We start from the raw sequence: 71179 nt of genomic DNA, 5'->3' as shown, positions 1-71179 counted from the left end.
ACATAATCTTTTTTTTTTTTTTTTTTTTTGAGAGGGAGTCTGGCTCTGTCGCCAGGCTGAAGGGCAGTGGGGAGATCTCGGCTCACTGCAACCTCCACCTCGCAGGCGAGTGTCTTGCCTCAGCCTCCCAAGTAGCTGGGACTACAAGCGTGCGCCACCATGCCCAGCTAATTTTCATATTTTCAGTAGAGACAGGGTTTCACCATGTTGGCCAGGATGATCTTGATATCTTGACCTTGTGATCCTCCCACCTCGGCCTCCCAAAGTGTTGGAATTACAGGCATGAGGCACCACTGCACCTGGCCCACGTAGTCTTTTTTTTTTTTCTTTTTAAGATGGAGTTTCACTCTTGTCGCCCAGGCTGTAGTGCAATGCACAATCTTGGCTCACTGCAACCTCCCCATCTCGGGTTCAAGCGATTCTCCTGCCTCAGCCTCCTAAGTAGCTGGGATTACAGGCATGCACCACTATGCCCAGCTAATTTTTGTATTTTTAGTAGAGACGGGGTTTCACTATGTTGGCCAGGCTAGTCTCAAACTCCTGACCACAGGTGATCCACTTGCCTCCCAAAGTGCTGGGATTACGAGTATGAGCCGCCGGGTGCGGTGGCTCCCGCCTGTAATCTCAGCACTTTGGGAGGCTGAGACAGGTGGATCACGAGGTCAGGAGATCGAGGCCATCCTGGCTAACACAGTGAAACCCCGTCTCTACTAAAAACACAAAAAATTAGCCAGGTGTGGTAGTGGGCGCCTGTAGTCCCAGCTACTCGGGAGGCTGAGGCAGGAGAATGGCATGAACTCGGGAGGCAGAGGATGCAGTGAGCCGAGATCGCGCCACTGCACTCCAGCCTGGTGACAGAGCAAGACTCCGTCTCAAAAAAAAAAAAAAAACAATAACAAGGAGTCAGTATTTCTCCTGGAACTACCTGATGTTAAAGACAAATTGTATAAAAGATGATATGTGCAAATCAAACAACTACATTAACTTTCTCTCAATGCTCTGTGCAAACGGCACCCACCACGACCAAGCCATGCACTGCAGTAACATTCCCAGCTCTCTGAGCCACCCAAGCACTGTGTAACATTCTTGTAACATATCCTATCCTGTGTTCCCTTCACATTATATACATCTCTTACCCCTTACAAAATATAAGTACTTAAGGGTGGGAAGGACCATGCCTTATTTGTATCTTCAAAAGGTAGTTATATGCTTAAGACAATTTCCATAACCACCACTTCAAAACAGAAAACGTAAGTATTTATTGGTAATACAGCACCACCTAACAATACATCTGTCAATTAAATCAGTCAATTAATCTGTCAATTAAATCAGAATTTGGTTGTTGGAAATTTTTGTAAGTTGCCATTATAGTACACTTTGCTCTTTACTGCACAAATGTGATAATTTCTTTGGTTACTCTGATGGCCTCTTTTCCTCCTTACTGATTTCTCAGTTATGATCTATAATTAGGTCAAGTTTCTGAAGAGATCTGAGATTACAGCAAAATAACCAACAATATAATTCATCTTATAGTTCATTCACAAAATTCAACATTCAAAAAAGATTCCTCTTTTTTTTTTTTTTTGTAAAGACGGAGTTTTGCTCTGTCACCCATGCCAGAGAACAATGGCTTGATCTCAGCTCACTGCAACTTCTGCCGCCTGGGTTAAAGTGGTTCACCTGCCTCAGCCTCCTGAGTAGCTGGGGCAACAGGCACATGCCACCACGCCCAGCTAATTTTTTTGTATTTTTAGTAGAGATGGGGTTTCACCAAGTTGGCCAAGCTGGTCTTGATCTCCTGACCTCAAGTGATCCACCCGCCTTGGCCTCCCAAAGTGCTGGGACTACAGGCGTGAGCCACCGAGCCCGGCCTTCAATCACATCTGCACACATTTCTATTCATGGATTACAATGAGGTATGAATACAATGCTATGTATGAATACTTCATTTCTGGCAATGCTGCAAAAATTAGGCCTCATACAGACTAATTTGGCTAAAAGCTCTGCACTGGGTAATTCAATAAACATTTATTGTTAGCTCAGGATCACCTTTGATACCTTATACTGTATATGAGTTTTACTGTATGGATTTGTGACAACAGTTGCTGGGAGAAAGGAGGGGCTCAGGTTTCAGGGACATACACAGAGGCATAAACTTATCCATACCAAACATTTTACATATATATATTATAAGTGCCTCAAGTGGCCGGGCACGGTGGCTCACGCCTGTAATCCCAGCACTTTGGGAGGCCAAGGCGGGTGGATCACAAGGTCAGGAGATCGAGACCATCCTGGCTACCACGGTGAAACCCCATCTCTAATAAAAATACAAAAAAAAATTAGCCAGGCATGGTGGCACGCGCCTGTGGTCCCACCTACTCGGGAGGCTGAGGCAGGAGAATCGCTTGAACCTGGGAGGCGGAGGTTGCAGTGAGCCAAGATCACACCACTGCACTCCAGCCTGGCCGACAGAGCGAGACTCAGTCAAAAAAAAAAAAAAAAAAAAGCCTCATAACCACTCATTTAATAGAGAGAGAAAATTCAACATGAGAATGACCTGCTTCCTGACAATATGAATGTAAAAAAAAATTTTTTTTTTTTTTGAGACAGAGTCTCGTTCTATCACCCAGGTTGGAGTGCAGTGGCGCAATCTTGGCTCACTGCAACCTCAGCCTCCCGGGGTCAAGTGATTCTCCTGCCTCAGCCCCCCAGGTAGCTGGGATTACAGGCATGCGCCACCACGCCCGGCTAATTTTTGTATTTCTAGTAGAAAGGGGGTTTCGCCATGTCGGCCAGCCTGGTCTCAAACTCCTGACCTCAGGTGATCCACCCGCCTCAGCCTCCCCAAGTGCTGAGATTCACAGGCATGAGCCACCACGCCCGGCCAATACGAAGGTAAAAAAAATTAAAAAGTAAAAAAATAATGACAATCAGCATCACACAAGTAAATGCAGCAAAGACAAAAAGGTCTGTCCAATGCCCATGTCTAAACACATGGCTCTCAAGCTGCCATATGTCAATACTCCTTAGAAGCACTTATTCAAAAGTGAAGATTCCCAGATTCCACCTCTAGAGGACCTGATTCACTAAGTCTGAAGTGATGCCCAGGAACCTACATCCTCCAAAGACTTAACACTGGTGGTACTCAGCCAGTGTTTAAAAATATATATTTTTAAAATTTCAGCCGGGTGCGGTGGCTCATGCCTGTAATCCCAGCACTTTGGGACGCCGAGGTGGGTGCATCACGAGGTCAGGAATTCAAGACCAGCCTGACCAATATGGCGAAACCCCGTCTCTACTAAAAATATATTTTTAAAAATTAGCTGGGCGTGGTGGCGCGTGCCAGTAGTCCCACCTATTTGGGAGGCTGAGGCAGGAGAATCGCTTAAATCCGGGAGGCAGAGATTGCAGTGAGCTAAGATCACGCCACTGTACTCCAGCCTGGGCAACAGAGCAAGACTCCGTCTCAAAAAAAGAAAAAAAGAAAAAGAAAAAAAAATTTCAACTTTTAGCTGAGATTCAGGGGGTACATGATGTGCAGGACTGTTACAAGGGTATATTGTATGGCGGCCGGGCGCGGTGTCTCACGCCTGTAATCCCAGCACTGTAGGAGGCCGAGGCAGGTGGATCATCTGAGGTCAGGATTTCGAGACCAGCCTGACCAACATGGTGAAAGCCCGCCTCTACTAAAAATACAAAAATTAGCCGGCCGTGGCAGTAGGAGCCTGTAGTCCCACCTACGCGGGAGGCTGAGGCAGGAGAATTGCTTGAACCCGGGAGGCGGAGGTTGCAGTGAGCCGAGGTCGCACCACTGCACTCCAGCCTGGGCAACAGAGCAAGTTTCCGTTTCAAAAAAAAAAAAAATCTATAAAGTATTTATCAACACATCTTTTAAGAGGAACTAAAGAAATAAAGAGAAAATAAAGTACTTAAAGTACGCTAGTACGAAACTGTACAAACACTGTTAGTGTCATGCGGACCTGCCCAAGGCTCAAAAGCCCAAATGAAAGGAAAGGGACCAAAAGCGTGAAGGTCCCGCCTCTCCGCGCTCACCTTCCCCATACATCCCTCTGCTCAACAGCTCTCCTCAGCTTCTCACTGGAACTGACAGCTCGGAAGGGGGTTTGACTGCGCAGCCGGCGCACTAGAGAAAGGGGCGGGCATGTGGCCCTAGAGGCGGGCCCAGGAAATTCAAAACAAGCCCGCAGAGGTGCAGGCCTGCCAGCCCCTGCCTTACCGGCTTGCTCCCCTTCGCGGCGGCCGTACCTACCCGGGACCCCACGGCTCACCTTTACCCGGAGCCGCAGGACCTGAGGCTGAACCTGAGATGACCGTGGCCCCCGAAGCGCCAGTGCCCGGAGGGTCGGGGGCCGCAGGGCCAGGGGCCGAGGCGGTCACCCGGCTGAGAAGCGCGCTGGTCACCTCAGCGCCGGCGCTGTCCACCTCTCCCGGGGCTCCAGAGCCCGCCACTGCCTCCTCCAGCAGCCCGGCCTCACGGCGCAGCGCCTCTTCGGCCTCGCGGAGTTTGCTCTGCCGTAGGAACTGCAGCACGGCCAGTAGAGTCTGCCGGTCATGCGGAGCGCCGGCGTCCGGAGCAGCGGCAGGCACCGGGGCCGCCCCCGCCGGGGCAGCGGCGGAGACAGCCACCGTGGGCTTGGGGGTCCCGCCATCCCCGCCAGTGGACGACGACGCCGCAACGTTCCCGCCGCCGCCGTTGGGGCCGTTGTTGGTAGTGCCGCCGCTACCCTCGCCTGCGCCGTCCCCCGCCTGCGGAGGTAGCAGCGTTGGCGGTCCCTCAGGCTCTAGCTTGACCGCCACCTCCGTCTGCTCCTCCGCCAGCGCCGCCATCTTGCGGCTGAGCCACCTCGCGCCGTCAAGCGTGATTGCATTTTCGCCACATGGAGGGCGGGGAGGAGCATTTCACGACAACTCTAGTAGGCCATTTACGGCAGTAGGAGGAGCGAAAAGGAAGGAGAAACGGAATAGGAAAGAGAGCAACTTTCAAAAACGAGCGAAAGAAAGGCAGGAAGTGGGCATTGGTGACCACCTATTACATTTGCCTGAGAATAATTGCCATTTATTGCAGGCCAGCTATATTTAGGCATTATGATAGATGTTTTACATTATGTGATCTCCTTCAATTCAATAATCTTTTTCTTTTCTTTTCTTTTCTTTTTTTTTGAGACGGAGTTTCGCTCTTGTCGCCCAGGCTATTAAGCGATTCTCCTGCCTCAGCCTCCCCAGTAGCTAGGATTACAGGCATGCGCCACCACGCCCTGCTACAATTAAATAATCTTATGAGGTAATATTATCCCCACCCCGCAGATGGCTCAGTTGAAACCAAGAGAGGTTAAATAACTTACCAGAGGCAAGAAGAAAGTCCAAATGTCAACATTCGAATCCACGTATTTAACTCAAAAACATATACCATTTGCCAGAGGGAGGCTTCCGAGATACTGGTAATGTTTTACATTTTGACCTGAATAGTGCTTACTTTTTTTTTTTTTTTTTTTTTTTGCCATTTTTACTTTTCTAAAAGTTAATCGAGCTGCATGCATTACATTACATTTATTTATTTATTTAACTTTTGAGACGGAGTCTCGCTCTGTCGCCCAGGCTGGAGTGCAGTGGCCCGATCTCAGCTCACTGCAATCTCTGCCTCCTGGATTCAAGCGATTCTCCTGCCTGAGCCTCCCGAGTAGCTGGGATTACAGACGTGTGCCACCACGCCAGGCTAATTTTTGTATTTTCAGTAGAGACGGGGTTTCGCCATGTTGGCGAGGCTGGTCTCCAACTCCTGACCTCAGGTGATCCACCGGCCTCAGCCTCCCAAAGTGCTGGGATTACAGGCATGTGCCACATCAGGCCCAGCTAATTTTGTATTTTTAGTAGAGACAGGGTTTCTCCATGTTGGTTAGGCTGGTCTCGAACTCCCGAACTTAGGTGGTCCACCTGCCTCGGCCTCCCACAGTGCTGGGATTACAGGCGTGAGCCACCACGCCTGGCCCCAGTTGCCCAATTTCTAACAAAAAAATAATAGTACTTACATCATAGGGTTTTGAGAATTAAATGAGGTAATGCATATGCAATACCTAGTATGTAATAAATAACCATTGGTTATTTCTACTTCACTTTAAAAGGTGTTCTGTAAATGTTTAAGAAAGTGCAAGCATAATGTTCAAAAGTGATCCCAAGACTGAAATGCAAAGCTAATCTAGGGATAGAGGTGGCGGCTCATGCCTGTAATCCCAGCACTTTAGGAGCTGAGATGAAGGTTGCAGTGAGCCGAGATTGTGCCATTGCACTCCAGCCTGGGCCACAGAGCGAGACTCCAGCTCAAAAAAATAAAAAATAAATAAATAAAATAAAATACTGAGTGTGACCCATTAAATTGATCTTAACTGAATTAATTTTTTTTCTTTTTTTTTCTTTTTCTTTTTTTTTGAGACGGAATCTCACTCTGTCGCCCAGGCTGGAGTGCAGTGGCGGGATCTCAGCTCACTGCAAGCTCCACCTCCTGGATTTAGGCCATTCTCCTGCCTCAGCCTCCCGAGTAGCTGGGACTACAGGCGCCCACCACCATGCCCGGCTAATTTTTTGTATTTTTAGTAGAGATGGGGTTTCACCGTGTTAGCCAGGATGGTCTCGATCTCCTGACCTCGTGATCCGCCCGCCTCGGCCTCCCAAAGTGCTGGGATTACTGGCGTGAGCCACCACGCCCGGCCTGAATTAATTTTTTTTCAATCTCAGCTCACTGCAAATTCCACCTCCTGGGTTGAAGTGATTCTCATGCCTCAGCCTCCCGAGTAGCTGGGATTACAGGTGTGCACTACCATGCCCAACTAATTTTTATATTTTTAGTAGAGATGCGGTTTTGCCATGTTGGCCAGGCTGGTCTCAACCTCCTGATCTTAAGTGATCTTCCCGCCTCAGCCTCCCAAACTCCTGGGATTACAGGAATGAGCCACCGCACCTGGCTAACCTTCTGTGTTTAAAAAATAATAATAGTAATAATTCTATAACCCCTCACACTTTTCTTTTTTTCTTTTTTTTTTTTTTTTTTGAGACGGAGTCTTGCTCTGTCGCCCAGGCTGGAGTGCAGTGGTGTGATCTTGGCTCACTGCAACCTCCGCCTCCCAGGTTCAAGCAATTCTCCTGCCTCAGCTTCCCAAGTAGCTGGGACTACAGTCATGCACCACCATACCTAGCTAATTTTTGTATTTTTAGTAGAGACGGGGTTTCACCATGCTAGCCAGGCTGGTCTCAAACTCCTGACCTCGTGATCCACCTGCCTCGGCCTCCAAAAGTGCTGGGATTACAGGCATGAGCCACTGCGCCTGGCATAACCCCTCACACTTTCATATACTAGTTTTAGCATCCATTGCTGATTTTTTTTTTTGCGTCAGTTATTAATACCATGGTTACCAATTGGTGATTTTCTAATTTCATCATTTCTCCTACACTTATTAGTTGGTTTTCTAATGGAAGGAAGAAATTTTCCATCTCTTGGTTGGGCACAGTGGCTCACGCCTGTAATCCCTGTACTTTGGGAGGCTGAGGCCGGGGTGGGGGTCACTTGATGTCAGGAGTTTGAGAACAGCCTGGCTAACATGGTGAAACCCCATCGCTACTAAAAAAAAAAAAAAAAAAAAAAAGCCTGGCATGGTGGCTCACGCCAGTAATCCCAGCTACTTGGGAGGCTGAGAGGAGAATCATTTGAACCCAAGAGGTGAGGTTGCAGTGAGCCGCCATCATGCCACTGCACTCCAGCCTGGGTGACAGAGGAGACTCTGTCTCAAAAAAAATAATAATAATTTTCTGTCTCCCTATTTATTCACACAGTTACTATCATCATTTTTATTTTGATATTGTCACAAATTTGATCATTAGGATCTCCTTCAAACTGGCTCCTGTATTTCTTTGACATGGCCACGTAATTGTTTGAGCACTTCCTTCTTAATTTCTAGCACAATGAGACATTCTACACTCCCATTATATTCTCCCAGGCTAGAGTACAGTGGCATGTTCATGGCTCACTGCAGCCTCGACCTCCCTGGGCTCAGGTGATCCTCCCACCTCAGCCTCCCAAGTAGCTGAGACCACAGGCATGTGCCACCATGCCTGGCTAACTTTTGTGTTTTTTGTAGAGATGGGGTTTTGACACGTTGCCCAGGCTGGTCTCAAACTCCTGAGCTCAAGTGATCCACCTACCTTGGCCTCCCAAAGTGCTGGGAATACAGGCATGAGCCACCGTGCCTGGCAAGTTCCTTTTATTGGTATTAGAAACCAAGACCAGAGTGTGAGGTATGCAATTGCTTCTAGGCCCTCTCAGCAGATAGTGCTGAGAAATGTACATACATCTACATGTACACATATCTATCTATATGCATTTATCTTTATCCTTAAGTTCACCTTAAATGTCTCCAATTCTAATCTAGTAAAGCAGAATTTATTCTATCCATTCCCTTTTCTGTATTTTTGACACCCTTTTCCAATAGTGAGAATTCTGTCATTGTTCACAACATATTTACTTACTTGCTCAATCCTAGGATGTACAGAAAGTGGCTTCAGAATTGCTAACCTATGTCTCTTTTAAAAAAGTGTACTAATTAGATTCAATAATTTTTAGAATGCTGGCAGTTCTAGCTTTGCACAATAGTCTGGGGCCATAAAAAATAAGTGTGCTGGCCGAGTGCAGTGGCTCACGCCTGTAATCCCAGCACTTTGGGAAGGTGAGGCAGGCGGATCACCTGAGTAAAGGAATTTGAGACCAGCTGGCTAACATGGTGAAAACCCATCTCCACTAAAAATACAAAAATTAGCCAGGCATGGTGGTGGGCACCTGTAATCCCAGCTACTTGGGAAACTGAGGCAAGAGAATCACTTGAACCTGGGAGGCAGAGGCTGCAGTGAGACAAGATTGCTCCACTGCACTTCAGCCTGGGTGACAGAGCAAGACTCCATCTCAAAAAAAAAAAGTTTGCAAGTGGAAACCATGCAAAGTGATATTAATAATCAATGTTAACATTGCTCTGTGACCTTCAAAAAATGTGAAAATATTCAACAGTCTCTTACTGTTGGGTGTAAATGTACAGAAAAATGAAAAACAGGCCAGGCGTGGTGGCTCACGCCTGTAATCCCAGCACTTTGGGAGGCAGAGGCGGGTGGATCAGGAGGTGAGGAGATCAAGACCATCCTGGACAACATGGTGAAACCCTGTCTCTACTAAAATACAAAAAATTAGCTGAGCATGGTGGCATGCACCTGTAGTTCCAGCTACTGCAGAGGCTGAGGCAGGGGAATTGCTTGAACCTGGGAAGTAGAGGTTGCAGTGAGCCGAGATCGAGCCACTGCACTCTAGTCTGATGACAGGGCAAGACTCTGTCTCAAAAAAAAACAAAAACGAAAAACATAGTAAAACTAATATTTATTTGGTACACTGTAACTTAAAATATTAGAAACATTGAGGATTGGCTGGGTGCTGTGGCTCACGCCTGTAATCCCAGCACTTTGGGAGGCCGAGGCGGGTGGATCACGAGGTCAGGAGTTCAAGACCAGCCTGGCCAAGATGGTAAAACCCCTTCTCTACTAAAAATACAAAAGTAGCCGGGCACGGTGGCAGGCACCTGTAATCCCAGCTACTTGGGAGGCTGAGGCAGGAGAATCGGTTGAACCTGGGTGGCAGAGGTTGCAGTGAGGCAATATTGCGCCACTGCACTCTGGCCTGGGTGATAGAGTGAGACTCGGTCTCAAAAAAAAAAAAAAAAAAAAGAAACATCGAGGATTAAAGTGCTTCATTTCTTTGTTAAAAATTCATCAAGAATAATAGGAGTCCAAAAGGCTTATTGGAAAAAAAAAAACTCATTGAGAATAGTTTGAATAGTGCTTGCCTTCTTCTCTTATAATTTACAGTATAGTGATAGTGTGTTTTTCGTTCCTTAGCAAATTGTCGTACTCCTTTCTAAGTTTGCATTTTTTTTCTTTTGTGCTTTCAATGTTGTGAAATGTCTCTGAGAGCTCGTATTTAATGCAAAGGTTTTTTTGCTGGCAACACTTCCTCTGGGATATCTTCATCCTTTTAATAACAACAAATTTCATCATTTATGTCAATAAATTTGCCATTTATGGGTGATTGAAATTTGACTTCCAACACTTTTCCTTTCGTTACTACACTTTCATGTTTGTTCATTAATTCTTTCTTCTGATTATTTATTTATTTGTTTGTTTTGAGACAGGGTCTCACTCTGTTGTCTGGGCTTGAGTGCAAGGTGTGACTGTGTATCACTACAGGCTCAACCTCCTAGGCTCAAGGGATCCTCCTACCTCAGCCTCCCAAGTAGCTGGGACTACAGGCTTGAGCCACCACGCCTGGCTAATTTTTGTATTTTTTATAGAGACAGGGTTTCACTATGTTGCCCAGGCTGGTCTTGAACTCCTGGGCTCAAATGATCCACCCGCCCGCCTCAGCCTCCCACAGTGCTGGGATTACAGGCATGAGCCATTGTGCCAGCCTGATTATTCATTTTTATAAAATGTCATGTGAGTCACTGGTAGACAAGGAGACAAGACAACTACAACTGAATAAGGTAAGTACAATGACCAATCACCAGCTGACTTTGAAAGAAGTAAGATGCCTGGCGCAGTGGCTCATGCCTGTAATTGCAGCACTTTGGGAGGCCTAGGCGCAGGGATCACCTGAGGTCAGCAGTTCGAGACCAGCGTGACCAACATGGAGAAACCCTGTCTCTACTGAAAATACAAAATTAGCCGGGCATGGTGGCACATGCCTGTAATCCCAGCTACTCAGGAGGCTGAGGCAAGAGAATTGCTTGAACCCGGGAGGCGGAGGTTATAGTGAGCCGAGATCGTGCCATTGCACTCCAGCCTGGGCAACAAGAGCAAAACTCCATCTCAAAAAAAAAGAAAGAACTGAGATGATGGTTACCGATCACCAGGTGTCTCTTGTTTACTTAGAGATTTGTGGACTGGAGCTAGTAGCAAAGTTTATACGTTATGCAATTACAGTTAATATACTATGGTAACTACCTTTGAACCATGTTATTGTTGGACTGATGTTATTTAATTAAACTGTGGTAATTGAAATTCATACATGTCGGAACTGAACAAAGCAAGAACCTTCTGTATTTTTTGTGTTTAGCCTGTGGATATATAGTCCAAATCCTATGCTGAAAAGTAATTTGCGTTAGTTCTTCCCCACCCCATCCTGCACAGTGGTTATCTTAATCATTTGAAGCACAGTTTGATTAATTTATTTCTCTTTGTATTCAATATATATTTTTTTTTTTTTTTGAGATGGTGTCTCGCTGTTGCCCAGGCTGGAGTGCAGTGGCGCGATCTCGGCTCACTTCAGGCTCCGCCCCACCCCGGGGTTCACGCCATTCTCCTGCCTCAGCCTCCGGAGCAGCTGGGACTACCGGCGCCCGCCACTTCGCCTGGCTAATTTTTTGTATTTTTAGTAGAGACGGGGTGTCACTGTGTTAGCCAGGATGGTCTCGATCTCCTGACCTCGTGATCCGCCCGCCTCGGCCTCCCAAAGTGCTGGGATTACAGGCGTGAGCCACCGCGCCCGGCTGTGTTCAATTTTAGGTTTCCCATCTTATTTTTAAATATAAAATTCAGAACTATGCAAAAAAGTATATTCAGGGAAGTGTCATATCCATTCCTTCTATCCTTTGTTCCACCCCATTCTAACCACACCTTTTTATCCTTTCTGTTTCTTTTTCAAATGTGCAGATAAGATACGGTATATTTTCTTCTTTCTCTTTCTTTTCTTTTTATTTATTTATTTATTTATTTATTTTATTTATTTTTTTTTTTTTTGAGACAGAGTCTCACCTCTGTCGCCCAGTCTGGAGTGCAATGGCATTATCTTGGCTCACTGCAACCTCCGCCTTCTGGGTTCATGCGATTGTCCTGCCTCAGCCTCCTGAGTAGCTGGGATTACAGGCACCTACCACCACGCCCAGTTAATTTTTGCATTTTTAGTAGAGACGGGGTTTCACCACGTTGGCCAGGCTGGTCTCGAATTCCTGACCTCAAATGATCCACCCGCCTCAGCCTCCCAAAGTGCTGGGATTACAGGCATGAGCCACCACGCCTGGCCTTTCTTTCTTTCTTTCTTTCTTTCTTTCTTTCTTTCTTTCTTTTTTTTTTTTTGAGATGGAGTTTCGCTCTTATTGCCCAGGCTGGAGTGCAATGGCACGATCTCAGCTCACCACAACCTCCGCCTCCCGGGTTCAAGCAATGCTCCCACTGTAGCCTCCCAAGTAGCTGAGATTACAGGCGCACACCACCACGCCCGGCTATTTTTTGTATTTTTAGTAGAGATGGGGTTTCACCATGTTGGTCAGGCTGGTCTCAAACTCCTGACCTCGTGATCCGCCCGCCTCAGCCTCCCAAAGTGCTGGGATTACAGGCATGAGCCACCATGCCCGGCCGGCCTCTCTTTCTTAAACAAAAGGTGGCATACTATAGATCCTCTTTTTTTTTTTTTTGAGATGGAGTCTCGCTCTCGCTCTGTCGCCCAGGCTACAGTGCAATGGCATGATCTCAGCTCACTGCAACCTCCGTCTCCTGGCTCCAAGCAATTCTTCTGCCTCAGCCTCCTGAGTAGCTGGGATTACAGGCACACATCACCACACTCGGCTAATTTTTGTATTTTTAGTAGAGACGGGGTTTCATCATATTGGTCAGGCTGGTCTCAAACTCCTGACCTCATGATTCACCCACCTCGGCCTCCCAAAGTGCTGCGATTACAGGCGTGAGCCACCACACCCGACAGATCCTCTTTTTTAAGTTGCTCTTTTTCACTTAACCATGTATCCTGGAAATTGGCCAGGCGAGGTGGCACACGCCTGTAATCCCAGCACTTTGGGAGGCCGAGGCGGGTGTATCACCTGAGGTCAGGAGTTCAAGACCAGCCTGACCAACATGATGAAACCCTATCTCTATTAAATACAAAAAACTAGCTGGGTGTGGTGACACATGCCTGTAATCCCAGCTACTTGGGAGGCTGAGGCAGGAGAATTGCTTGAACCCAGGGAGACAGAGGTTGCAGTGAGCCGAGATTATACCATTCCACTCCAGACTGGGCAACAGGAGCGAAACTCCGTCTCAAAAAAAAAAAAAAAAAATGTATCCTGGAAATCGCAACTGTCTTTAGAGAAATTCCTCATTCTTTTTTTAGCATTGCACAGTACTCTATCTTGTGGATGTTCAATTGTTTATTTAACTACTCTCCTATGTATGGCCATTTAGTTTCCAGAATTGTGTAATTACCAACAGTGCTGCATTAAATAACCTTTTGTGTATGTATTTTTATATTGTTGGATTGTATCTTCAGAATAAATTCCCAGAAGAGTGATCCCTAGGTGAAAAGATAAGTGGACATTTTGTTTTCCCAGGTGTTGCAGAATTCCCCTTCATAAAGTTTGTATCAATTTGCAATCCTGTCAGCAATGTGTGAGAGTGACTATTTCCTCACAGCCTCATCAACAGAGTGAATTGTTACTTCCTAAATTTTTGCCATTCTGATAGGTGAGAAATGGTATCTCAGTATGGTTTATTATTATTGTCATTATCATCATTTAATTTACATGTAATAAAGTTGAACTTTTTTGATGTACTTTTGTGAGTTTTAACACATTTTATAGATTTTTATTTTATTTTTGAGACGGGGCCTGGCTCTGTCACCTAAGCTGGGGTGCAGTGGCACAATTATGGCTCACTGCAGACTCCACCTCGTGGGCTTAAGCAAACCTCCCACCTCAGCGTACCCTCCCATTATCCCTTCCCCAGTAGTTGAGTCTACAGGCGAGTGCTACCACGCCCAGTTAATCTTTTATTTTTTGTATTCTTTTTAGAGACAGGGTTTTGCCACGTTACCCAGCCTGGTCTTGAATTCCAGAGCCCAAGTGACCCACCCGCCTCAGCCTAACAAAGTTATTTATTTATTTTAGAGACAGACTGTCACTCTGTTGCCCAGTCTAGAGTGCAGTGGCAGGATCTTGGCTCACTGCAGCCCCGACCTCTCTGACTCAAGCAATCCTCCCACCTCAGCCTCCCAAGTAGCTGGGACTACAGGCACAGGCCATAACACCTGGTTAATTTTTGTATTTTTTATACAGGTGTGGTTTTACCCTGTTGCCCAAGCTGGGGCTTTGTCTTTGTAGTGTTTTCCTGGCTATTGTTGCATATTTTTTTTTCTATCACGTATCATAGATGTATTGAAGTTTAAAATCAACATGTCTGTTTCCATGAAAAAGCTTGTATCTGTTTGGCATTTTTTCTTTTCTGTTCTTTTTTTTTTTTTTTTTTTTTTTGAGATGGAATCTTGCTCTGTCGCCCAGGCTGGAGTGCAGTGGCACGATCTCGGCTCACTGCAACCTCCGCCTCCCAGGTTCAAGCAGTTCTCCTGCCTCAGCCTCCCAAGTAGCTGGGGCTACAGGCGCATGCCACCATGCTCGGCTAATTTTTTGCATTTTAGTAGAGACAGGGTTTCACTGGGTTGCCCAGGCTGGTCTCGAACTCCTGAGCTCAGGCAATCCACCTGCCTTGGCCTCCCAAAATGCTAGGATTACAGGCGTGAGGACCACACTCAGCTATTTGGCTTTATTTCTTTTGATAATTTTCATTTATTTTCCAATTTTTAAATGTACGTGTGTGTGTGTGTGTGTGATCATGGTCTCTCTCTGTCACCCAGGCTGGAGTGCTGGAGTGCTAGGTGCAGTGATGCTGTCATAGCTCATTGCAGCCTGGAACACCTGGGCTTAAGCAATCCTACGCCTCAGCCTCCTGAGTCACTGGGATCACAGGTGTGAGCCATCCTGCCTGTCTAAAGTTGTACATATTTTTAAGTTTCTTGTTATATGTTAACTAATTTCTTTATTTTCATTTTTATTTTTAATTTTTTTTCAGACAGGATCTCACTCTGTTGCCCAGGCTGGAGTGCAGTGGCGTGATCACAGCTCACTGCAGCCTTGACCTCCTGGGCTCAGTGATCCTCCCACCTCAGCCTCCCAGGTAGCTGGGACTACATGCACGTGCCACTACTGTGGGCAATTTTAATTTTTTTTTATTTTTGTGGAGATGGGATCTCACTATGTTGCCAGGGTGGTCTGGAACTCCTGGGGTCAAGCAACCCTCCTGCCTTGGCCTTTCAAAGTTCTGGGATTACAGGCATGGACCAACACACCAGCCTAATTGCTTTCTTTAAGGTTGTACAGATTACACTGTCAACAGCAATAAAAAAAGGCCTATTTTCACTAAAATAATAACTTGACAATTTCAACATGTGGCCAAAATACAAATGTTTCTACCTTGTGACCCACGAATTCCACAGCTAGAAGTATGGAAGTAATTATCAGGTATGCGCTGGCTTTCACAGGGTTGTCCTCTGAAGAATATGATGGTGTAATACCAGGTATTTTAGAAAGCGTAAGTGTGTTCAAGTCCATGAACGGGGATTATGGGAAAGGACTTCAATATTTTATTTTATATACTTTCTCATGTTGTTTTAATTTTTTGTTTTTGTTGTTCTGATAGAGTTTCTCTCTTGTTGCCCAGGCTGGAATGCAATGGCACGATCTCAGCTCACTGCAACCTCTGCCTCCCGGGTTCAAGCGATTCCCGTGCCTCAGCCTCCTGAGTAGCTGGGATTACAGGCATGCGCCACCATGCCTGGCTAATTTTTTGTATTTTTAGTAGAGATAGTGTTTCACCACGTTGGCCAGGCTGGTCCCAAACTCTTGACCTAAGGTGATCCACCCACCTCAGCCTCCCAAAGTACTAGGATTACAGTTGTGAGCCACTGCACCCAGCCTTAATTCTTTATCATATGTATTACTTTATATTGTGGTACAATATATCTAAAACATAGAATTTACCACTTTAGCCATATTTAATGTACAGTTCAGTGTCATTAAGTACATTCACATTGTTGCACAGCCATCACCACCCTCCATCTCCAGATTCTTTTCATCTTCCCAAACTGAAACTCCAAACCCGTAAAACAGAAACTCTCCATTCCTCCTCTGCCCAGCTCCTAGTAACCAGGATTTTACTTTCTGCCTGTATGACCTTAACCACCCTAGGTATCGCATATAAGTGGAATCATATAGTATTTGTCTTTTTTTTTTTTTTTTTTTTTGAGGTGGAGTCTCACTCTGTTGCCCAGGCTGAAGTGTAGTGGTGTGATCTTGGCTGGGATTACAGGCTCATGCCAACATGCCTGGCTAATTTATATATATATATATATATATATATATATATATATAATTATTTTATTTTATTTTATTTTGAGATGGAGTTTCACTCTTGTTGCCCAGGCTAGAGTATGATGGCGCGATCTCGGCTCACTGCAACCTCCTCCTCCCGAGTTCAAGCGATTCTCCTGTCTCAGCCTCCCAAGTAGCTGGGATTAGAGGCATGTACCACCACGCCTAGCTAATTTTGTATTTTTAGTAGAGACAGGGTTTCATCATATTGGTCAGGCTGGTCTTGAACTCCTGACCTCAGGTGATCTGCCCACCTTGGCCTCCCAAAGTGCTGGGATTACAGGCGTGAACCATCTCCTCCGGCCTATTTTTTATATTTTTGGTAGAGACAGGATTTCACCATGTTGGCCAGGCTGGTCTCAAACTCCTGACCTCAAGTGATCTGCCCGCCTCTACTTCCCAAAGTACTAGGATTACAGACGTGAGTAGCCTCCTTGTGGTTTTGATTTGCATTTCTTTAATGATTAGTGATATTTAGCAGTTTTTCATATGCTGATTGGCCATTGCTGCTGCTTTTTTTTTTTTTTTTTTTTTTTGAGACAGTCTTGCTCTGTCGCCCAGGCTGGAGGGCAGTGGCATGATCTTGGCTTACTGCAAACTCTGCCTCCTGGGTTCAAGTGATTCTCCTGTCTCAGCCTCCTGAGTAGCTGGGACTACAAGCGCATGCCACCATGCCCGGCTAATTTTTGTATTTTTAGTAGAGACAGGGTTTCACCATGTTGGCCAGGCTGGTCTCAAACTCCTGACCTCAAGTGATCCGCCAGCCCACCTCAGCCTCCCAAAGTGCTGGGATTATGGATGTGAGCCACTGCGCCTGGCCCATTGCTTCATTTTTTATGAAATAATAAAATGTGGCTAAATAATATTCCACTGAGTGGATCAATGACATTTTATTTACCCATTATCAGTTGATGGATATTGGAGTTCATTCTAATTATTTGTTACTATGAATAATGTTGGTATGAGCATTCATGTAAGAGTTCTTGTGTGAACATATGTTTTAATTTTTCTTTATATACCTAGGAGTGGAATTGCTGGCTCACATGGTAGCTTTATGTTCAACCTTTTGAGAACTGCCAGAATGTTTCTCAAAGTTGCTGCACCATTTGACATTCTCACCAGCTATGTGTGAGGGTTCCCATTTCTCTACAACCTCCACAAAACTTTTTATTATCTGTTTATTATTATAGCCATCCTAATGGGTGAAGTAGGCCGGGCACAGTGGCTCACACCTGTAATCCCAGCACTTTGGGAGGTAGAGGCAGATGGATCACTTGAGGTCAGGAGCTCGAGACCAGCTTGACCAACATGGCAAAACCACATGTCTACAAAAAATAGCTGGGCGTGGTGGCATACTTCTGTAGTCCTAGCTACTGAGAGGCCAAGGCACGAGAACTGCTTGAAGCCAGGAGGCAGTGGTGGCAGTGAGACGAGATCATGCCACTGCACTCTGGCCTGGGCAACAGAGCAAGACTCTGTCTCAAAAAAAAAAAACAAAAAAAAACCTAATAGGGTGAACTAGCATATTATTGTAATTTTGATTTGCATTTCCCTGAAGACTTATGATGTTGACCATCTTTTCTTATGCTTATTGATATAGTCTCTTTGGAAAAATGTTTATTCAGTTTCTTTGTCCATTTTGAAATTGGATTGCATGTTTTGTTTTTGTTTTTGAGATGAGCTGTCACTGTGTTGCCCAGGCTGTTCTTGAACTCCTGACTATGTGGAATTACTGTAGAGCTCCACCAACATCCACTTGAGGCACTCTTTTTCAATACTATAGTCGTTTTTATTTCCAGCCCTCTGGAGTCTACACCTCCTCCATGTTTTAGAAGACATTTTCTTCCTTCCATTCCTTCTTGGGTCTTGCAGACTTCAGTATCTCAAACTTGACCAGACGTTGGGACTGGAGAAGGAGAGGTGGGGTCTGGTCCAGAAGCAATGGGAATACTTAACTTGGTTCACTGTTCCCCAAGGAAACACCATGACTTGATTTCCTCATCAATTCCCTAGACAACACATTCAGCATTTTCTTTTTTTGTTGTTGTTAGACCGGGTCTCGCTCTGGCGCCCAGGCTGGCAATGAGCTACCACCCCTGGCACACATTCAGCTATTTTATTTTATTTTAATTTTTTGAGACGGAGTCTCACTCTGTCGCCCAGGCTGGGGTGCAGTGGTGCGATCTCGGCTCACTGCAACCTTCGCCTCCCGGGTTCAAGTGATTCTCCTGCCTCAGCCTCCTGAGTAGCTGGGATTACAAGTGTGCACCACCATGCCCGGCTAATTTTCATATTTTTAGTAGAGACGGAGTTTCACCATGTTGGTCAGGCTGGTCTCAAACTCCTGACCTCGTTACCCGCCCAACTCAGCCTCCCAAAGCATTGGGATTACAGGCATGAGCCACCTCGCTTGGCCATATTTTTAAAATTTATTTGTTTTTTTGAGATGGAGTCTTGCTCTTGTTGCCCAGGCTGGAGTGCAGTGATGCGATCTCGGCTCACCGCAACCTCCACCTCGTCTGTGTTCAAGTGATTCTCCTGCCTCAGCCTCTCGAGTAGCTGGGATTACAGGCATGTGCCACCATGCCCGGCTAATTTTGTATTTTTAGTAGAGATGGGGTTTCTCCATGTTGGTCAGGCTGGTCTCTAACTCCCAACCTCAGGCAATCCGCTTGCCTCAGCCTCCCAAAGTGCTGGGATTACAGGCGGGAGCCACTGTGCCTGGTCACATTCAGCTCTTAAATGTGACTTTGCCAGGCATTATTTGAATAGGAGCATTTGACTTCCCGAATCTTTCTTGCAGGCATCGTGACATTAGCTGGCATTATCTTAGCAAGGATAATGGTTTTTTTGTTTTTTGTTTCGTTTTGTTTTGTTTGAGACGGAGTCTCACTCTGTAGCCCAGGCTGGAGTGCAGTGGCACGATCTTAGCTCACTGCAAGCTCCGCCTCCTGGGCTCAAGTGATTCTTCTGCCTTAGCCTCCCAAGTAGCTGGGATTACAGGCACGTGCCACCATGCCCAGCTAATTTTTGTATTTTTAGTAGAGACGGGGTTTCACCATGTTGGCTAGGCTGGTCTTGAACTCCTGACCTCATGATCCACGTGCCTCGGCCTCCCAAAGTGCTGGGATTACAGGTGTGAGCCACCGCGCCCGGACTAGCAAGAATAATGTTAAGCCAACTCCAAACCTCTCTTAGTAAAATTGGGCAATGGGGTGGGGTGTACCTGGGTGGGTCTGAGTTTCTGCTACAGTAGGCCCTCAATAAATGTTTGTTGGGCCCGGCGCCCTGGCTCAGGCCTGTAACCCAACACTTTGGGAGGCTGAGGCGGGTGGATCACCTGAGATCAGAAGTTTGAGACTAGCCTGGTCAACATGGTGAAACCCTGTCTCTACTAAAAATACAAAAGTTAGTTGGGCATGGTGGCAGGCGCCAGTAGTCCCAGCTGCTTGGGAGCCTGAGGCAGAATCGCTTGGACCCGGGAGGCGGAGGTTGCAGTGAGCGCCACTGCACTCCTGCCTGAGCGACAAGAGCGAAACTGTCTCAAAAAAAAAAAAAAAAAAAGCTTTTCGAATTCAATATAATGGGCTTTATGGGATGGGGTGACATGGATGATCTTTGAGTAGTGATTAGATTTTCACCTTGTATCAATACACTATATAATTCCTTAAAATAAATAAACGTAGATACTTCAGAACAGGAACTTTATACTTCCTAAGGGAAATAATCTTGGTTGGAGGGGATTTGCCACAGAGGAAATGCATAATTGGTACTCAAGTGGAAATGATTATTATTTGTGATGCAACGTCACATGCTACCTAGTTCAGTGCTCTGTGAATTAGGTGATGCAAACAGAATATTGTTGCTTGGAACGGTGGCAATTTTGCTGTTTTTAAAAGGCGGCGAAGAGAGCGTCCCCTTCCAAGGAGAAAATTTGGTGAGATTCCTTTAAAGTGCGGCCCGCGCGCCCCGCAGCCTGCCCCGGAGCTGCAGGGTTTGCGCCCGGCGGAGGTGAGGGCCGCTAAACCACATTTCCCGGCGAGCCCCTCAGGCTGCCGCGCCTGCGCAGTGGTGGCGTCCGAGGCCGGCCGAACTCCCGCGCTCTCCCGCCGCCTCGCCTCGCTTGGTGTCTCTCCCGACCATGGAGGGGGTCGCGGTGGTGACGGCGGGCAGCGTAGGCGCTGCCAAAACCGAGGGAGCTGCAGCCTTGCCGCCTCCGCCTCCTGTCTCCCCGCCCGCCCTCATCCCCGCACCCGCAGCGGGTGAGGAGGGACCGGCGCCTCTGTCTGAGACGGGGGCTCCCGGCTGCTCCGGCTCCCGGCCCCCTGAGCTGGAGCCGGAGCGCAGCCTGGGCCGCTTCAGAGGCCGCTTCGAGGACGAGGACGAGGAGTTGGAAGAAGAAGAGGAGCTGGAGGAGGAAGAAGAGGAAGAGGAGGAGGACATGAGTCACTTCTCGTTGAGGCTGGAGGGAGGCCGGCAGGACTCGGAGGACGAGGAGGAGGTATTTAGAGCCCCCGCGCGACCCCGCTGGGCCCAAGCGGCGTCAGGGACGTAGCTGGCCCTCGTCTGCCGGGCGCCGGCCCGATCCTAGTGCGCCGCCGCCGGGTGGAGCACTGGAGCGGACCTCCCCCGACCTCTGCCCCGGCTGCCTAGGCGTGTGGCGCCGACAGGCCTCCGGCCCGGCCCGGGTCTTTACCCGCTTATTTTGTGAAGTTCTTGCAGGTCACTTAGGCTCTGCGAGTCCAACTCATTCGTTCTGTTAATAGTTATAATTATTTTGAGACAGGGTCTCCCAGGCTGGAGTGCAGTGGCGCGACCATGGCTCACTGCAGCCTCCAACTCCTGGCCCCAGGCGATCCTCCCGCCTCAGCCTCCGGAGTAGCTGGGACTACAGGCACGCGCCACCACGCCGGGCTAATTAAACTTTTTTTTTTTTTTTTTTTTTTTTTTTTGTAGCGAGGAGGGCTCCCTATGTTCCCAGGCTGTTCTCGAACTCCTGGGTTCAAGAGATTCTCCCTCTCTGGCCTTCCGAAAGATTACATGCGTGAGCCACGTTGCCTGTCCTGTATAATTATTGAAGCTACTGCTTACTAGGCAGTAAAGATCCTTTTTTTTGTTTTGTTTTGTTTTGTTTTTGAGACGGAGTCTCGCTCTGTCGCCCAGGCTGGAGTGCAGTGGCGCGATCTCGGCTCACTGCAACCTCCGCCTCCCAGGTTCAAGCGATTCTCCAGCCTCAGCCTTTAGAGTAGCTGGGACTACAAGGCGCCCGCCACCACGCCCGGCTTATTTTTTGTATTTTTAGTAGAGACGGGGTTTCACCGTGTTAGCCAGGATGGTCTCGATCTCCTGACCTCGTGATCCGCCCGCCTCGGCCTCCCAAAGTGCTGGGATTACAGGCGTGAGCCACTGCGCCCGGCGTAAAGATCCTTTTGAAACAATAATTTGGCTGGGCGCGGTGTGGCTCACGCCTATAATCCCCGCACTTTGGGAGGCCGAGGCAGGCGAAACACGAGGTCAGGAGTTCAGCCTGACCAAAGCGGTGAAACCCCTTCTCTACTAAAAATACAAAAAGTAGCCGGGCGTGGTGGCATGCGCCTGTAATCTCAGCTACTCAGGAGGCTGAGGTAGGAGAATCACTTGAATCTGGGAGGCGGAGGTTGCAGTGAGCCGAGATCTTGCCGCTGCACTCCAGTCTGGGCGACAGAGGCCGACTCCCTCTCAAAAAAAAAAAAAAAAAAAAAAAAAACGGAAAGAAAGAAACAATAATTTATATTGTGTTATTATTGTAACTTTCAGCAGTCTTTTAATGGGTTGGAGGTGTATGTTTCCATGTTGCAATGACATTTTGAGATTATGGTTTAAGGTTTTGAAGAAGGTGGACTGAGCGCGGTGGCTCATGCTTGTAATCCTAGCACTTTGGGAGGCCTTGGCGGGTGGATCACCTGAGGCCAGGGGTTCGAGACCAGCCTGGCCAACATGGTGAAACCCCATCTCTACTAAAAATACAAAAATTAGCCAGGCGTGGTTGTGTGCGCCTGTAATCCCAGCTACTCGGGAGGCTGAGACAGGAGAATCGCTTTAATCCAGGAGGCGGAGGTTGCAGTGAACCGAGATGACATCACTGCACTCAGCTTGGGCTACAGAGTGAGACTCTGTCTCAAAAAAAAGAAAAAGAATTTGTAAAAGGCAAGGACTTGTATTTTAAAACTGTTTCCATTTATTTGCAGCGCCTGATTAATCTCTCTGAGCTGACCCCATACATCTTGTGTTCCATTTGCAAAGGTTACTTAATAGATGCAACTACCATCACAGAATGTCTTCATACCTGTAAGCATACCGGTCACATTTCTGAATAATTTTTCAGTTTTTGAAATGTCTTGAAAGCATCCTGACTTCAACATTTTCTTTTTCAACAGTTTGTAAAAGCTGCATCGTAAGACATTTTTACTACAGCAACAGATGTCCAAAATGCAATATAGTAGTACATCAGACACAACCTCTTTATAACATAAGGTAAGAAGAATATATAAGTTACAATTGTATTTTAAATATACTTTTTCTGAAAGCTTGAAGTTATATAGTTGGAATAAATTATTGACCTCTCAGGATGGGTTCAGTGGCTAACGCCATAATCCCAGCACTTTGGGAGGCCGAGGTGAGTGGATCACTTGAGATCAGGAGTTCAAGACCAACCTGGCCAACATGGTGAAACCCCATCTCCACTATTAGCCAGGAGTGGCGGCACATGCCTATAATCCCAGCTACTTGGGAGGTTGAGGCAGGAGAATCGCTTGAACCTGGGAGGCAGAGGTTGCAGGAGCCAAGATCGTGCCACTGTATTCCAGCCTGGGCGACAGACTGATGAGAATATCTCAAAAAAAACAAAAAAACAAAAAAACTCTTGACCTCTCTCAAAATTAAAAGGGAACTACATATTCTTTTAAGAAATATGTATAGAGCACTTACTATGTACTAGGCACTGTAATATCTGCTGAGGACTTAAAAGAGGCACAGGCCTTTTTCCTGAGAATTTTAATCCCATCACTTACTCAGGTTAATGAGGCTAATTTAGGCTTTTCATTTCCAGTATATAGGTATTCCAAATTCTGTTTTTTTAGAAGTAATACCTGAAACAACTGGCCTCTTTAGTAAAGCCCATTTGTCATTAGCTCATTGTGGCTTATTATTCAAATTTCCAGTTCATACTCAGTTTCTTAAGAGAGGAAAAATACTAACAGTAGATTACTGTTATTCAACAAATACTATTGATTTTTACTACCTTCACACAGGAGTGCTTTGCAGATGATAGACAGAAGTTCAAAATACAGTCTCTGCCCTCAACTCGTATTCTTATGAAGGGAATAAAATCAAATTAACCAGGCGTGGTGTCACGCTCCTTTAGTCCCAGCTATTAAGGAGGCTGAGGTGGGAAAAATCCACCTAAGCCTAGGAAGTGGAGGCTGCAGTGAGCCATGATTGAGCCACTGCACTCCAGCCTAGGTGACAAAAGTGAGACCTTGTCACACACACACACAAAAAACAATGCACGTGAAACAGTTTAGTGACCCATTCAAGAATCTGTGAATACTTATGATTACATATATTTACTTAAGGTTTTCTTGAGTGAGTTATATTTTAGGAACTGTAAATGCTACTTAAAAGTAACTCACCTCTGAGAAAGAAGATACCCACTCTCAAGAGAAAACACAATTAACTCACTCTGTACCAAAATGCATTTTTCTGAATTCTGAGGTATTCTCCATCCTTTCCTTTTATTAGGTTGGACCGACAGTTACAAGACATAGTGTACAAATTAGTGATCAATCTAGAGGAAAGTAAGTTTCTTTTATTACGTGGTTGTGAATCCCAGAATCTCTGACTCTAGTAGTTACATTTTGAGTGTAATTTAGTCTGTGTTTTATCATTTTTTAGGAGAAAAAAAGCAAATGCATGATTTCTATAAAGAAAGAGGTCTAGAAGTACCTAAACCTGGTAAGTTTGGGTGTATACTATAATGTACTTACAGATTAAAGAATACTAACAATAAAATATATGCCCTTTGAAGTTCCTTTTGGGGGTAGCTTATTATATGATCAGAGAGATTTTGAAGGTAATGCTGTGTGTAATCCAATTTATTTATAAAAATTAGAGATTGCAGACTGTGGAGCTAGATTCTCTGAGTTTGTTCCTAGCCCTGCCACTTTATGAGGTGTATAACTTAAGCCAAGCCAGTTACATACGTAAATGTCTGTTTCCTCATCTACAAAATAATGACAATCATACCACTTCATTTAAAAAAATATATTGAGTAATATAAGCACTTAAAACAGTGCCTGGCACACAGTAACTGTTCAAACGTTAGTTTTTATGATGATGTAATGTCACGGAATGGACGTGAAATAGATTTGGATTTAAATCCTGGTTCTTTTTATTTTGAGACGGAGTTTTGCTCTAGTTGCCAGGCTGGAGTGCAATGCCGTGATCTCAGCTCACCGCAACCTCCACCTTCTGGGTTCGAGCAATTCTCCTGCCTCAGCCTCCCAAGTAGCTGAGATTACAGGCACATGCCACCACACCTGGCTAATTTTGTATTTTTATTTATTTATTATGATTATTTTTTGAGATGTCACCAGGCTGGAGTGCAGTGGCATGATCTTGGCTCACTGCAACCTCCGCCTTCTGGGCTCAAGTGATTCTCCTGCCTCAGCCTCCTGAGTAGCTGGGGCTACAGGCGCCCGCCACTACGCCCAGCTAATTTTTGTATTTTTAGTAGAGATGGGGTTTCACCATGTTGGCCAGGATGGTCTCAATCTCTTGACCTCGTGATCTGCCCTCCTCGGCCTCCCAAAGTGCTGGGATTACAGGCTTGAGCCACCGTGCCTGGCCAATTTTGTATTTTTAATAGAGACGGGGTTTCTCCATGTTTGTCAGGCTGGTCTTGAACTCCTGACCTCAGGTGATCTGCCCATCTTGGCCTCCCAAAGTGCTAGGATTACAGGCGTGAGCCACCGCGCCTGGCTTTTTTTTTTTTTAAATGAGATGGACTCGCTCTGTCGCACAGGCTGGAGTGCAGTGGCATGATCTTGGCTCACTGCAACCTCCGCCTCCAGGTTCAAGCAATTCTCCTGCCTTGGCCTCCCGAGTAGCTGGGATTACAGGCATGTGCCACCACACCCGGCTAATTTTTTTTGTATTTTTAGTAGAGATGGGGTTTCACCATGTTGGCCAGGCTGGTCCCGAACTCCTGACCTCAAGTGATCCACCCACCTCGGCCTCCCAAAGTGCTGGGATTACTGGCATGAGCCACCTTGCTTGGCCTAAATCCTGGTTCCTTGACTTAGCTGAGTGACTTTACACAAATTACTTACTCTCTCTCAGCCTCAGTTTCTTTTTTTTTTTGAGACAGAGTTTCTCTCTTGTCACCTAGGATGGAGTGCAGCGGCATGATCTCGGCTCACTGCAACCTCCGCCTTCCAGTCTCAAGCGGTCCTCCTGTCTCAGCCTCCCAAATAGCTGGGATTACAGGCACATGCCACCATGCCTGGCTAATTTTTGTATTTTTAGTAGGGGCAGGGTTTTGCGATGTTGGCCAGGTTGGTCTTGAACTCCTGACCTCAGGTGATCCACCCACCTTGGCCTCCCAAAGGGTTGGAATTACAGGCATTAGCCATGGTGACTGGCGGTCTCAGTTTCTTTATTAGTTAAGAAAAAAAAAAAAAAGCAGTAGCACTGGTACCTATATCATGGGACTATAGTAAGGACGAATGAGATGATGCATGAGAAGTGCTAAGTATGAGCCCTGACACATAGTAGTGCTTATGCAGGGTTGTCTACACATGTTGCTGTTCTAATGAGCTCTCTCTGCGTCCCTAATAAGCCAGCCACACGTCTGCCTTCCCTTGTGGAGTGGTCCCCAGGCTTGCCTCTCATTTCACTGGCTTTGACAGATTAGCCAATGTCATTAAAGACAGGGAGATTGAGTGGTTTATGATCTTTTAAATACTCAACATAGTTATAATACTTGTGTATTTTTCCAAAGATCTCAATTTATGACATTTTTATTCTTAATTAACATTTTTGTTTGACTATTAAATAGCTGTTCCACAGCCAGTCCCTTCAAGCAAAGGAAGATCTAAAAAAGTCCTAGAATCAGTGTTTCGTATTCCACCTGAACTTGATATGTCTTTATTACTGGAGTTCATTGGGTGAGTACCCTAAAAATTTACCTTTTAACTTAAAGAATGTTAAAAGTCCTAATAGGAAATCATTGTGAACTCAGGTAAAATCAAGTTTTCTGACATCCCCTTGGAAAATTATGAAATAACTGAATATTAGAAATAATTAGAAAAAGGTATAAAGGGCCGGGTGCAGTGGCTCACGCCTGTAATCCCAACACTTTGGGAGGCCGAGGTGAGTGGATCACCTGAGGTCAGGAGTTCGAGACCAGCCTGGCTAACATGGCGAAACCCCGTCTCTACTAAAATTACAAAAAAAAAATTAGCTGGGCGTGGTGGCGGGTGCCTGTAATCCCAGCTATTTGGGAGGCTGAGGCAGGAGAATCTCTTGAACCTAGGAGGCAGAGGTTGCAGTGAGCCAAGATCGCGCCATTGCACTCCAGCCTAGGCGACAAGAGCAAAACTCCATCTCAAAAAAAAAAAAAAAGGCTGGGCATGGTGGCTTACGCCTGTAATCCCAGCACTTTGGGAGGCTGAGGTGGGCGGATCACGAGGTCAGGATTTCAAGACCAGCCTGACCAACATGGTGAAACCCTGTCTACTAAAAATACAAAAATTATCCAGGCATGGTGGCAGGCGCCTGTAATCCCAGCTACTCGGGAGGCTGAGGCAGGAGAATCACTTGAAATCGGGCAGTGGAGGTTGAAGTGAACCGAGGTCGTGCCACTGCACTCCAGTCTGGGTGACAGAGTGAGACTCTGTCTCAAAAAAAAAAAAAAAAAGTGTTTGTCATTCCCATGCCTTTTTTTTTCATGTGGTTGCCACGTGTATATCTATTCCTAAGCAATATGTAGCATTGTTTTTGCCAAACTTGAAATGGTATACTTTTCACTCAGTATTGTGTGATTCATCCCTGTTGAAATATATAGCCTAGTTCATTCATTTTCACCATTATTTGGCATTCCATTAAAATGAATATATTATTTCTTATCTTTTCCTGTTCTGTTGAATATTTAGGTTTGTTTCCAGGTTTGTTGGTTTATTTACTTGTTGCTGTTTTAAACAATGTTGCCGTAAACAAATTCATATGTATCTCCTGTGTATGTGTGAGATAGATAGTTCTCCACGAGTGTAGATTTACTGAGTCTTAGGGTATGTTCCTCTTCAACTTTACCTGATTTTGCCAAATGAGTTAGATACCTTTCTTTTTTTTTTTTTTTTTTTTTTTTTTTTTTTTTTGAGACAGAGTTTTACTCTGTCGCCCAGGCTGGAGTGCAGTGGTGCAATCTCAGCTTATTGCAACTGCTGCCTCCCAGGTTCAGGGGATTCTCCTGCCTCAGCCTCCCAAGTAGCTGGGACTGCAGGCACATGCCACCACGCCTGGCTAATTTTTGTAGTTTTAGTAGAGACAGGGTTTTGCCATGTTGGCCAAGCTGGTCTCCTGACCTCAGGTGATCCACCCACCTCAGCCTCCCAAAGTGCTGGGATTACAGACGTGAGCCACCATGCCCTGCTAGATACTTATAAATTGCTTCTTTCATACACTGTAGCATATGGTGTACTCCATTTTAGTGCAGCAATGTTAAACAGACTGTCATGGTCCCAGAGTTGGCATGTATCAAACTAGTTTTCAAACGCTTAACTGGCTGGCCCAGTAAACTAAAATGCCTTTCTTGGAAAAAATCTAGATTTCTCATGTTGTATCACTGATGACTATTTTACTTCTCAGTCATCTCTTTATAACTCTAGGCTACTTGTATCATTTATTATCTAGTGTGTGCTTTATTGTATTTATCTCCTTGTATATTCACTTCACGCTCTCAACTGTTATTAAGAACCCCTAAGGCCGGGCGCGGTGGCTCACGCCTATAATCCCAGCACTTTGGGAGGCCGAGGCGGGCGGATCATGAGGTCAGAAGATCAAGACCATCCTGGCTAACACGGTGAAACCCCGTCTCTACTAAAAATACAAAAAATTAGCTGGTCGTGGTGGTAGGCGCCTATAGTCCCAGCTACTCGGGAGGCTGAGGCAGGAGAATGGTGTGAAACCAGGAGGCAGAGCTTGCAGTGAGCCGAGATGGTGCCACTGCACTCCAGCCTGGGCGGCAGAGACTCCGTCTCAAAAAAAAAAAAAGAACCCCTAAAAGGCAAGAGACATTTGTTATGTCCCCAAGAAGCCCATAGTAGTGGTTGATGATAATGACATAAAGATCCCTTTGGAAAAATTAGAAGAAATCATGTAATTCCAAATTTTAATCCAGCAATTTCTATCATTAAAGAGTGTTGCAATTTATATCTCTATAAGGGAGTAGGTTAAATAATGGTATACCCATACATGAGTATGCACTAATATAATAATGTGTATGATGATGTGAAATAATCTCCAAGATGTATTAAGTGGGAAAAGCAAGGTGCAGAAAGGCAAGCCCATGTACCTTGTGCTCACTTAAGTTTTTTAAAAAGAGGATGGTGGAAAATATGCAAGTACACGTATACTTTTTATGTGTACAGGCCATTCCTGAAAGGCCATATAAGAACATCTTGGCCAGGCATGGTGGCTCACACCTGTAATCCCAGCACTTTGGGAGGCCGAGGCGGGCAGATTACCCGAGGTCAGGAGTTCAAGATCACCCTGACCAACATGATGAAACCCTGTCTCTACTAAAAATATAAAAATGAGCCAGGTGTTGTGGCGGGTGCCTGTAGTCCCAGCTACTCAGGAGGCTGAGGCGGGAGAATTACTTGAACCTGGGAGGTGGAGGTTGCAGTAACCCAAGATTATGCTGTTGCACTCCAGCCTGGGCAATGAGAGTGAAACTCTGTCTGAAGGAAAAAAAAAAAAAAAAGTCCGGGTGCAGTGGCTCACTCTTAATCCCAGCACTTGAGGAGGCCGAGGTGGGCGGATCACTTGAGATTAGGAGTTTGAGACCAGCCTGGCCAACATGGTGAAACACTGTCTCTATCAAAAGTATAAAAAATTAGCTAGGTGTGGTGGCACGTGCCTGTGATTCCAGCTACTTGGGAGGCTGAGACAGGAGAATCGCTTGAATTGGGAGGTGGAGGTTGCAGTGAGCTGAGATTGTGCCACTGCACTCCAGCCTGGGTGACAGAGAAAGACTGCTGAGAAAAAAAAAAAAGAACATATTAATGGCAGTGCCCCTAGGAAGCGGCACTGGAGTCTATTGAGTTTGGGATGGGAACAAGTCTTACTTGCCATTGTGTTTGAATTTTTACACATGTGACAATGTGACTTTTGTTTTGTTTTCATACTAATCAAAAGAAGGCTGGAGTAATATCTTTTAATGACTAGCTAATTACAATTTGAAAATTAAAGAGTTGGCTGGGTGCAGTGGCTCTCGCCTGTAATCCCAGCATTCTGGGAGGCTTAGGTGGGCAGATTACTTGACATCAAGAGTTCGAGACCAGCCTGGCCAATATGGTGAAACCCATCTTTACTAAAAATACAAAAAAAAAAAAAAAAGCTGGATGTGGTGGCTTGCACCTGTAATCCCAGCTATTCAGGAGGCTGAGGGAGGAGAATCACTTGAACCCGAGAGGCGGAGGTTGCAGTGAGCCGAGATCACACCAGTGCACTCCAGCCTGGGCAACAAGGGCCAAACTCCGTCTCGAAAAATACAAAAACAAACAAAAAATACAAAAATTAGCCAGGCATGGTGGTGCGCGCCTTTAGTCCCACCTACTTGGGAGGCCGAGGCAGGAGAATCACTTGAACCCGGGAGGCGGAGGTTGTGGGTGAGCCGAGATAGTGCCATTGCACTCCAGCCTGGGTGACAGGAGTGAAACTCCGTCTCAAAAAAAATAAAAAATAAAATTAAAAGGATTTTTTTTTGTTTTTGAGACGGAGTTTCACTCTTGTTGCTCATGCTGGAGTGCAATGGCGCAATCTCGGCTCACCGCAACCTCCACCTCCCGGGTTCAAGCGATTCTCCTGCCTCAGCCTTCCAAATAGCTGGGGTTACAGGTGCCGGCCACCATGCCTGGCTAATTTTCTATTTTTAGTAGAGACAGGGTTTCGCCATGTCAGTCAGGCTGGTCTCAATCTCCCGACCTCAGGTGATCCGCCCACCTTGGCCCCCCAAAGTGTTGGGATTACAGGCGTGAGCCACCGCGCCCGACTTAAGGAATTATATTTTTAAAAAATTATTTTGAGGGTCAGGCATGGTGGCTTATGCCTGTAATCCTAGCACTTTGGGAAGCAGAGGTAGGAGAACCGCTTGAGTCCAGGAGCTGGACACTAGCCTGGTCAACATGGTAAAACCCTGTCTCTACAAAAAAATACGAAAAGAAAATTAATTGGCCATGGTGGCATGCACCTGTAGTCCCATCTACTAGGGAGGCTGATGGGGGAGGATCGACTGAGCCCGGGAGTTTGAGGCTGCAGTGAGCCTTGATTGCACCACTGCATTCCAGCCTGGGTGACAGAGCAAGACCCTGTCTCAAAAAAAAAAAAAAAATATTTTGGGGAAATGTAACACTTTCCACTAATCACAGCAGGAACTTGGATCCACTTTTTATACCTTTTTTGAAAAGTCAGATATTGTAATACAACGATGGTAAACGTGTGATGGGTGTGCCACCATTTCTTCTTTCTTTACTTGTAGCAGAAATCAATAATTAATCATAGCAGGCTTTCCTGATGAGACTCGACCACAATGCTCAAGGCAGTCATTACCATTACTAAAGTTGTTACATTATTAATGCATTTCCTGCTGTAGAGGAAAAAGCCCTACCTTGGAATAGGAGATCTGGATTTAAGTCGTAGCTCTGCTGTTTTCTAGCTTTGTAACCTTGAATAAATTGCTTTTGTTTATTCATAAGGTATGTATATAAAACATATATATATATATATATATATTTTTTTTTTTTTTTTCCCTGAGACAGAGTCATACTTTGTCACCCAGGTTGGAATGCAGAGGCACAATCTCGGCTCACTGCAGCCTCTGCCTCCTGGGTTCAAGCAGTTCTCCTACCTCAGCCTCCGAAGTAGCTGGGATTACAGGCGCATACCACCATGCCTGACTTTTTTTTTTTTTTTTTTTTTTTTGTATTTTTAGTAGAGGCGGGGTTTCACCTTGTTAACCAGGCTGGTCTTGAACTCTTGACCTCATGATCCACCTGCCTAAGCCTCCCAGAGTGCTCGGATTACAGGCATGAGCCACTGCACCTGGCCTCATAAGATGCTTTTGTGTGTGTGTGTGTGTGTGTGTGTGTGTGTGTGTGTGTGTGGTTTTTTTTTTTTTTTTTGAGACAGACAGAATTTCGCTTTTGTTCCCCAGGCTGGAGGGCAGTGGCGCGATCTTGGCTTACTGCAACCTCAGTCCTCAGTCTTCCGGTTTCAAGCAATTCTGCCGCCTCAGCCTCCAGAGTAGCGGGGATTACAGGTGCCCTCCTCCACACCCAGCTAATTTTTGTATTTTTTAGTAGAGATGGGGTTTCACCATGTTGGCCAGGCTGGTCTCGAACTCCTGACCTCGTGATCCACCTACCTTGGCCTCCCAAAGTGCTGGGATTACAGGCGTGAGCCACTGCACCCGGACTCATAAGGTATATATTAAGGTCCTCCTGTGTAAATAAAAATTGAACCTTAGAAATTGTTGGTTATGATGGGTATTCAGTGTACCTCCTAAGACAGTCCTTTATCTGTTTTTTCTTCCTTGAGACAGGGTCTTGCTCTGCTGCCCAGGCTGGACTGCAGTGGCGCGATCTCAGGTTACTGCAGCCTCTGCCTCCTAGACTCAAGCAATCCTCTCGCCTCAGCCTCCTGAGCAGCTGGGACTATAGGCACACACCATCATGCCCAGCTAATTTTTTACCATATTGCCCAAGCTGGTCTTGAACTCCCGGCTCAAGCAATCTACCTGCCTTGGCCTCCCAAAATGATGGGATTACAGGCGTGAGCCACTGCACCTCACCCTTTTTATTACATAGAAAAGCATTTATGTTACCGCAAAAGTTAGGCTATTGGGGGTAACCTGTAGGAAACTGTTTTCATGACAGGACAAGGGGAGTTTTAATCTGATGGAAGCACAGGGGCAAATTTGGTTCAGTGCTTGACTCTGCTTGACTTGGAGGAGGAAAAACACTGAGGTGGGTTCAGCCTCTGCACTAATTTCTCTGTTACTGGAATATGAAATTAGATTTCTCCCCTAAATTGGGTATGCATTTTTTTTTTTCTTTTGAAACGGAGTTTCACTCTTCTTGTCCAGGCTGGAGTGTAGTGGTGTGATCTCGGCTTACTGCTACCTTTGCCTCTAGGGTTCAAGCAATTCTCCTGCCTTAGCCTCCCAAGTAGCTGGGATTACAGGCGTGTGCCACCATGCCCGGTTAAGTTTTTGTATTTTTAGTAGAGATGGGGTTTCATCATGTTGGCCAGGCTGGTCTCGAACTCCTGACCTCAGGTGATTCACCCACCTCGGCCTCCCAAAGTATTGGGATTACAGGCGTGAGCCACTGCACCCAACAGGGTATGCGTGTTTTATGGTCTTCTTTTTTTTTTTTTTTTTTTTGAGATGGAGTCTCGCTCTGTTTCCCAGGCTGGAGTGCAGTGGCGCGATCTCAGCTCACTGCAAGCTCCGCCTCCCGGGTTCATGCCATTCTCCTGCCTCAGCCTCCCAGGTAGATGGGACTACAGGTGCCTGCCACCACGCCCGGCTAATTTTTTTTTGTTTTTAGTAGAGACAGGGTTTCACCGTGTTGGCCAGGATGGTCTCGATCTCCTGACCTCGTGGTCTGCCTGCCTTGGCCTCCTAAAGTGCTGGGATTAGAGGCATGAGCCACTGCACCTGACCGATTTTTTTGTTTGTTTGTTTGTTTGTTTGTTTGTTTGAGACAGGGTTTTCTCTTGTTGTCAAGGCTGGAGTGCAGTGGCATGATCTCGACTCACTGCAACCTCTGCCTCCTAGGTTCAAGCAATTCTCCTGTCTCAGCCTCCCAGGTAACTGGGATTACAGACATGCACCACCACGCTTAGCTAATTTTGTATTTTTAGTAGACACAGGGTTTCTCCTTGTTGGTCAGGCTGGTCTTGAACTCCTGACCTCAGGTTATCCACCCACCTCGACCTCCCAAAGTGCTGGGATTACAGGCGTGAGCCACCGTGCCCAGCTTTATGATCTTAAGATAGACTCTTATCCTTTTTGTTCTATAGTTTCTATGTGTAAAGTAGATTATAAAAAGAAATAACCCAAGACAGACAGTATGGTATGTTGAAAGAGTATAGGTTTTGAAGACTAACTCAGAGTAGGTAACCCTTGGGATGTAACTTCTCTGAACTGATCATCAGTTTCTGTATTTCTAAACTGGAGGTTACAATAGCAACTCAAAGGATTGTTGTAAGAATCAACATGTGATATTCTTAAGTCTGAATTATTATCAATATGAGTATTGAAATAATGCAGGGCCGTTCAAAAATAAAGGTTAAAGTGGTCCATGGTGCTATAATACATACACCTGCATACCAAAGAAAATAGAGTCTTACGAGATGTGTGATGCAGCAAAAATTTAATGCCATTTTAAGCTCAGTGGTGTTTAGTAAACCCGAGAGTAGTATCCCACTCTGTGCTGCCTTAGTCCAACAAGAGTATTGTGTTCAGCTCTGGGTACCATATTTTAAGAGAGATATTGGTAAACAGGTATAACTGGAGTGGTAAAAGTTTGAAAATACGTCATGTGGTAGCGGAAGGAACAAAAATATTTTGTTTGGAAATAAAGCAATGGTAAGTCCCTCAAATTAGTTTAAAATCTTTAAAGGGTTACCAAATAAAAGAAAAATTGGTCTGATTCACAATACCAGAAGGCAAAACTATGACTTCTAGGTATATGTTACAGGGTGAAGCGTGTTTGATTAAGTGGAAGCAAGTAATTTTTTTTGCTTTTTTGAGATGGAGTCTGGCTCTGTCACCCAGGCTGGAGTGCAGTGGCACGACCTCGGCTCACTGCAACCTCCGCCTCCCGGGTTCAAGTGATTCTCCTGCCTCAGCCTCTCGAGTAGCTAGGATTACAGGCATGTGCCAACACGCCTGGCTAATTTTTGTATTTTTATTGGAGACATAAGTTTACCATGTTGGCCAGGCAGGTCTCAAACTCCTGACCTCAAGCGATCCACCTACCTCAGCCTCCCAGAGTGCTGAAATTACAGGTGTGACCTACTGCACCTGGCCGCAAGCAAGTAATTTCTAACAAAGTCACCCACAAATGAAATTGCTGACTTGTCAGTTAAGCTGTCTTTAGATATTCAGGTAGAAGCTGATGCCCATGTACCAAGTATTCTACAGAGATAATTCTTACAATGAATGGGATGTTTTATTTTATAACTCTAAGATAATATAATTTAACATTCTATTTATGTGTATATTTTATATTTATTTGTACATTTACGGATTTACAGTTTACATATATATAGTGATATAATTTCATATAAAATAATATATCATTTATAGGTTTATAATATATAAATATTTCTGTATCTCTATTACTTTATTTATTTATTTATTTATTTATTTTTTAATTTTTTTTTTGGAGACGCAGTCTCACTCTGTTGCCCAGGCTGGAGTGCAGTGGCATGATCTTGACTCCCTGCAACCTTTGCCTCCCGATTTCAAGCGATTCTCCTGCCTCAGCCTCCCGAGTAGCTGGGACTACAGGTGCACGCCACCACACCTTGCTAATTTGTTGCCCAGGCTGGTCTTGAGCTCCTGAGCTCAGGCAATCCACCCACCTTGCCTCCCAAAGTGCTAGGATTACAGGCGTGAGCCACCGCGCCTGGCCTCTTTTCCTTTATTTTTTTGAGATGGAGTCTCGCACTGTCACCGGGCTGGAGTGTAGTGACACGATCTCAGCTCACTGCAACCTCCGCCTCCCGGGTTCAAGCAGTTCTCCTGCCTCAGCCTCCCGAGTAGCTGGGATTACAGGCATGCGCCACCACGCCCAGCTAATTTTTTGTATTTTTAGGAGAGACGGGGTTTCATTATGTTGGCCCGGCTGCTCTTGAACTCCTGGCCTCATTATCTGCCCACCTTGGCCTCCCAAAGTGCTGGGATTACAGGCATCAGCCACCTCGCCCAGCCTATTTTTTTCTTACAAAGAGTACTTTGCTGGGCACCGTGGCTCACTCCTGTAATCCTAGCACTTTGGGAGGCCAAGGTGGGCAGATCACGAGATCAAGAGATCGAGGCCATCCTGAACAACATGGTGAAACCCCGTCTATACTAAAAATACAAAAATTAGCCGAGTGTGGTGGTGGGTGCCTGTAGTCCCACCTACTCGGGAGGCTGAGGCAAAGAGAATCGCTTGAACCCGGGAGGCGGAGGTTGCAGTGAGCCGAGATCACGCCACTGCACTCCTGCCTGGATGACAGTGAGACTCCGTCTCAAAAAAAAAAAATGGGTGCTTTGGAGTCTGGGTGTGGTGGCTCACACCTGTAATTCCAGCATTTGGGGAGGCTAAGGCAGAAGGATGGCTTGAGGCCAGGAGTTTGAGACCAGCCTGGCCAACACAGCGAGACCCTATCTCTTAAATTTTTTTTTTTTTTTTAATTAGCCATGCATGGTGGCACATATCTGTACTCCCAGCTGCTCAGGTAGGCTAAGGCAAGAAGTTCACTTAAGCCCAGAAGGTTGAAGCTGCAGTGAGCCACTACATTCCTGCCTGGGTGATAGAGCAAGACCCTATCTCTTAAAGAAAAAAATGAAAGAAAAAAAGAATACTTTGGAGATGATGCAATTGTGAACTTGTCTAATCTTCACAACATAAGGAAGAAAGAACATTGGCTTTGATGTTAGGCACACCTGAGTGTGAATTTCAGTTTTATTACCTACCATATCTGTGTGTCCCAAAGAAAGTTATGACCTCTGTGAGCTTAATTTTTTTCATCTGTAGAAAGGGGTACTAATACCTCATTTGCAGGGCTATTGTGAGGACTAAATGAAAAGCATGCATATGCACATGAATACCTAATTCAATGCCTGGCACATAGTACTTTCTCAACAAAAAGTTAGATACCCTTGTCTCCCTCATGGCTTAAAAGTAATTGATTTAACCAAGAAATCTGTAGGCTTCTAGGTGAAAAGGAAACTGAGTAAAATTATGTCCAGGTAATTATTCTGCAAAAAAAGCAATAGGAAGCATAGCAGCCTTCTTGTAAGAAATTTTATATTGTAAATGTTACTATAGAGAGAAAAATCACATTGATTATGATTAAAAGAAAAATATGAAATTAGACTAAGCTGTAAAATGTTAGGATGCTAAATGTGGGGTGAGGGGGAATCTAATATTTAAGAATATACTTTTTCCTGGAGATCTATTGTACATCATGATGACTACAGTTAATAATGTATTATATACTTGAAAATTGCTAAGAGTAGATCCTAAATGTTCTCACTACAGTAAAATAAGTATGTGAGCTGATGGATATGTTGATTTGCTTGATTTTATTAGTTTACAGTATATACGTATCTTAAAACCTATAGATATACACAATTTTAATTTGTCTATTATCCCCTAATAAAGCTGGAAAAAATAAGTAAATTCTCATATTTTCCATCAAAAAAAGAGAATATACTTTTAACTTCTAAAATTAAGTATAGAAAGTAGACTAAAATACTGGATAAAACTGCCTTTGCCTTAACCACTAGGTGGCAGAAATAACAATTACATTTGTTTATTTCATAAAACTTCAGGTGACTGTTCTAGAATTACAATGAATTGATGTTTCTCAAATATTTATATATGTTGTTTTATGATTAAACATATAGCTTAAAGTATTAAATATTGATTAATTTTGCTCTCATTTTTCAGTGCTAATGAAGGCACGGGACATTTTAAGGTATTTTACTTTTTTTTTCATTCATTTCACAAGAGGACTCTGTAGCACACAAATTCGAGTCAGATTAGCAACCAAATGGAGATTGTATAAATAAGTTATTTAAATATGAAGTACATTTAATAATATTATAGATTTATGAATAAAAGTTATTAAGTAGGGATTTGTTCATTCAGAACAGTAGTCTAAGGAAAATTAAGTGAATACTTTTTAAAACTAAAACCAAATGCTATGTTAATTTGGTGATAAAAAATGTCTCAAAGCATTTTTGCATATTTGGCATTTAGAATTAAATATGAGCTTAAAATTTTATTTGCATGTAACATTTTTTGCTCAAGTTATTTTGCCCTACTTGTTACTTCAATTATTCACTGAAGTTTTAGAGGTAAGAATGAACTCCTTTGTAACATATTTAAGTTCAGAGTTGATTTAAAGATTCCGAAATCACAGGTACCATTGTATACAGTGTTACTACTATAATGTGAGTCATCAGGAAAAGGTAACTTTTTAAGAAGGGGTAAATCAGACCTTATAGTTTCTTGGGAGGTAAATATACAAGGAATAGGTGACTTTGATCTGTTTAGATTTTCAGTGACTTTGTCAAGTGTCTGTACTGAAAGTTAGGTGAATTATACCTAGTTGGATATACTGTACTGTTTTATGAACACACTAGCTCAGAGACATGAATTAAAGCATAGGAATAGATAGGTAATTCTCTGGGTGAAGCATATTATACATGTGTCTCAGAGATTGATGTGATAGAGGGAATGCAGTTTTAAGTCCTCATGATTTTTTTTTTTTTTTTTTTTTTTTTTTTAATGGAGTCTTCCTCTGTTGCCCAGGCTGGAGCACAGTGGCGCAATCTTGGCTCACTGCAACTTCTGCCGTCTGGGTTCAAGCGATTCTTGAACCCAGCCTCAGCCTCCTGAGTAGCTGGGATTACAGGCATGCACCACCACGCCCAGCTAATTTTGCATTTTTAGTAGAGACGGTGTTTCACCATGTTGGCCAGGCTATTCTCAAACTCCTGACCTCCGGTGACCCACCCACCTGGGCCTCCCAAAGTGCTGGGATTACAGGTATGAGCCACTGCGCCCGACCATAAATCCCCATGATTTTTGATAGCGTTGAACCTCTTCTAAGTTGTAAAACATCAAACCCGTGGTGTTCAGCTTTAGGAAATTCTCGTAGCCATGTAGTGGGTGGCATAGTGGCAGATACGTTTTTGTATGGTTTAAGCACAGGGATATATGCTACCAGTGTTCCCTGAAGACGCCTGTCTAATAACCTGTAGTAGTCAGTCCAACAGAGTTTTAAAACTTCATGAAGAAAGAACTAGAGAATGAATTGAAATATTAGGCCGGGTTCGTTGGCTCACATCTGTAATCCCAGTACTTTGGGAGGCCAACGCAGGAGGATTGCTTGGAGCCAGGAGTTCAAGACCAATCTGGGCAACACAGGAATACCCTGTCTCTATCAAAAATAAAAATGTTAGCTCTGCATGTTGGCATGGGCAGTTCCAGCTACTCAGGAAGCTAAGGTGGCAGGATCACATGAGCCTAGGAGATTGAGGCTGCAGTGAGCTGTGATCGCGTCACTACACTCTAGCCTAGGTGACAGAGTAAGACTCTGTCTTAAAAACAGAAAAGATAAAGTATTAGTCTACTGCTTCCTCAGAAACACATGTGCAACCCAGAATATATAGTTGTGGTTCTTACACATGAAAAAACATGGTAGCAATATCACCTTGAAGTGTTCTTGCCAAGACATATAGGAAGGTGACTATGCTTCTAGATTTAATTACTAATTTACAAGAAATACAGGGGACACAGAGATGTATTAGGCCGGGCGCGGTGGCTCAAGCTTGTAATCCCAGCACTTTGGGAGGCCGAGGTGGGCAGATTACGAGGTCAGGAGATCAAGACCATCCTGGCTAACAGTGAAACCCCATCTCTACTAAAAATACAAAAAAAATTAGCCGGGCACGGTGGCGGGTGCCTGTAGTCCCAGCTACCCGGGAGGCTGAGGCAGGAGAATAGCATGAACCTGGGAGGCGGAGCTTGCAGTGAGCCAAGATCTCACCACTGCACTCCAGCCTGGGCGACACAGCGAGACTCTGTCTCAAAAAAGAGAGAGAGAGATGTATTAAATGACACTGAAGGAATATAATAAGCCAGATCAAGATAGTGGAAAACTACATAGCAACCAATTCTGTTTCTTCAGCAAATAAATTAAAAAGGAAAGAGATGAAGAATAAACCTACAGATGAAACCTATTGATAAAAGTAACTTAAGGGACATATAAATTAATTACATTGTATGCACATTATTTGGATTTGATTTCAAATATATATATATTTTTAATAATCCCAAATTGGGCTGGGGACATTGGGTCATGCCTGTAATCCTAGCACGTTGGGAGCCCAAGGCAGGTGGATCTCCTGAGTTCAGGAGTTCGAGACTAGCCTGGCCAACATGCCAAAACTCTATCTCTATTAAAAATACAAAAATTAGCCAGGCGTGGTGGTGGGCACCTATAATCCCAGCTACTTGGGAGGCTGAGGCAAGAGAATCACTTGAACCCGGAGGGCGGAGAACTTGGCGAAGTGAGCTGAGATCATGCCACTTCACTCCAGCCTGGGCGAAAGAGCGAATAATAACCCCAAATTGGAAACAGTGTATATAACCTATTAGCTGATGAATGGATAAACAAAATGTATTTTCATATAATAGAGTATTATTTGACAGTAAAAAGGAATGAAGTACTGATACATGGTCTGACATGGGTAAACATTGAAAACATGATGCTAAGGAAAAGAAGCCAGTCACAAAAGGCCATCCATATATTATATGATTTCATTTATCTGAAATGTGCAGAACAAGAAAATCCACAGGAGCAGAAAGCAGATTAGCGGTTGTCAGAGGCTTGGGGAAGAGGCTGAATGGGGAGTGACTACCAAGAGGTACAGGTTTCTTTTTTTCTTGTTGGAGATGGAGTCTCGCTCTGTCACCCAGGCTGGAGTGCAGTGGCGCAATCTGGGCTCACTGCAACCTCTGCCTCCCGGGTTCAAGCAGTTCTCCTGCCTCAGCCTCCCAAGTAGCTGGTATTACAGGTGCGCCCCACCACGCCCAGCTAATTTTTTGTATTTTTAGTAGAAACGGGGTTTCACCGTGTTAGCCAGGCTGGTCTTGAACTCCTTACCTCAGGTGATCCACCCGCCTTGGCCTCCCAAAGTGCTGGGATTACAGGCGTGAGCCACCTTGCCCAGCCAGGCTTCTTTTTAGGGTAATGAAAATATTCTGAAATTACATAGCAGTGATGGTTGCAAAATTTTGTAGATATACTAAAATCCATTTAATCGTACACTTTTAAAGGGTGAATTTAATGGTATGTGAATTACATCTCAATAAAGCTGTTGATTTTTTTTTAATACCTAAGCCAAGATTTGATAAAAACTTTGAATAGAAACATTGTTTGTAATTTGCTTGGTGTAAACATTTTGGGGATATAAAAATGTATCTGGTTGAAACAATATATGCTTGGCCAGGCACGGTGGCTAACGCCTGTAATCCCAGCACTTTAGGAGACCAGGACGGGAGGATCACTTGAAGTTAGGAGTTGAGACCAGCCTCGGCAACATGGGGAAACCCTGTCTCCACTGAAAGTACAAAAATTAGCCCGGTATGGTGATGCATGCCTGTAATCCCAGGTACTCAGGAGGGCTGTGGCAGGAGAATTGCTTGAACCCAGGAGGCAGAGGCTGCAGTGAGCCGAGATTGCGCCACTGCATTCCAGCCTGGGCTAAAGCAAAACTTCATCTCAAAAAAACAAACAAACAAAAAAACAGGCCGGGCACAGTGGCTCACACCTGTAATCCCAGCACTTTGGGAGGCTGAGGCGGGTGGATCACGAGTCAGGAGATCGATACCATCCTGGCTAACACGTGAAACCCCATCTCTACTAAAAATACAAAAAATTAGCAGGGCATGGTGGCAGGCGCCTGTAGTCCCAGCTACTCGGGAGGCTGAGGCAGGAGAATGGCGTGAACTCAGGAGGCAGAGTTTGCAGTGAGCCAAGATCGTGCCACTGCACTGCAGCCCAGGCGACAGAGCGAGACTGTCTCAAAAACAAACAAACAACAAAAAAACTGGCCGGGCACGGTAGCTCACACCTATAATCCCAGCACTTTGGGAGGCTGAGGTGGGCGGATCACCTGAGGTCAGGAGTTTGAAACCAGCCTGGCCAACATGGTGAAACCCTGTCTCTACTAAAAAAACAAAAATTAGTGTGGTGGCTCACGCCTGTAATCCCAGCTACTTGGGTGGCTGAGGCAGGAGAATTGCTTCAACTCGGGAGGCAGAGGTAGCAGTGAGCCAAGACTGCGCCATTCCACTCCAGCCTGGGCAACAAGAGCAAAACTCCATCTCAAAAACATATATATGTATATGCTTATGTTAGAATTTTTGTTTAAGCCCGTTACTGGTTATATTTTTTTCATGAAATCTTTGTTTCAGTTTTCTCTTTTAGTAATGACAGCCCTATAAAACAATAAAATCATTTTCTACTAGGTTTAAGAAATTGGGGCCAGGTGCGGTGGCTCACGCCTGTAATCCCAGCACTTTGGGAGGCCAAGGCGGGTGGATCACCTGAGGTTAGGAGTTTGAGACCAGCCTGACCAATATGATGAAACCCCATCTCTACTAAAAATACAAAATTAGCCAGATGTTGGTGGCGGGTACCTGTAGTCCCAGCTACTTGGGAGGCTGAGATAGGAGAATCACTTGAACCCAAGAGGCAGAGGTTGCAGTGAGCCGAGATTGTGCCACTGCACTCCAGCCTGGGTGACAGAACGGGGTGACAGAACGAGACTCCATCTCAAAAGTTAAAATCCGCCGGGCGCAGTGGCTCACGCCTGTAATCCCAGCACTTCGGGACGCTGAGGCCGGTGGATCATGAGGTCAGGAGATCGAGACCATCCTGGCTAACACAGTGAAACTCTGTCTCTACTAAAAATACAAAAAATAGCGTGGTGGTACACGCCTGTAGTCCCAGCTACTTGGGAGGCTGAGGCAAGAGAATCACTTGAATCCAGAAGGTAGAGGTTGCAGTGAGCCATGATCGCTCCACTGCACTCCAGCCTGGGCGACAGAGCAAGACTCCATCTCAAAAACAAAAAACAAACAAAAAAAGTTAAAATCCTGTACATAAAGAGCAAAAATGATGCAAATAATCTTAGAGACAAATGGCTCACAACACTAACAACTCTTCAGTGCTTACTATGTGACAGGTATTTTTATTATTTACATACATTAACTTATTTTCATGATAATTGTATGAAGCAGGTGCTATTTTTATCTATTTTACAAATAGAGACACAGACAAGTTCAGGAACTTGCCCAAAGACTCACTATTAGAAAATGGCAGAACCAGGGTTTGAGCCCAGGTGTCTGCCTGGAGTGCCTACACTCAACACCTATTCTGTATGCTGTACTGTGGTAATAACGGGCAGACCATTTATCAGTTGCTCAAGTATAACAAGCAAGCCCAGGACACCTAGAAAAATAAAATACCTATCTAATATAGACTCTGAGTTTTAGTTGAGAAAGTTCTTAAGAGCAAACTACTGTACAGATAGGAAAGCTGAGTGCTGTAACATGGAACAAATGTGTGCCTTGGTTCCCTAGGTAGCCATTCTAGGCTCCCAGTCTGTAAGTCCTAAAAAAACACTTTGTGCTTTTCCTGTAAGGGACTGTTTAGTTCTGACCCCCTACTTCAGCTTTTTATTTGCATGAGGTCGTAGCATCGTTAGTTGTCCCAGAGATCGGAGCTGGGTAAGCATTAGTTTTTACTTTCAAACTCTGTCATCTACTTATCACCTCCTACACCTCAAACTATTGGGTCCCACATTCCAGCCACATGTGTCTAGATAGTGATCTTTTTATTTTTCACTTAAAAAAGAAATCCCTGGCTGGGCGCAGTGGCTCATACCTGTACTCCCAGCACTTTGGGAGGCTGAGGCGGGTGGATCACGAGGTCAGGAGATTGAGACCATGCTGGCTAACAGTGAAACCCCATCTCTAATGAAAAAAAAAAAAAATTAGTTGGGCATAGTGGTGCACGCCTGTAGTCCCAGCTACTCGGGAGACTGAGGCAGGAGAACAGCGTGAACCCGGGAGGCGGAGCTTGCAGTGAGCTGAGATTGCACCATTGCACTCCAGCCTGGGTGACAGAGTGAGACTCTGTCTCAAAAAAGAAAAGAAAAGAAAAAAAAAAAGAATTCCCTTTATTATGAAAATTTTAAAACTTATACAAAAGTAGGCAGAATAGTATAATGAACTCCCATGTACACACCACTCCAATAATTATAAATTCATGTTAAGTGTCCTTTTATGGCAACATAATAATGATACTACAGTTTTTTAAATTAATGATAATCCCTTGATCAGATATTCATGTACTACTTAAATTTCCTAGATTGTCCCCTGAAAATTGTTGATAGTTTTTCAATCAGGATTCAGTAAGGTCCATACATTGTAATTGGTTAATGTATTTGTCATTTACACCCCTTAATGTTTTTTAGTCTTGCCATTCCTTCTCCATCTTGTTTTTTCTTCCTTGCAGTTTTTTGGGTTTTTTGTTTGTTTGTTTGTTTTTTAGACGGAGTTTTGCTCTTGTTGCCCAGACTGGAGTACAATGGCACGATCTTGGCCCTCTGCAACCTCTGCCTCCCAGGTTCAAGCGATTCTCCTGCCTCAGCCTCCCGAGTAGCTGGGATTATAGGCATGTGCCACCATGCCCAGCTAATTTGTATTTTTAGTAGAGACGGGGTTTCTCCATGTTGGTCAGGCTGGTCTCGAACTCCTGACCTCAAACAATCTGCCTGCCTCTGCCTCCCAAAGTGCTGGGATTGCAGGCGTGAGCCACCATGCCCGGCCTCAAAGTTGTTTCAGACATTTGGTATTGGGTGTTTTCTCTGTGTCTTTAAAGTGTAAGTTCAGTACTTGAAATGAATGAATAAATTTTACTCTGAGTTTTGTTTTTTCAATGAAACATTAAACCAGCAAGCCTATTTAGAAAAATTGTTGACATACTTTTCAGAAAGGGAAAGCTAAGCAGAATTTCCATTTTTCTTCTCTGATATGTGTATTAATTTGTTTCATAGTAAGTTTTTTCAAGAGTCTATTGAATCATCTTCGCTATAAAATTTTCTTTAATGTTTACACATTACATATATATACACATACGTCATGCATGTACAGGTATATTTAACCTAAAAATAGTTTTATCTGTCTATTTTTGTAGCCATTGGAAAAGAAGTTTGTTCGAGTTTCAGGAGAAGCAACTATTGGACATGTAGAAAAATTCCTCAGAAGAAAAATGGGTCTTGATCCAGCTTGTCAGGTACAGTACATATATGTAAAAGAATAGGTAAAGTTGTGAGCTTACCTTTAGCACACTGTAGAAAGAACTCTGTAGGATTTCATGCAATTATTTTTGTTATTTTTGTTTTATGATGTTGTAGACATTGGTTTTTTTTTTTTTTTTGAGACAGAGTCTTGCTCTGTCGCCCAGGCTGGAGTGCAGTGGCACGATCTCAGCTCACTGCAAGCTCAGCCTCCCGGGTTCACGCCATTCTTCTGCGTCAGCCTCCTGAGTAGCTGGGACTACAGGCACCTGCCACTGCACCCGGCTGATTTTTTTTTTTGTATTTTTAGTAGAGAAGGGGTTTCACTGTGGTCTCGATCTCCTGACCTCGTGATCCGCCCGCCTCGGCCTCCCAAAGTGCTGGGATTACAGGCATGAGCCACCGCGCCTGGACATTGTTAATGCTAATTGAATATTGATACATAGTGATTCACACCTCCAGCTTTAATCACATTTGATTTACTGTCCATTTCTTTTTTTGAGACAGGGTCTGTTTCTGTTGCCCAGGCTGAAGTACATTGACACGATCATGGCTCACTACAACCTTGAGGTTTTCCTGGGCTTGGGTGGTCCTCCCTCCTGTCTCAGCCTCCTGAGTAGTTAGGACTAGAGGCACATGCCACCATGCCCAGCTAATTTTTTTTTTTTTTTTTTTTTTAAGAGATGCGGTCTTGCTGTTGTCCAGGCTGGTCTCAAACTTCTGGCCTCAAGTAATCCTCTTGCCTCAGCTTCCCAAAGCACTAGGATTATAGGAGTTAGCCACTGTGCCAGGCTAGTATCCATTTCCTACTGCCACTGATGGCAATCTATTAGTGTCATAGAAAAGCTGAAGATAGAAATATTAAAGAGGCCTCAGTTCCAGCTCTTTCCATTTTGGTAGTAGAGAAAAATATTGCTTATCATCCGCTTCCTTTATAGGACATCCTTGCATTTATTAGTTGTTCAAGTATAACAAGCAAGCTCGGCCAGGCGCAGTGGCTCATGCCTGTAATCCCAGCACTTTGGGAGGCTGAGGTGGGTGGATCACGAGGTCAGGAATTCCAGCCTGACCAACATGGTGAAACCCTATCTCTACTAAAAAATACAAAAATTAGCCGGACCTGTTGGCACACACCTGTAATCCCAGCTACTCAGGAGGCTGAGGCAGGAGAATTGCTTGAACCTGGCAGGCAGAGGTTACAGTGAGCCAAGATTGCGCTACTGCACTCCAGCCTGGACGACAGAGCCAGACTCCGTCTCAAAACAAAACAAAACAAACAAAAAAACAAGCAAAGCTCAGGACACCTAGAGAAGTGAAATATTTTTATCTAATAGGGACCCTATTAGTTATTTTATTTTATTTTATTTTATTTTATTTATTATTTTGAGACTGAGTCCCACTCTGTTGCCCAGGCTGGAGGGCAGTGGCGTGATCTCGGCTCTCTGCAACCTCCGCCCCCCGGGTTCAAGCGATTCTCCTGCCTCAGCCTTCCTGAGTAGCTGGGATTACAGGCAGGTGCCACCATGCCAGGCTAATTTTGTATTTTTAGTAGAGATGGGGTTTCTCCATATTGGTCTGGCTGGTCTCGAACTCCTGACCTCAGGTGATCCGCCTACCTCGGCCTCCCAATGTGCTGGGATTACAGGCGTGAGCCACCATGCCCAGCTGACCCTATTAGTTTTTTTTATGGATTAAAAGAGATCTCCTGTTCTAGCTATGTAATATTTTCTTTTTTTTGTTTTGTTTTGTTTTTTTTTTTTTTTGAGGCGGAGTCTCACTCCTTTGCCCAGGCTGGAGTGCAGTGGGGCAGTCCCGGCTCACTGCAACCTCCGCCTCCCGGGTTCAAGTGATTCTCCTGCCTCAGGCTCCTGAGTAGCTGGGATTACAGGCCTGTGCCACCACACCTGGCTAATTTTTGTATTTTTAGTAGAGACGGGGTTTCACCATGTTGTTGGTCAGGCTGGCCTCCATCTCCTGACCTCGTGATCCTCCTGCCTCGGCCTCCCAAAGTGCTGGGATTACAGGCATGAGCCACCGCGCCCAGCCATAATATTTTCTTCTTGTTGTACGATGGAAACCTCAAACTTCATGTATCATTGAACATAAAAGTAAAATATACTCATAGTTCTAGTTATGTGGTCCAATTAGTAAAAATGAACATTTATATAGCTTTGCTTTTTCTTTTTTTTTTTATTAGTCAAATTTAAAAAGCCTTTTTGTTATTCTCCATCATGTGTTAAGTTTTATAGAATAATTTTTATCTAAAATACTGTGTATTGTGGCTGGGCACGGTGACTCACCTATATAATCCCAGTACTTTGGGAGGCCAAGGCAGGTGGATCATTTGAGGTCAGGAGTTTGAGACCAGCCTGGCCAACACGGTGAAACCCTGTCTCTACTAAAAAATGAAAAATAGCTTGGCATGGTGGCACACTCCTGTAATCCCAGCTACTCGGGAGGCTGAGGCTGGAGAATTGCATGAACCTGGGAGACGGAGGTTGCAGTTAGCCTAGATCATGCCATTGCACTCCAGCCTGGGCGACAGAGTGATAATCTGTCTCAAAAAAATAGTAAAATAAAATAATAAAATACTGTATTGTTAGTTAAATTAATAGATATGTTAAAACATATCTATTACTGGCCATGTGCAGTGGCTCATGCCTGTAATCCCAGCACTTTGGGAGGTCGAGGCAGGTGGATCACCTGAGGTCAGGAGTTCAAGACCAGTTTGGCCAACGTGGCGAAACCCCTTCTCTACCAAAAATTAGCCAGGTATGGTGGCGCACACCTGTAGTCCTGGCTACTCAGGAGGCTGAGGCAAGAGAATCGCTATTACCCGGGAGGTGGAGATTGCAGTGAGTCAAGATCATGCCACTGCACTCCAACCTGGGCGACAAGAGAGAGACTCCATATCAAAAAAAGAAAAGGGGCCGGACGTGGTGGCTCACACCTGTAATCCCAACACTTTGGGAGGCCAAGGCAGGTGGATCACCTGAGGTCAGGAGTTCAAGACCAGTCTGACCAACATGGTAAACCCCATCTCTACTAAAAATATAAAATCAGCCGGGCGTGGTGCCGCATGCTTGTAATCCCAGCTACTCGAGAGGCTGAGGCAGGAGAATCACTTGAACCCAGGAGGTGGAGGTTGCAGTGAGCCGAGATGGCGCCACTGCACTCCAGCCTGGGCAACAACAGCAAAACTCCAACTCAAAAAAAAAAGTGACTGAAAGTTTGCTAGTGTTTTTAGTACTGATATTTACTGGTAGTAAATATATACTAAATCCAGTGAAATATGACTTTTCTAACTGGGCTTGACATATCCTGGTTATATCTCATGGCAGCTGAAAACTAGAAATGACTTATTTTTACCTTGTAGCCACAGCACACTTGAGGTTATTCTTAGGTTTTCGTTAGAGACAAAGCTGGTTAGTGACTCCTGGATTAAGAATTATGAGTGATCCCATAACAGCCTGTTATTTCTAAAAGCAGAAGACTTGCCCTTATTATAGAAAAAGAAGTGATACCCAGGAGGACCCTCTCTAGAATATAGATTATTCTATGGCTATTTATGTGTCTGTGTGTGTGTATGTTTTGTGTTTTGTGGGGTTTTTTTTTTGTTGGTTTTTGTTTTTTTTTTGGTGGCAAGGATAACATACTGTGTTGCCCAGGCTGGACTTTTGTGTGTGTGTGTGATACAGAGTCTTGCTCTGTCACCCATGCTGGAGTGCAGTGGCACAGTCTTGACTCACTGCGGTCTCTACCTCCCGGGTTCCAGCAATTCTCCTGCCTCAGCCTCCCAGGTAGCTGGGATTAGAGGTGCATGCCACCATGCCCAGCTAAATTGTTTGTATTTTTTAGTAGAGATGGGGTTTCATCATTTTGCCCAGGCTGGTCTCAAACTCCTGGCCTCAAGTGATCCTCCTGCCTCAGCCTACCAAAGTACTGGGATTACAGGCATGAGCCACTGTGCCCAGCCTGTTTTTTTAATTGACAGAAACAAAATATTTTGGGCTGGCCGTGGTGGCTTGCACCTGTAATCCCAGCACTTTGGGAGGCCAAAGTGGATGGATAGCTTGAGCCCAGGAGTTCGAGACCAGCCTGGGCAACATAGCGAAACCCCAGCTCTACAAAAAATACCAAAATTAGCCGCACACAAAATTAAGCGCACACCTGTAATCCTAGTAGTCCTAGCTCCTAGGGAGGCTGAGGTGGGTTGAGCCTGGGAGATCCAGGCTACAGTGATCCATGATTGCACCACTGCACTGAGCCTGAGCGACAGCAATACACTGTCTCAAAAAAAATAAAAATAAGTGAAGTGAAGGCCAGGCAAGGTGGCTCACCCTGTAATCCCAGCACTTTCAGAGGCCGAGGTGGGTGGATCACCTGAGGTCAGGAGTTCAAGACTAGCCTGGCCAACATGGTGTAACCCTATCCCTAGTAAAAATACAAACATTAGCCGGGCGTGGTGGCACATGCCTATAGTCCCAGCTACTTGGGAAGCTGAGGTGGGAGGATCCCTTGAACCTAGGAAGCGGAGGTTGCAGTGAGCTGAGACCATGCCACTGCACTCCAGTCTGGGTGACAGAGTGAGACTCTGTCTCAAAAAAAAAAAAAAAAAGTGAAATGAAATAAATAATATCTATTTATTGTATACAACATGATGTTTTGAAATATGTATACATTGTGGGATGGCAAAATTGAGCTAATTAACATACCATTACCTCACATTTTTTGTGGTGAAAACACTTGAAATTTCTATTCAGCAATTACAATATATTATTATTATTATTATTGTTTGTTTCTTTGTTTTTGAGACGGAGTCTCTGTCACCCAGGCTGGAGTACAGTGGCGCGATCTCGGCTCACTGCAAGCTCCGCCTCCCGGGTTCATGCCATTCTCCTGCCTCAGCCTCCTGAGTAGCTGTGACTACAGGCACCCACCACCACGCCTGGCTAATTTTTTGTATTTTTAGTAGAGACAGGGTTTCACCATTTAGCCAGGATGATCTCGATCTCCTGACCTCGTGATCCGCCCACCTTGGCCTCCCAAAGTGCTGGGATTACAGGCATGAGCCACCGCGCCCAGCCTACAATATATTATTACATATAGTCACCATCTTGTACAGTATTTCTCTTCTAAGTTGATTTTGTTACCTAAAAATGTGGGTTTCTTTTTTGCTTACATCATAGAATTTAAGGCTTTTAGCATTTTGAAGTAAAATGATATAAAGGCTCATACCTGTAATCCCAGCTACTCTGGAGCCTGAGGTAGGAGGATCACCTAAGCTTGGGAGGTCAAGGCGGCAGTGCATGATGAGACCCTGTCTCAAAAAGAAAGATATAAAATTTGTTTCAACCTTTAATTTTCTTTGTCAGCTCTTGGCTCTCTAAATAAATATTCTGCCACTCAGCTACTGTATAGCTTGTAATGTTCATAAATTATTATTTAACCAAAATGTTAGAATTATCAAATATACAGATCCATTAATTGGGGACTAAAATTGTTGAGGCCTAAATTTAAGGTAGAGTAAGTAATTAAGAGTTACTTCTAATATGAACAAAACATTGAGCTGGTTTGCTAGTCATCAGACTACAATTCTTGGTGTCCTGCAGTCACTTGAGCCTGCTCTGCTGACTTTCTTTGAACCAGTTAGTCCCAGGTGGGAAATGTGTGCATGGTTTACAGATATGTGACCTTCATTTGTGGTTATTTACTAACAGGAACGAGTAATTCCCACGGGACTGTTAAACTTTAAAGTTATTTGTGGCAGATCAAATTTTAAAAACAAGACAATTCCAAAAGTTTAAAAAATACAGATCTTTTTTTTTTTTGAGACAGAGTTTCACTGTTTTTGCCCAGGATGGAGTGCAATGGTGCGATGTCGGCTCACCGCAACCTCCGCCTCCTGGGTTCAAGCGATTATCCTGCCTCAGCCTCCTGAGTAGCTGGGATTACAGGCATGCGCCACCATGCCTGGCTAATTTTCTAGTTTTTTTAGTAGAGACAGAGTTTCTCCATGTTGGCCAGGCTGGTCTTGAACTCCCAACCTCAGGCAATCTGCCCACCTCGGCCTCCCAAAGTGCTGGGATTACAAGTGTGAGCCACCACGCCTGGCCATCATGTGTTCTTAAGAAAGATTTAAGTTCATTTAAAATTTAGAGATCAATAATTATCCAAATATGTTTCTTTCTCATAGAGACTCCAGTGTCTCAGGGTTACTGTGGTTGATTTAGTGGTATTTACTCTTTGATGTCTTATTGTATTTTGCTTTGTTTGATATTCAGACCTTATTTTGCTTTTATGAGATGAAATTTAGAACATACACCTCACATTGATCACTAAAAATTCTTCTATAAGATGTGATATTTGATTTTGTTAATCCTGCCATAACTAATTCCATCTTAAAAGTTAGGCTGGCCAGGCATGGTGGCTCATACCTGTAATCTCAGCATTTTGGGAGGCTGAGGCGGGCGGATCACGAGGTCAAGAGATGGAGACCATCCTGGCCCACATGGTGAAACCCCATCTCTACTAAAAATACAAAAATTAGCTGGGCATGGTGGTATGCACCTGTATAGTCCCAGCTACTCGGGAAGATGAGGCAGGAGAATCACATGAATCCAGGAGGCGGAGGTTGCGGTGAGCCGAGATCGCACCACTGCACTACAGCCTGGCGACAGAGCAAGACTCCATATCAAAAAAGTTAGGTTATTATTATTACTTATTTGGTGTATGATATTAAGCCTTCTATTAAATTTAGTTTCCAAATAATTTTTTAAGGACTAATATATGATGTTTCCATACCATTTATTATATATTGTTACTAAATTGAGGGTCTATGTATTTGACCTTAGGAGTACAAAGATGAGACAAAATTCATGCCATCAGGGGACTCAGAATTTTGTAGGAAAGATATATAAGTAAACAACTAACTAACAATAGGATGTAATGAATGCAACAGTGGAGATAACACAAAAGTGAATGATTTAACTCAGGAATGGGTTTGAAGAACAGATAGGAATTTGCCAGACACAGAAAAAAAGAACTTAGTAGCAAAGAAGAGTATGTATGGCCAGGTCCGGTGGCTCACGCTTGTAATCCCAGCACTTTGGGAGGCCGAGGCGGGCGCATCACAAGGTGAAGAGATCGAGACCATCCTGGCCAACATGGTGAAACCCCGTCTCTACTAAAAATACAAAAAAAAAATTAGCTGGGCATGGTGGTACGCCTGTAGTCTCAGCTACTTAGGAGGCTGAGGCAGGAGAATCGCTTGAACCCAGGAGGCGGAGGTGGCAGTGAGCCGAGATCCCACCACTGCATTCCAGCCTGGGCAGCAGAGTGAGACTCCATCTCGAAAAGAAGAGTATGTATGATCAAAGGAATGAGCCAGTGTGGCTTATCAAAGCACACTGATTGAAAAATCTTAACTTGGAAGCTCTAGCATGATCTTGCTTTTTAAAAGATGAGGACTTTTTCTCCTTTTAATAAGACTACTTTCATGGTCTGATTTCTGCTCTGAGATTCAAAAGTATTTTTGTTATCTCTTCTTGATACTCCAGAGGGTAAGATATTATGCACAAAAGAGTTAACGTATCAGCCTTGAGGCTGCTGTCGTTAGAAGGGCCTGCTTACAAAGCTGGCCTTTGGCTATCGAGGAACTAGGCCTGCAAAAAGTTTCCTACACTAATATGAAAAGTTTTCTAACTGCAATTTGGTAGTTGTTAGACAGCGAGTGCCAACAAAACCAACTTTTTTTTTCTTTTTTCTTTTTTTTTTCAGGCAGAGTCTCGCTCTGTCGCCCAGGCTGGAGTGCAGTGGTGCCATCTCAGCTCACTGCAGCCTCTGCCTCCCAGGTTCAAGCCATTCTCTGCCTCAGCCTCCTGAGTAGCTGGGATTACAGGCAACCACCACCATGCCCGGCTAATTTTTTTGTATTTTTAGTAGAGACAGGGTTTTACCACCTTGGCCAGGCTGGTCTTGAACTGCTGACCTTGTGATCCGCCTGCCTCGGCCTCCCAAAGTGCTAGGATTACAGGTGTGCGCCACCGCACCCGGACTTTTTTCTTTTTTTTTTTTTTTGAGATGGAATCTCCCTCTGTTACCCAGGCTAGAGTGCAGTGGCGCGATCTCGGTTCACTACAACTTCTGACTCCCAGGTTTGAGTGATCCTCCTGCCTCAGCCTCCTGAGTAGCTGGGATTACAGGTGTCTGCCACCACACCCAGCTTATTTTTGTATTTTTTGTAGAGACAGGGTTTTGCCATGTTGGCCAAGCTGGTCTCGAACTCCTGACCTCAGGTGATCTGCCCGTCTCGGCCTCCCAAAGTGCTGGGATTACAGGCGTGAGCCACCGCACCCAGTTGATCCCATTTTTTTTAAAGCAAAAAATGAATAACAGAAAAACCCACATGCACACATAGTGTTCTAGGACCATACACATCAAACTCTTAGAAACTGACCAACCCCAGCTGGGTGCGGTGGCTCATGCCTGTAATCCCAGCACTTTGGGAGGCTGAAGTGGGCGGATCGCCTGAGTTCGGGAGTTCGAGACCAGTCTGACCAAGATGAGAAACCCCATGTCTACTAAAAATACAAAATTAGCCATGCGTGGTGATGCATGCCTATAATCCCAGCTACTTGGGAGGCTGAGGCAGGAGAATTGCTTGAACCCAGGAGAGGCAGAGTTTGCAGTAAGCCAAGGTTGCGTCATTGCCCTCCAGCCTGGACAACAAGAGCGAAACTCTGTCTCAAAAAAAACAGAAAAAAGAAACTGACCACCCTCTAGGGGCTAGGATTGAAGTGAGGATTTATCATTCTACTTTCTACAATTTTTTTTAAGTTTGTTACTATATACCTGTCTTTTTATTTATTTATTTATTTTGAGATGAGGTTCGTTTTGTTGCCCAGGCTTGGGGTGGAGCGGTACGATCATATCTCACTACCTCAAACTCAAGCAGTCCTCCTGCCTCAGCTTCCCAAGCAGCTAAGATTATAGATGAGAGCCACAGTACCCAGCACCTCTGTGTTTTCTGAATTTGTTACAGTGAATTATTTTTTAAAGATTTTTGTAAAGCTTTTTACAAAAAATTTAAAGATCTGTAAAAATTCAAAGTTGAAAATATAGTAATAATACCGTGAATGTATACCACGTGGTATAAAGCCCACTAAGAGTGATAGTTTTTGGATTGCTAAATATTTAATGAAACATAGGCCCGGTGATTTGGCTCATGCCTGTAATCCCAGCACTTTGGGAGCCTGAGGTGGGCGGATCACCTAAGGTTAGGAGTTTGAGACCAGGCTGGCCAACATGGGGAAATCCCATCTCCACTAAAAATACAAAAATTAGCCGAGTGTGGTGGCGTGCCCTTGTAATCCCAGCTACTTGGGAGGGTGAGGCATGAGAATCACTTCAACCTGAGAGGCAGGGGTTGCAGTGTGCTGAGATTGCGCCACTGCACTCCAGCCTGGGTGACAGAGTGAGACTCTTGTCTAAAAAAAAATAATAAAATAAAATAAAATTAATAAAACAATGATGGTACCAAATTCTTTAACTTTTTATGGATCTAAGTTCTCTGTGCAAGATCTCATATCATTACTTTCAAGTCACTTTGGAAATACCACTCTAAAAACAGGTGACAGGCTAGATTTGGCCCTTGAGTATGCCAACCCGGGTTCTATCTCATAATTCTATATAATCTCAGATTAGTAACAACTTTTGGATTTTAGAGTTACTAGCTTTTAAATTGACAGAGTGGTATTTGCAAAATGAATTGAAAGCACAGCCACACCATGGCTGCTTTTGTGCTATAACAGCTGAATTGAAGAGATATAACAGAGATGCTATGGCCCACAAAGCCTGAGGCATTTATTATTTGGCCCTTTGCAGAAACGGTTTGCTGACCCCTGAGATGGCATTTAGGCTTTGGAGAAAATTAGATCTTGGACAGACCTGGGTTTATATCTGAACTTTGCTATTTACTAGCTTTGTGGTCTCAGGAAAGTTTAATGTCTTTACTTCTTAGTTTCCCTATCTGTAAAATCAGAATTGTAGTTACCTAATTCATAGGAATATGAGGATTAGATAACACATGTCAAATACATATGTGACTTATTGTACATAGTGGCTGCTTATTTAAATGCAGCTGCTATTACTGTTCTTTCCCAACCATGCTAAAAGTTTTTAGAGTTTAACATGTTGACAGTGTATAGAATTTATTGGAGTAAACAGTATTGAAGATAAGAAGTCTGGCTAGGAGGTAGTTTTAGTGGTTTAAGCCTATGGGCAGTAGTTGAAAGGTATGATATGAATTCAAGAGATAGGAAGAAAGAAGCAATAGGACTTTGTAATTGATTGCATGTAAGAAGAAAGGAAAAGGAGAAAGAGGAAGCAGAGGTGACATTCTGGTATGGAAGACAAGGAGAAATTTCATACCATAATCTAAATAGTAATGCTAGGAGATGGAGCCAGTTAAGTGAGATATATATATCTCTCTCACTCTCTCTCTCTCTCTCTCTCTCTACATATATATATACACACACACACACACACGTAAGCTGTTGAGGCTCTATCCCCATTTTAAGGTAATAGGAAGTAGTACTCAGTGAAAGATTAAAGATTTGCATTTCTATCTTAGCAAGTAAGTATAGTAGAGTCTTAATAAAATGTATATATACAACAATATTCTCTCTAGAGAATTCTATATAAAAGTCAGTATATTGGCCGGAGCACACTGGCTCACACCTGTGTTTTGGGAGGCCAAGGCAGGAGGATCACTTACGACTAGGAGTTTGAGACCAGCCTGGGCAATATACCAAGACCCTGTCTCTACAAAAATTGAAAAAAGAAAACCACACAATTGGCCGGGCACGGTGGCTCACGCCTGTAATCCCAGCATTTTGGGAGGCTGAGGTGGGCGGATCATCAGGTCAGGAGATCTAGACCATCCTGGCTAACACGCTGAAACCCCGTCTCTACTAAAAATACAAAAAATAAGCTGGGCATGGTGGTGGGTGCCTGTAGTTCCAGCTATTCGGGAGGCTGAGGCAGGGGAATGGCGTGAACCCAGGAGGCGAAGCTTGCAGTGAGCCGAGATTGTGCCACTGCACTCCAGCCTGGGCGACAGAGCGAGACTCCATCTCAAAAAACGAACAAAAAAACACACAATTTGCCAGATGTGGTGGTGCACACCTCTAGTCCCAGCTACTTGGGTTGCTAAGGTGGGAGGATTGCCTCAGCCTAGGAGTTTGAGGCTGCAGTGAGCTATGATTGGGCCACTGCACTCCAGCCTGAGTGACAGAGTGACACCCTGTCTGGGGGGAAAAAAAAGATATATCTTGGAGCTTTGCAATTACCAAAGGGCTGAAAAGACCTTGTTGAAATTGTTCCATCTACAAAACAGTTTCCTTAGTGTGAACTTCAAGTCAGTGTTGTACTATGATTTATGTGGCATTGTTAGAAAATGAGATATTCCTCCTAAGAGAATTTTTTCAAATAATGGATGATTGCCTTTTTAAGCATTAATACCTTTTAATGATTTTTTTTTTTTTTTTTTTTAATGACAGAGTCTCGCTCTGTGGCCCAGGCTGGAATGCAATGGCATGATCTCGGCTCATTGCAACCTCCACCTCCTGGGGTCGAGTGATTCTCTTGCCTCAGCCTCCCAAGTAGCTGGGATTACAGGCACCATGATTACCACCATGCCTGGTTAGTTTTTGCATTTTTAGTAGAGACAGGGTTTCGCCATGTTGGCCAGGCTGGTCTGGAACTCCTGACCTCAGGTGATCTGCCCGCCTCTGCCTCCCAAAGTGCTGGGATTACAGGCATGAGCCACTGCTCCCGGCCTTAATGATTTTTATCACAGATATTTAAAAAGATATACTTTCCTTTGCTACCTGATGTTGAATACATCTAATTTGACTTAATTTCTTAATTAATGTCAAAATGAATTTCTTAATTAAAGTCTAAAAATGACTTAATTTCTTTGAGATTCAGGGAAATCATTTTGAATATCAATTATACTGTGCTGTTGTCCTGCTGTATCCTCTAATGCTCTTCCCATGTTACCTTATTTACTTCTGTAAAAAGTTTCTAAAACTCTCTTTTCAAGAGCGTTTGATCAGTCTAAAATAAAATTACAAAATCTAGTTTGGAAACAATTTATGTTGATTTGTTTTCCTCATTTCTTCAGATGGTATTTTGAAGCAAGAAATCAATCTAATACTCTCTTCATGTCCATAGGTAGATATAATCTGTGGTGATCACCTGTTGGAGCAGTATCAAACTCTAAGGGAAATCCGACGTGCAATAGGTGATGCAGCAATGCAGGTAGGTTATAGACATACCCATGTCTAACAGATAAGTTACTTAGTGAAAGTTATCCATGTTATCAGTAAGTTTTCATAAATATTCTACAATACTCTTAAAATTACCTACACTATAAATAATAATTATATTTAATATTTATCAAATTCTTGCTGTGTGTCAGGTACTGTTCTAAGTAATTTATGTAGATTAGCTTATTTATTCTTCATAATTATTCTAAGAAAGCAGGCAGTTTTTTATTTCCCATTTTAAAGATAAAGGAAACTGAGATACAGTAAGGACATATAACTTCCTACAGTCAGTGGGTGAGACAGGGCTCAGACTCTAGGCAGTCTGATTCTAAAAGCCTTGTTTTTTTCCGCCTGTCCAGTGCTATAATACAATTTTGAAGGCTTCTAGGCCAGTGCATCCAGAAGGACATTTCAAGAAAAACTTGCAAGTACTTATTAGGCTTTAGAGCCAAGTTTGTCCAACCTGTGGCCCTCAGGCCACATGTGGCCCAGGATAGCTGTGAATGGGGCCCAACACAAATTCATAAACTTTCTTAAAACGTGATGAGATTTTTTTTTTTTTCTATCAGCTACTGTTCGTACTGGTAGATTGTATTTTTATTTATTCATTTTTTTGAGACAAGGTCTTGATCTGTTGCCCAGGCTGGAGTGCAGTGGCACTATCTCAGCTCACTGCAGCCTCTGCCTCCCAGGTTCAAGCAGTTCTCCTGCCTCAGCCTCCCTATTAGCTGGGATTATAGGCATGCGCCACCATACCCGGCTGATTTTTGTATTTTTAGTCGAAACAGGGTTTCACCATGTTAGCCAGACTTGTCTCAAACTCCTGACCTCAAGTGATCCGCCCACCTTGGCCTCCCAAAGGGCTGGGATTACAGGGGTGAGCCCCTCTGCCCAGCCTGTGTTAGCATATTTTATGTTGGCCAAAGACAGTTCTTCCAGTGTGGCCCAGGGAAGCCAAAAGATTGGACACCCCTGCTTTAGAGATTCACATAGCTTTTCTTATACAGTAGATAAGAACTCAAGGTAACTATTTTGATGTTTTAATTAACCTATAATGTGAGTGGGAATATAATGTGAAGTCTCTTAGTCAAAACAATAAAAACCAAGATAGGATCTACAAGTTTAATGAAGAGAAAATAGGACCACATATTCTAATGTATTTCTGAATCTATAGTGGAAAATTGTTTTTGTTTTTGTTTTTTTTTGAGACAGAGTTTTGCTCTTGTCGCCCAGCCTGGAGAGAAATGGTGTGATCTTGGCTCACTGCAACCCCTGCCTCCTGGATTCAAACAATTCTCCTGCCTTAGCCTCCCGAGTAGCTGGGTTTACAGGCATGCGCCACCACGCCCAACTAATTTTGTGTTTTTAGTAGAGACAGGGTTTCTCTGTGTTGGTCAGGCTGGTCTCTAACTCCCGACCTCAGGTGATCCACCCACCTGGGCCTCCCAAAGTGCTGGGATTACAGGTGTGAGCCACTGCGCCCGGCCATGAAAATTGTTTTAAGCGCTATATGACTCTGAGAAGCTTATGAAGTACTAATGAAGATTTGATGAACTCTCAAACAAATTTTTGTTTGCTAGAAATATAATTCTTGGGGAAAAAAGGGCTTCTGCTGTGAGTGGCACACATAGGGCATCGTTTGCTCTTGGTGCCAGAATCAACATCAAGAGATTTCAGAAGCATAATTTTTTGGTACTTGGGCAGCTGGTGATCATTGGTCCTGTAGCCCTTACTTGTGTAAATTAGACAGTTGTGACTTTTTTTTTTTTTTTTTTTGAGACGGAGTCTTGCTCTGTCAACAGGCTGGAGTGCAGTGGTGCGATCTCAGCTCACTACAACCTCTGCCTCCCAGGTTCAAGGGATTCTCCTGCCTCAGCCTCCCAGGTAGCTGGGACTATAGGTGCCTGCCACCACGCCTGGCTAATTTTTTGTATTTTTAATAGAGACGGGGTTTCACTGTGTTAGCCAGGATGGTCTCAATCTCCTGACCTCCTGATCTGCCTGCGTCAGCCTCCCAAAGTGCTGGGATTACAGGCGTGAGCCACCGTGCCCAACCGTGACTTTTTTTTTTTTTTTTTTGGAGACAGAGTCTTGCTCTGTCACCAGGCTGGAGTGCAGTGGCGTGATTTCGGCTCACTGCACCTCCTCCTCCTGGGGTCAAGTGATTCTAGTACCTCAGCCTGCCAAGTAGCTGGGACTATAGGTGTCCCACCACACCAGCTAATTTTTGTATTTTTAATACAGATGAGGTTTCACCATGTTGGCGAGGCTAATCTCAAACTCTTGGCCTCAAGTGATCTGCCCACCTCAGCCTCCCAAAGTGCTGGGATTACAGGCATGAGCCACCACACCTGGCTGACAGTCATGGCCTATTGGGTAAATCCAGGTTTCTGCTCCCTCTTAGGGCTGTGTGGTGTGATGCACTGTTTCTAGGTTATGTGATTGGTTTGTTGTATTAAATGTTGTGGGTGATTATAACACAAGGACAAACATTTTGTGTATCTTAAGTATAGAAAACATATGGTAAATATCTCTTATTAAAGACAAGAAATGCGGCTAGGTGCGGTGGTGGCTCATGCCTGTAATCCCAGCACTTCGGGAGGCGGGGTGGGAGAATCGCTTCAAGCCCGGGAGGTCGCAGCTGCAATGACCCATGAGTGGTTCTGTACTCCAGCTTGGGCAACGGAGCAGGACCATGTCTCAAAAAAAAAAAAAAAAAGGCTGGGCGCAGTGGCTCACACCTGTAATCCCAGCACTTTGGAAGGCAGAGGCGGGCAGATCATTTGAAGTCAGGAGTTCAAGACCAGCCTGGCCAACATCCTGAAACCCCATCTCTACTAAAAATACAAAAATTAGCTGGGCGTGGTGGCAGGTGCCTGTAATCCCAGCTACTCGGGAGGCTGAGGCAGGAGAATCGCTTGAACCCGGGAGGCAGAGTTTGCGGTGAGCCAAGATCGCACTACTGCACATCAGCCTGGATGGCAGAGCAAGACTCGGTTTCAAAAAGAAAAGAAAAGTGATTCTTGGCCAGACATAGTGGCTTGCTCCTATAATCCCAACATTTTGTGGGGCCAAGATGGGAGGATCATTTGACCCCAGGAGTTCCAAGACTCGCCTGGGCAGTATAGCGAGTCCCATCTTTACAAAGGATAGAAAAATTAGCAGACATGGTTGTGCATACCTGTGGTCCCAGTTACCTGGGGAGGCTGAGGCAGAGGGATTGTTTGAGTCCAACACTTCAAGACCAGCTTAGACAACGTGATGAAACCCCATCTCTACGAAATACAAAAATTAACCAGGTGTGGTGGCACATGTCTATAGTCCCAACTACTTAGAAGGCTGAGGAGGGAGAAGATTGATTGACCCAAGAGGTTGAGGTTGCAGTGATCCATGATCACACCACTGCACTCCAGCCTGGGTGACAGAGTAAGACCCTTTTTCAAAAAAAGAGAAAGAAAAGAAATATATATATTTTTTTTGGTATAATTGCCTATGTTCCTTTGTCTCAATGGAACAACTGCTCAAAAGAAGATGTGAATATTATAAGAATTATCTTTTTTTCTTGTCCTCACAATCTGTTCCCAAGAATTATTTTCTTAATGCAAATTATACAATTCCTTGGAAGAAGCAGAAAATATACACATATGCATAGTTATATGTGCATAATGTACATATGATATATTTTAATTGACATATAATGAAATGCATGAGTTTCAACAAATACCTATTTGTTTAACTCAAACCCCTCCTTCACATACAGAACCTTTCTGTCACTCCCAGAGAGTTCTCTCATGCTCCTTCCCAGTTAATTCTTCTCCCTAGCACCAAGGCAACCATTGTTATGATTTTGTCACTGGGGATTAGTTTTCTCTTTTCTTTCTTTCTTTTTTTTTTTTTAAGACATGGTTGGGCCAGGTGTGGTGGCTCACGCCTGTAATCCCAGCACTTTGAGAGGCCGAGGTGGGGGGATCACCTGAGGTCAGGAGTTCAAGACCAGCCTGGCTAACATGGTGAAACCCCATCTCTACTAAAAATACAAAAAATTAGCCTGGCATGGTGGCGGGCGCCTGTAATCCCAGCTACTCGGGAGGCTGAGGCAGGGAATTGCCTGAACCTGGGAGGCAGAGGTTTCAATGAGCTGAAATCACACCATTGCACTCCAGCCTAGGCAACAACAGCAAAACTCTGTCTCAAAAAAAAAAAAAGAAAGACAAGGTCTCACTCTGTTGCCCAGCCTAGAATGCATGGAATGCAGTGGCACAATCATGGCTCAGTGTAGTCTCAACCTGGGGGGCTCAATTGATCTCCTTCCACCTCAGCCTCCCAAGTAGCTGGGACAACAGACGTTACAGATGTGCACCACCACATCTGGCTATTTTTTTAAATTTTTTGTAGAGATGGGGTTTTGCCATGTTGCCCAGGCTGGTTTTGAACTCCTGAGATCAAGCAATCAGCCATCTCAGCCTCCCAAAGTGCTGGGATTATAGGTGTGAGCCACCATGCCTGAACTCTGTTTCTTAAAATAGCAGTTTTGTTAAGATGTAATTCACATACTGTATTAGTCCATTCTCACATTGCTATAAAGAAATACCTGAGACTGGGTGATTTACAAATAAAACAGATTTAATTGTCTCACAGTTCTGCAGGCTGTACAGGAATCATAGCAGCTTAGCTTCCAATCATGGCTGAAGGCAAAAACATGATAGGAACCAGAAGAGAGAGAATAAGGAGGGAAGTGCTACACACTTTTAAACAACCATATCACACAAGACCTTATTCACTTTCGTGAGGACAGTACCAAAGGGAAATTGTGTTAAACCATTCATGAGAAATCCAACCCCGTGATCCAATCACCTCCCACCAGGCCCCACCTCCAACATTGGGGATTACAATTCAACATGAGATTTGGTGGGGACACAGATCCAAACCATATCATTCCACCCAAATCATGCCCCCCCCCCCCCCACCAAATCTCATGTCCTCACATTTCAAAAGACAATCATGATTTCCCAATAGTCCCCCAAAGTCTTAACTCATTTTCAGCATTAACTCAAAATTCCATAGTCTCATCTGAGACAAGGCTAGTCCCTTCTGCCTATGAGCCTGTCAAATCAAAAACAAGTTAGTTACTTCCAAGATACAATGGGGGTATAAACATTGGGCAAATAACTCTCATTCCAAAAGGGAGAAATTGGCCAAAAGAATGAGGCTATATGTCCCCGTGTAAGTCTGAAACACAGAACAGCAGCCATTAATTTTTTTATTTTTATTTATTTATTTATTTTTTGAGATGGAGTCTCTCTCTCTGTCACTCAGGTTAGAGTGCAGTAGTGTGATAGGCTCACTGCAAACTCTGCCTCCCAGGCTCAAGTGATTCTCCCACCTCAGCCTCCCAGCTTGGTGGGACTGCAGGTGCACACCACCAAACCTGGCTAATTTTTGTATTTTTTTGTAGAGATGGGGTTTTACCATGTTGCCCCGGCTGGTCTCAAACCCCTGGGCTCAGGCAATCTTTCTGCCTCAGCTTCCCAAAGTGCTGGGATTACAGGCGCGATCCACCATGCCTGGCTCTCATTAAATCTTAAAGCTCAAAATTAGCCAGGCATGGTGGTGCACTACTGTAATCCCAGCTACTTGGGAGGCTGAGGTAGGAGAATTGCTTGAACCTGGGAGGCAGAGGTTGCAGTGAGCAGCGATCACACCACTGCACTCCAGCCTGGGCAACAGAGCAAGACTCTGTCTCAGAAAAAAAAAAAAAGCTCTAAAATCTCCTTTGTCTCCCTGCCCTACATCCATGGTACACTGGTGCAAGGGTGGGTTCCCAAGGCCTTGAGCAGCTCCACCTCTGTGACCTTGCAGGGTTTGGCCCCCATGGCTTCTCTCACGAGCTGGTGTTGAGTGCCTATGGCATTTTCAAACTCAGGGTACAAGCTCTCAGTGGATCTACCATTCTGGGATCTGGAGGACAGTGGCCCTCTTCTCACAGCACCACTGGGCAGTTCCCCAGTGGAGACCCTATGTGGGGGCTCCAACCCCACTTTTCCCCTCCGCACTGCCCTAGTAGAGGTTCTCTGTGAGGGCTCTGCCACTACAGCAGGCTTCTGCCTAGACATCCAGGCCGGTCTTGAACTCCTGACCTCAAGTGATCTGCTCGCCTCAGCCTCCCAAACTGCTGGGATTCCAGGCGTGAGCCAGCATGCCTGGCCAAAAAGAACGTTTTTAATTAATTTTATTTTTAAAAATTCAATAAAGATTTCCACAATAAACCATAGTCATTAAGTCTGCAAATATATATGCAGTTATGCGTCACTTAACAATAGGGATATGTTCTGAGAAATGCATTGTTAGGCAATTTAATGATTGTGCAAGCATCATAAAATGTACTCAGGTTAGGCATGATGTCTCACACCTGTAATCCCCGTATTCTGGGAGGCCGAGGCGGGAGGGTCACTTGAGCCCAGGAGTTTGAGACCAGCCTGGGCAACATGCTGAAACCCTGTCTCTACAAAAAATACAAAAACTGGCAGGGCATGGTGGCATGCACCTGTAGTCCCAGCTACTTGGGAGACTAAGGTGAGAAGATCACTTAAGCCTGGGAGTTCAGGGCTGTTGCGAGCTCTGATCATTCATGCCAGCCTGTGCGACAGAGCAAGACCCTGTCTCAAAATAATAAATGAATGAAATAAACAAACTTTCTTTTTTTTTGAGACAGGGTCTTGCTGTGTGGTCTTGCCGTGTTGCCCAGGTTGGAGTGCAGTGGCATGAATATGGTTCACTGTAGCCTCAACCTCCTGGGCTCAAGCAATCCTCCTGCCTAAGCCTCCCGTGTGGCTGGTTACCAGAGGTGTGCTACTGGCTAATTTTTTTATTTTTCGTAGAAATGGGGGTCTCACTTTGTTGCCCAGGCTGGTCTTGAACTCCTGAGCTCAAGTGATACTCCAACCTCAGCCTTTCAAAGTGCTGGGATTACAGGCATGAGCCATGAGCCACCACACCTGGCCTTGTGTTTAAATTTTTTTATTTTTTTTATTTTTATTTTTTTTTGTTTTTGAGACAGGGTCTGGCTCTGTCACCCAGGCTGGAATGCAGTGGCATGATCTTGGCTCACTGCAACCTTTGCCTCCCAGGCTCAAGTGATCCTCCCACCTCAGTCTCTTGAGTAGCTGGAAATATAGACATGTGCCACCACACCTGGCTAATTTTTGTATTTTTTGTAGAAACGGGGTCTCACTATGTTGCCCAGTGTGGTCTTGAACTCCTGGGCTCAGGTGATCCATCTGCCTTGGCCTCCCAAAGTGCTAGGATTATAGGCATGAGCCCCTGCACCTGGCCTTGAGTTTAAATTTCTTTAGATAGACATCTGCTCTCTCTGGTTTACCACTGGTCTTCAACATTCCCTATTGACTTCACATACCTAACTTATGTATTCATTTATGTTACTGGCCTGGGCCTTGTGGGCACTTGAATTTGTGAACCTTTTTCTAGAATTCTGGTGAGTTTTTACTGTAATTGCCAGGAACACAAACCAGATTGCAGTGAGTTGAGGAGTGAGGAAGTGGAGCCATGGAAAAGCTTAGCAAAGAAGCGAAAGAGAGTAATAGCCAGAGCAGCACTGGAAATACAGGATATATGAGCTGCAGCCCCTTCTCTGTGTTGCTCAGTTCAGGTCTGTGGCACATTTCCCAATGACCTTTCCTTTTAGCTAGTTATCCAGTCTGCAGGAAATTAGAAATAGTCCCTTAAAAAGGTGGATTGCGGCCAGGCGTTGTGGCTCACACCTATAATTCCAGCACTTTGGGAGGCCAAGGCGGGCGGATCACCTGAGGTCGCAAGTTCAAGACCAGCCTGACCAACATGGAGAAACCCCATCTCTACTCAAAATACAAAAATTAGCGGTGGGTGTTGACGCCTGCCTGTAATCCCAGCTACTCAGGAGGCTGAGGCAGGAGAATCGCTTGAACCCGGGAGGCGGAGATTGCAGTGAGCCGAGATGGCACCATTGCACTCCAACCTGGGCAAGAGAGCGAAACTCCATCTCAAAAAAAAAAAAAAGGTGGATTGCTTGCTGGATGCAGCCTTGGTGAGAGCCAAAGAATTAAGATCTGGTATCAAGAAAGGAGATAGAACGCCACAAAAAGTAGATAAAAAGACTTGGACACATAGCATCTGGAATCATATAGTATGGGGGTTAAGTTGCCTAACTGCCCTGAGGGCATTCTTTACTCTTTTAAAAAATTCTTTTTCCTTTTTTTTTTTTTTTTTTAAATTATATAAGTAGAGAGGGGGGGTTTCACCATGTTGCCCAGGCTGGTCTTGAACTCCCAGTCTCAAGTGACCTGCCCACCTCGGACTCTCAAAGTGTTGGGATTACAGGCATGAGCCACTGCATCTAGCTGAGGGCATTCTTTAAGGCAGAAGTAAAACATATATATTTTAGGCTTTCATTAAATGAGTAAGTGTTTCAGAGCTTTGGCAATTATTATATGGTGAGCTGCATTTATGTGGAAATGAACAGATCTGCGATGCGTTGTAGTAGTTGAGTCTTTTTTAGGAGAATCTAATGCTTAAATAGTCTATTAAGAAATCTAGGGCCGGGTGCAGCGGGTCACACTTGTAATCCCAGCACTTTGGAAGGCTGAGGTGGGCAGATCACCTGAGGTCAGGAGTTCGGGACTAGCCTGGCCAACATGGTGAAACCCCGTCTCTACTAAAATTACAAAAATTAGCCAGGCGTGATGGCGGGCCTCTGTCGTCCCAGCTGGTCAAGAGGCTGAGGCAGGAGAATCGCTTGAACCCGGGAGGCGGAGGTTGCAGTGAGCCAAGATTGCACCATTGCACTCCAGCCTGGTGACAGAGCCAGGCTGCGTTTCAAAAAAAAAAAAAAGTCTGGGCTGGATGCGTGCCTCACACCTGTAATCCCACACTTTGGGAAGCCAAGATGGGGGTATTGCTTGAAGCTCAAGAGTTTGAGACCAGCCTGGGTTACATAGCAAGACCTCGTTTATACTGGGAAAAAAAATTTTTTTAAGTAGCCAGGCATGGTGGCACATGCGTGTGTGTGGTCCCAGCTAGTTGCGAAGCTGAGGTTGGAGGATCACTTGAGCCTGGGAGATTGAGGCTACAGTGAGCTATGATCGCGCCATTGCACTCTAGTTTGTGTTTATGGCTACATGATAGTTTCAGAATTGGCTCCTGAGAGTCATTAAAAAGACACATTGACAAGCTGGTCTAGATGGCTCATGCTTGTAATCCCAGCACTTTGGGAGTCTGAGACAGGCAGATTGTTTGAGCCCAGCCTATGCAATACGGTGAAACTCTGTCTCCTACAAAAAATACAAAAATGAGTCTGGTGGTGGTGCGTGTCTATTGTCCCAGCTATTCATAAGGCTGAGGTGGGAGGATCGCTTGAGCCCAGGTGGTCAAGGCTGCAGTGAGTCCAGATTTGGCCACTGAACTCCAGCCTGGGCAACACAGCAAGACCCTGTCTTCAAAAAAAAAAAAAAAGTGGGGCTGGGTGTCGGGCCAGGTGTTCTGGCTCACGCCTCTAATCCCAGCACTGTGGGAGGCTGAGGCAGGAGGATCATCTGAGATTAGGAGTTCAAGACCAGCCTGGCCAACATGGCAAAACCCTGTCTCTATTAAAAATACAAAAATTAGCTGGGCCTGGTAGCACGCACCTGTAATTGCAGCTACTCGGTAGGCTGAGGCAGGAGAATCGCTTGAACCTGGGAGGCATAGGCTGCAGTGAGCAGAGATCGCACCACGGCACTCCAGCCTTGGCAACAGAGCAAGATTCCGACTCAAAAAATAAATAAATGTATACATACATACATGCATATGATACATACGTACAAAAATTAGCTGAGTATGGTGGCGGGTGCCTGTAATCCCAGCTACTTGGGAGGCTGAGGCAGGAGAATTGCTTGAACCTGGGAGGCAGAGGTTGCAGTGAGCCGAGATTGCACCACTGCACTCCAGCCTGGGCAACAGAGTGAGACTCTGTCTCAAAAAAAAAAAAAAAGCACATTCACAAGGAGTGTTTGGTGAATAAGAAACTATATGGTCCACTTATTTTCTTTAAATTAAAGAATTTCACCTTAGTGTTAGATTATTAAAAAAAGTAAGCCAGCTTTGACTTGATCATTTTCATTACTGGTTTGAAAGAACTGCAAAATCGTCTTTTTTTCTCCCGTTTTCAGGATGGTCTGCTTGTCCTTCATTATGGTCTTGTGGTTTCTCCTCTGAAGATAACTTGAAGATTCTAGGCACATTATGAGGAGGGAAACAAAGGAGGCTTCTGCAGGACTGCATCTCACCAAAGATTTCCATGAAATGTAATTGCTACCACTTTGCTGTTCAAGACATAACTTACCTATTTTTAGCACCAAGAATTATAGCGTTTATAAGTACAACTTGGAACGATGGAATGCATCTGTTACTAGAGACTGTATATAAAAAGCAGCCAAAGCTCAGGGGAAATTTTTCAAAAATTGAATTTTAAAATTTCTTATGATTTTAAATACCTTGACATTGATTTTGCTTCCCATCTTTGAAGTAATTGGTTAGTTTTCTTTGTTCAGCCATTTCAAGTTGGTGGTTGGGATATCTGCTCTCTGGGATGGCATCAGTTGGGCAGTCATCTTTTTGGAAGAGAAGTGTGCTTTTGAATGGAAGATTCAAAGCCAGTCTTTGTTAAACTGCAGGGTGTACTCTCAAAGACCAAAACTATTGGCCACTTTTGTATGTTGCCAGCATATTTTGAACTTGTACCTTTTTTTATACTAGCAACACTACAAAGGAGAAGTTACTCATTTCAAAATGGATGAATTGTTATTATGTGTGAAGAGACTCTGAGTTTATGATCTGTGCCATAAAATTTCAGTGTAATAAGACTTCTTCAGTACATCTTCCAGTAAGGGGTGCTGCTTTGTGACAGTATTTTTATTTCTGACATTCATTTTATTTGGGTACATAGTGTGGTTGTTGATACCTTGCAATAGTATTGCTTCTGAAAGTAATAAAAATTTTTAGGAGAATTTGAGAAGTTTTCAGAATTACTTATTCATTGTTTTCTTAGTAAGTCAGTTTAATGTTTATTTTTCTCATTATTTCATCACTGCAATAAAGAATAAGGGTGTTTGAGCTCACCTCCATGCAAAGACTTCAGTTTTAAAACATTATTTGCCTAAAATTAGCATTGTGATGCTTTCTGAAAGAAATATTTTATAAATCCTGTTTAACAGCAGAATTTCTGAATGTGTAGAGACTACTACAGAATTGGAAAAAGATTGGCAATTCTTTGTAAAGAATTTGTGAATTGTGTATAAATTTATTCTAACATTTAATAAAAATGTATTTTAACCTATTTGGGAATGTTAGTGTTTACTGTGGGTTTAAAAAAAAATAACCAGGCCAGGGCTGGGTGCAGTGGCTCACGCCTGTAATCCCAGCACTTTGGAAGACCGAGGCAGGTGGATCACCTGAGGTCAGGAGTTCGAGACCAGCCTGGCCAATATGGTTAAGCCTCGTCTCTACTAAAAATACAAAAATTAGCTGGGTGTGGTAGCAGGTACCTGTAATCCCAGCTACTCAGGAGGCTGAGGAAGGAGAATTGCTTGAATCTGGGAGGCAGTGAGCCGAGATTGCACCATTGCATTCCAGCCTGGGAGACAGAGCAAGACTCCATCTCACAAAAAAAAAAAAAAAAAAAAAACCAGGTCAGGCACTGTGGCTCATGCCTGTAATCCCAGCACTTCGGGAGGCCAGACGGGCAGATCATTTGAGGTCAGGAGTTTGAAACCAGCCTGGCCAACGTCTCTACTAAAAATACAAAAGTAGCTGGGCATGGTGGTGTGTGCCTGTATTCCCAGCTACTTGGGAGGCTGAGGCAGGAGAATCGCTTGAGCCCAGGAGACGGAGGTTGCAGTGAGCTGAGATTGTGCCACTGCTCTCCAGCCTGGGCGACAGAGTGAGTGAGACTCCATCTCAAAAAAAATAAAAAATAAGCCAGGCGTGGTGGCTCATGCCTGTAATCCCAGCACTTTGGGAGGCCAAGGTGGGCAGATCACTTGAGCTCAGGAATTCGAGACCAGCCTAGGCAACGTAGCAAGATCCCATCTCTACAGAAAAAAAAAAAAATTACCTGGGCATGGTGGTGAATGGCTGTAGTCCCAACTACTCAGGAGGATCAATAGCCTGGGTGGTCAAGGCTACAGTGAGCTACGATCCTGCCGCTGCACTCCAGCCTAGGCAACAGAGCAAGACACTGTCTCAAAAAAAGCCTGATCTTTAGTAGCTACTTAGAATGTGCCACTTGTAACAAGTGAGTTGACCGAGAGTTGAAGAGATGTTAATGTTTAAAGATTATTGTCTTCAAAACCCAGATTTTGTTGTTTTCAACATTACAGATTTTTTTTTTTTTTTGAGACAGAGTCTTAAGGCTGTCACCCAGGTGGAGTGCAGTGGCGTGATCTCACCTCACTGCTACCTCTGCCTCCCAAATTCAAGCGATTCTTGTGCCTCAGCCTCCCGAGTAGCTGGGATTACAGGCCTGTGCCACCACACATGGCTAATTTTTTTTTTTTTTTTTTTTTGAGACAAGTCTCGCTCTGTTGCCCAGGCTGGAGTGCAGTGGTATGATCTCGGCTCACTGCAACCTCTACCTCCCGGGTTTAAGCGATTCTCCTGCCTCAGCCTCCTGAATAGCTGGGATTACAGGCCACCCGCCACCATGCCCAGCTAATTTTTGTATTTTTAGTAGAGACGGGGTTTCACCATGTTGGTCAGGCTGGTCTCAAACTGCTGACCTCATGGACCTCGTGATCCGCCCACCTCAGCCTCCCAAAGTGCTGGGATTACAGGTGTGAGCCAACGCGCCCGGCCACATTACAAATTTTACCATTTCAGGGAAGAGATTATCCCCACAGAGACTCAACTGTAGACTTGGGGTAAGCATTCACTTTCCCCCTATTTTCCTCAATAACCATCCCATTCATTACTGTAACATGGCAAAATACTTATCTCCTTAAAAGTAGAATATCAAATGTAATTATTTGATAAACACTTCTGTGATGAGCAAGTTAAGAGTGTCACTTGTTAGACATTGTGTGGACAAGAAGATTCAAAGAGGAGTGATTTGTCTTCAAGGAACTCACAGCCTATGGGTTACAACACCTAAGAATCTAATAAAAAGCAGTTATTGGTAAGTACTGTGAGTCAAAAAAATTCTACCTTTTCTTTTTTTTTTTTAAACAGAGTCTTGCTCTGTCACCAGGCTGGAGTGCATTGGCAAGATCTCGGCTCACTGCAACCTCTACCTCATGGGTTCAAGCGATTCTCCTGCCTCAGCCTCCTGAGTACCCGGGACTACAGGTATGTGCCACCACACCCAGCTAATTTTTGTATTTTTAGTAGAGACGGGGTTTCACCTTGTTGTTACTGGCCCCCTTTTTTTTTTTTTTTGTGAGATGGAGTCTCACTCTGTCGCCCAGGTTGGAGTGCAGTGGTGCAATCTTGGCTCACTGCAACCTCCACCTCCTGGGTTCAAGTGATTCTCCTGCCTCAGTCTCCCGAGTAGCTGGGATTACAGGCATGCACTACCATGGTCATCTAATTTTTGTATTTTTATTAGAGACGGGGTTTCACCATGTTGGCCAGGCTGATCTCAAACTCCTGACCTCAAGTGATCCGACCACCTCAGCCTCCCAAAAGTACTGGGATTACAGGCGTGAGCCACCACTCCTGGCCTACCTTTTCTTTGTTCCACCTTCCTGGACTTGACCTCCAAGAATCGCAGAGAACTAAGTAGATACCTGGTTAGATCTACTTGGCCTGTAAATTAAGTAGCTAAGAATGCCAATTGATTGCTGTACAAATCTGTAGCTACTCCCAAAACCAATGTGTTCATTGGCTACATTAACAGAAATACAGTTTCACATCAAGGAAATTACAAGTTTTTTTGTTGTTTTTGAGACAGAGTCTTGCTCTGTCGCCCATGCTGGAGTGCAGTGGTGCGATCTTGGCTCACTACAACCTCCACCTCCCAGATTCAGCCGATTCTCCTGCTTCAGCCTCACAAGTAGCTGGGACTACAGGCTCACACCACCATGCCCAGCTAATTTTTGTATTTTTTA

General features: G+C 44.6%; 2 protein-coding genes and 1 non-coding gene across 5 annotated transcripts in view; 2 read left to right on the top strand and 1 right to left on the bottom strand.

Moving 5' to 3' along the window:
- TAF5 (TATA-box binding protein associated factor 5) overlaps positions 1–4901 on the bottom strand; it is a 20736-nt gene extending 15835 nt beyond the window's left edge. The window contains exon 1 of the mRNA XM_001135279.6: positions 4290–4901. Coding sequence (XP_001135279.1) covers positions 4290–4848 — 559 coding nt within the window. The 5' untranslated portion in view covers positions 4849–4901. The remainder of the gene's footprint in view (positions 1–4289) is intronic.
- Positions 4902–20353: 15452 nt separating this feature from the next.
- Positions 20354–70418, top strand: PCGF6 (polycomb group ring finger 6). 3 transcript variants are annotated; one of them, XR_008537610.2, is made up of 11 exons: positions 20359–20796; positions 22523–22622; positions 22712–22808; positions 24075–24130; positions 24228–24287; positions 26392–26500; positions 37286–37313; positions 44613–44711; positions 56953–57039; positions 67247–67381; positions 70302–70418. XR_008537610.2 is itself a non-coding variant. In XM_508012.7 (10 exons), the coding sequence occupies exons 1-10, from the start codon at positions 20437–20439 to the stop codon at positions 67301–67303; spliced, it is 1053 nt and encodes a 350-aa protein (XP_508012.4). In that variant the 5' UTR covers positions 20354–20436; the 3' UTR covers positions 67304–68412. The 3 variants fall into 3 exon arrangements, 2 of the variants coding, with proteins under 2 accessions (XP_508012.4, XP_054516461.1); XM_508012.7 differs by lacking the exon at positions 70302–70418 and having other exon boundaries at positions 20354–20796; positions 67247–68412; XM_054660486.2 differs by lacking the exons at positions 24075–24130; positions 24228–24287; positions 26392–26500; positions 70302–70418 and having other exon boundaries at positions 67247–68412.
- LOC112204679 (U11 spliceosomal RNA) lies at positions 58646–58778 on the top strand. The gene has a single exon (XR_002938348.1). It is a non-coding gene; the product is annotated as a U11 spliceosomal RNA (small nuclear RNA).
- Positions 70419–71179: the final 761 nt, after the last annotated feature.

The sequence above is a fragment of the Pan troglodytes genome, chromosome 8, assembly GCF_028858775.2.
Source record: "Pan troglodytes isolate AG18354 chromosome 8, NHGRI_mPanTro3-v2.0_pri, whole genome shotgun sequence".
Taxonomy (NCBI): domain Eukaryota; kingdom Metazoa; phylum Chordata; class Mammalia; order Primates; family Hominidae; genus Pan; species Pan troglodytes.
This window is presented reverse-complemented; position numbering and strand designations above follow the sequence as displayed.

Excerpts from the sequence above, each read along its gene's own strand:
- PCGF6 (XM_508012.7), top strand. The coding sequence starts at position 20,437 with ATGGAGGGGGTCGCGGTGGTGACGGCGGGCAGCGTAGGCGCTGCCAAA. Across the intron at positions 22,623-22,711 it reads CACAGAATGTCTTCATACCT|TTTGTAAAAGCTGCATCGTA; the intron begins GTAAGCATACCG and ends CTTTTTCAACAG. Across the intron at positions 24,131-24,227 it reads AGTGATCAATCTAGAGGAAA|GAGAAAAAAAGCAAATGCAT; the intron begins GTAAGTTTCTTT and ends ATCATTTTTTAG.